The sequence below is a fragment of the Lygodium microphyllum genome, chromosome 14 (genome assembly GCF_053477565.2).
Source record: "Lygodium microphyllum isolate KBCC chromosome 14, Lygodium_microphyllum_v1.1.10, whole genome shotgun sequence".
Lineage (NCBI taxonomy): Eukaryota > Viridiplantae > Streptophyta > Polypodiopsida > Schizaeales > Lygodiaceae > Lygodium > Lygodium microphyllum.
In genome coordinates this window covers 69,734,635-69,806,723 of record NC_141148.1, presented here as the reverse complement: position 1 = coordinate 69,806,723, position 72,089 = coordinate 69,734,635, and the positions used below count along the sequence as shown (strand labels likewise).

Here is a 72,089-nt window from a genome sequence, read left to right as displayed (position 1 = left end):
TGTAGATGGATTATGAGAGTCATGCTCTCTCTCCCAGCTTTCGGACCTCTTGTCAGTAGTATGGCATTGATTTCTTGTGCCCACTGTATTATGGGATTGCTCATGGCATGTGTCTGACCTTACATGCAAAGGTTGATTCTATGCTTACCACAATTGGGTTGTCTTATGGCTTTTAGGTTGAGGCCCTTATGACAGTAGTCTATTTGGTTAATAGGATGTCGTGCTTGACCTTGGATGGTATTACACCCATGAGACATGGAGTGGCATGCAACCCTCCTATGATTACTTGAGGATGTTTGGCTGCCAAGCGTCTGTATGTATGCCACATGAGCCTATGTTACGTAGATGTATCCTCCTTGGTTATGGAGATGGTGACTTTTAAGGCCTACAAATTATGGGATTTGGATGCCCAGCAGGTCATATGCAGCCGTCATGTTGTCTTCTATGAGATGCAGACACCTCTTAGCCCTCTTGATGAGCATTCAGTACGCTTTATGGCTGATTTTATAGCAGCTATAGTGCCATTACAGCAAGCTGTTTATGTTGAAAATTAGGTACTTATTGGCCCAGATGACGTAGCTATACATAGCAGTCAAGGTCAGGATGTTGGTGGTCAGTTACTAGACCCCTTGCAGGCTCACAAGAGTTGTTTTCTTGTAGTTTTGCAAGCTAGACAGCCAGCCATATGTCAGTCTTCCACTTCGCTGAGGCCACATGTAGTCTTGAGACCCAGTTGGACGAGTGTCCGAAATATTGGCCCTCTTTCAGTGATTGACTCTGGAGAGTTTGACTGCTCTCTATTGTCTTATATGTACCACGCTAATGCTATGGCGACTCTGATGCTTTACAGCCATGCACTGATGAGTTGTGCTTGCTTCATGAGAAGCATTCTTAGCTTGCTCCGTTGTATGGAGCTGTGGGATCACTTATCTCCTGGATGTCATGGACTTGGGGATGCTTGACTCTTCTTCTGCAGAGGTTCCCGACACTTCTTGCACAGCTTGCTTTCCAATTGGGCGTTGGGTGAGATGTTATGATTCCTCACCTTGTCTTTTTTTTTCTCTTCTTTGTTTTCACTCCCTAGCCACACTGGCCTTTTAGTGGGAGGTTGTTGGGGTAAAAGGCCTCTAGGCCTACCCATGTATACTATGACTGCCCATTCTTTATTCATATATAATATGATAGTGCAATAAGGCTATTAGTTCAGTTGGACAGCACCTACAGTGTGTGTGCTCTTCTCTCCCGCATCTTTCTCTTCTCCTTCTCCACTGCCATTGCATCCCCTTCATTTCCTTAGCTTCAATTTCATTCACCCATACTAAGTATGATTTACTACCTTTTCTTAATGCATATTTAGCATGTGTGTGACTAAGTAATGGAAAATTATATAAGATATGCATACCATGTAATGTGATTTGTTTTCCATTATAATGAATCGACATTGAATGCGTGGAATAATCTATATCGGGATTATATTTATGACGCCTAGACATTCCTAAAATAATGTCACTAGATTGCAAAGGCACAACTAAGAAATTTTTACGCTCAACATAATTGCCAATTTTAATTTCTAAGTCATGAACTTCTTGTGTTCCATTGTATCTAGTACCTAAGAATGCAGCCTTGATGCGATAATGAGTTGAAATAGTGTGTAAATTCAATTCTTTGAACAATTTTGTAGAAATAAAATCATGTGTGCTCCCTTCATCATGTAAAACAATCTTTTCTCTACCATGCACAAGACATTTCATCACTAATAAAGAATGAGGATTTGGCATACCTGGTAAAGTATTTGAAGTCATACTGATATCGCCATCGTCTTCCGTGAAATCGAGCATTTCTTCATGGTCTTCATCTTCAATCGCTCCCACGTAGTTGATGTGAACATTTGGCTTTTTGGATTGACAATTCACCGCTAGATGCCCAGGTTGATGGACTTGTAGCAGACTATGGGTTTGGCTTTGGAAACATTATTGGTAATGGCTGGGAGTTTAGATATGTTGGGATTTGGTTGAAAAGATGGCTTAGGATTTGGATTTGTATTTGATGGTAAAGTAAGGGATCGTGTCCAAGATTTACAGAAAGAATATGGAACAAAGCAATTTTGATTGAATCTTCGAAAGTTTGAATTGAATTGCTTTATACCAAAATTACCATTAGTTGGGAATTGTTGTGGTTGCTTCTCTCGTCCTCGAATTTTGTCTTCTACATCATGAGCTAAAGAAATCACATCCTCAAGGGTCGTTGGCTTGAACACGTTCACCTCCACATAAAAGTAACCATGCTGAACAGACATAAACTTATGCTTATGGATCACCTCATGTACATCTTCGAGCATTCGAAGTTGCAATAAGACATTCCAAAAACGCTCGGTATATTGTGAAATAGGCACGTGATCTCTTTGTTGCAAAAGATCCCATAGTTTTATTGCTTTTTTGTGGAATTGAGGTGAAAGAAAATTCCACAAAATTTTATTTTGAAAAGCCTCCCAAGTAGTATGACAATCAATACTTTTGCGGACAACAGTCCACCATAGCGATGCTTTGTCCACTAAATTGTTAGTGACATACTTGAGTTTGTATTTTTCGGCATACTGTTCTTCATGAAAATAATCATCAAACTGACTGATAAAAGCGAGAATAGACTTTCTGTCACGTAACCCATTAAAAGTACGAAATTTGAAATTACTTTTACTTATCTTGGCTTCTTTCCTGATAGATTGTGCTTCAAGTGTCGCATCGATCGTACATCGCATAACACCTTCGGGTTCTGGTCCATCTTGTTCAACAATAGATCGTTGAAGAGTGGCCACTTGAGCTTGCAAAGTTTGACGTGCTCTTTGTTCCTCTTGAAGATGCATCATAATTAGGTCCAGTTTTTGCTCCACCGTTGGTTCAAGTAAATCACCTTTCGGCCATAAAATCTTCCATATTTTGATCAGACATCCTACAAAATTTCAAACAACCTCACACACTCGAAATCTTGTTAGCAGGATGAGCGTAGCTCAAAGTTGGGTTTACAAGGCTTATTTTTTTAATGGCTTTTTTTGGTGATATTTCTTATTTTTGCGAGTACAAAATTTGATGAATGTCTTCTTCAAGCGGGAAATATAGTGTGTGTATCAGTTTACTTGCTGGAAACTATCTCTGTCAGAGTGCATATACGAACATGGGCTTGCAGGAAGGTTGGAAACGAGTTCGGGATTAACTCGTATGAATACTCACTAGGAAGGGAATTCAAAGGTTGAATTGTAACTTTAGCAAAGCTTAGCTTTAAGCTTTAAATAAGAAAGCTTTACTAATCATGTCGACAACGTGAGGACATTGGCAACTTTTTCACGGTGACAGTGACGTTCAATACATACTGCCACCGTCGATTATCAAGCTTTGGAGGGCTTAAGATTATCTTAAGCTTTGTTAAGCTTTATAAACTCAAGTTTGATTAAAATTCTTGCCTATTTTTTCTGAGAAAAAAAAGACTTAGTAAAGGAACTTCCTAGGTGGTCCTCCATCACAGCAAAGAGTGGTCCTTCACGTTCTGATAACACAGCAATGGGTTCTTCACTACCAGGAACGCGCTGGTACTCACGGATCGTCGCAAGACTAACTGTAGAGCACGTTCATTCCAAGAGCTTTCGCCTTTACTTGAGATGGTAAGCGATTTGAAGCCCTTGATCTTAGCTTCGCTCTGATACCATTGGTACGTAAATCGGATGCTAGATGCGTACGTAGCGAGTGCCGAAAGATCTCCAAGAATAAAAGAACTCTACCTTAGCTCAAAAAGCAATAAGATAAACTTGCAAGACATCATATAAAAGACCAATTTGGTACAATCTCCCCCCATGCCTTGTGTGAGCGCTTCACAAGGCATGTATTTATAAATTTATTCATCTCAAAGCTCAAAAAAATAGCCCAATTTTACAAATAAGCATGCTTTAGCTTTTGTGTTTGCTTTTGTCCAAATAAAGAATAAAACGGTTGGGCGGCCCAAGAGTTGGGTTGTGCCCAAATACAATGTCCAATAATAAAATATTTAAACAGTGTGCCCATGCATATACAAAATAATAAATATTTGTCAAGTGCTTCAATAAATATTAGCACCACATCTTTAATAATAATATGCGTGCCCATCAAAAAATGATAATTTCTTCTAGGTAATTTGAATACACGCTATCGCCCAGTGCTTCCCAACGCCACCACTACCTGCTCTACACATCAACTGAAGCATTCAAAATTGTTAGAAAATAATAAAATTAAATTGAAAAAAGTGAATACCTAGCAATCTTCAGCTACAAAATAAATAAATAGGTTGAAACTCTGTCCTAACATTACTTTAATATGAGTGCACTCTAAACTCATAAACATCCATTAATTTAAATATGTATTTTGCGGAATCACCCACTGTGGAGTCACCCACATGCACATTAAATTAACATGATGCCTAAAAAGGACAGGCATCGCCATCAACTTCTCGCACAAGGAATCCACCTTCTGATAAATAAACATAGTTTTACGGAATCCGCCGCAAAACCTCACGGAATCCACCATGGAATAAAAACTCACGGAATCCACCATGGAATATGCTTCCTGGCATCAGTAAGATCCACAATATCTTGGGCTTAGCTTCTTGAATTTTCCCAAGGATAAAAAACTCCTCTTTACGGATAAAAACCTTGTCCCCTTCTTGGAAGATTTGTTATTTTCTCCCTAGGTCAACATAGGCTTTCTGTCGATCCTTGGCAGCTTGTATATCTTTCTTGATGGTTTTAACTTGTTATTCCATCTCTTCAAGCATTTTCTTAGAAGCTTCAACCTTCAACGTAGGATCGAAGAAGTTTAGCGGGGTTAGGCATTCTTGCCCATATAGAGCTTGAAATGGGATCATCTGAATGCTCTGATGATAGGACGCATTGTAAAAAAATTTCATCAAATGTAAATATTGTATCCATCTAGATTCTTTGCAACAATATGCCCTAAGTATGTCTTCAATGACCTAATTTACACGCTCTATCTACCCATCAATTTGAGGGCGATAAACTGTACCAAAACAAAGCTGTATACCGAGAGCTTTAAATAATCCCTTCCAAAAATGTGAAGTGAATAGAGAATCACGATCGCTGATAATTCTCTTTGGTAGTCTAAATATTTCTTTGACAAATAACCTGGCAATATCTAAGGCTTTGTAATTGTTTTTTGACCCGAATAAGGTGGGTAACCTTAGTCAACATGTCCACAATTACCATGATCGAGTTGTAGCCTCCTTGAACTAAGAGTAATCCAACTACAAAATCCATACTAATGAATTCCCATTTCATTTGAGGAATATCAAGTGGTTGTAGCTTTCCTGATAGCTTAACTCATTCGACTTTTATTCGTCGGCAACTCAAGCATTCAATTACATATTTAAGTATGTCACTTTTGAGCTTTTCCCAGTGATAGCTTTTCCTAACTGCATTGAGAGTTTTGGCATAGCCATGATATCTTGAAAATAGGGAATCACGAGCCTCCCATAGTATCTTCTTCTTAAAATCTTGACTTGAAGGGATACATAATCTTGTCCTGAAGTAGACAAGCCCTTCGTTAACAAAGAAGTTAAGATACTTTGTCTTAAGCTTAGAATTGTATTCTTTATTCTGAATTTCTTCAGTATTTGTTGATATTTGGGATCATTATTCGCCTTCTCCTTGGCTAGCTCGATAATGGGATTTCTAGGCAGCATTGATATCATTGTAGTTAGTGTTTGAGCTCTAAGAGATTCTTCTAAGATAAGTCCATTGAGAAATGATTTGTGGCTTAAAGCATCTACAGTTACATTCTCTTTGCTCGGTCTATATTTGATCTCAAAATCATACTCTTACAAGACTTCGATCCATCGGTGTTGCCTCATATTCAGATCTAGTTGAGTGAAGATCCATTTAAGTCTTTTATGGTCGGTTTTACCAGTGAGAATTTCTTCCCGAGTTGATGCCAGGAGGCATATTTCACGGTGGATTCCGTGAGGTTTTACGGTGGATTCCGTAAACTTTGATGACCGGGGCTCATACACAAAGTGGATTCTTTGTGCGAGAAGTTGATGGGGACATCTGTCCTTTTCGGGCGTTTCATTAATTTAGTGTGTACATGGGTGATTCCATAGCGAGTGATTCCGTAAAATGCATATTAAATTAATAAACGTTTATGAATTTTGAGTGCGCACTCGTAATAAATTAAGGTTAGGATTTATTTCTAACCAGTTGATTTATTTATGTAGCTGAAGACTGCTAGTTATTCACTTTTGTCGGTTTAATTGTATTATTTTACTAACGATTATGAATGCTTCAGTTGATGTGTAGAGATAGCAACAGTGGCAGAGGAAAGCATTGGAGGATAGCGAGTATTCGATTTATGGATTATATTTTGATAGGCGCCACGCCTATAGTTTGTCATACCTATTTATTGAGGCATTGATTATTTATTATTATTTTGTATGCGCATGGGCATACGGTTATGTTATTTCTATTTGGACATTGTATTGGGCGTGCCAGACTCTTTGGGCACCGTCCATTAGCTTTATTCCTATTTTTGTATAAAAGCAAACTCAAAAGCTAAAAGCTTGTTATATTTTTGTAAATTGGGCTATTATTGAGCATGAAGATGAAATATACATAAAATACATGCTTTGTGAAGCGCTCACACAAGGCATGGAGGGAGATTGCACCCAATTGGTCTCTTGCTCTTGTCATTCATGCTTTTTACCTTGTAACTTGTGCAAAAAGTAGAGTTCATTGTTCTTGGGGACCTTCCGGCATTCACTACGTGAGCATACAGCGTCCGATCTGCGCACCAGTGGTATAAAAGCGGAGCTGAGATCAAGAGCTTCCAATCGCTACACATCTCGTGCGAAGGCGGAGCTCCTGGAACGATCGGGCTCTACGGTCAATCTCGTCGCGAACCATCGATACAAGTAGACTTCTGGCGATCAAGAACCCCTCTTTCTGTTATTAGATCGCGAAGGACCGGGCTAGAGAGGCGGAGGACCACTTCCAAATCTCCTTCATCAAGTTGTGGAAAAAAAGAAAACAGTGAGAAATCTCCATAGCTAATTCTTTTCATAAGCTTAATAGTGAAGCTTAAAAGCCTTAAGAAGCTTAAAAAGCTTCGAATTTGGTCCGCGAGGTCTCTGAGGACCTCCGATTTTTTTTGCGACGGCACAAAAAACGCCCCCCCTCCCCCTTCCCACGATCTGCGCCGTTTATGCTTCTTAAGCTTTAAGCTTAATCCATCAAGCTTAGCCACCTAAGTTCTCAATCCTACAAGTCACAAATAACTCAGGTTACACACAGTCAGTCAGATTTGGCAAGTCTATCAAGTTGAAGTACTGCAAGTTCCATAAATCGACTAAGTTCTGCAAGTCTGCAACTCTGCAAGTCACATAAGTCTGCAACTCTGCAAGTCAGACTAGTCAACTGGAGTCAGAACTGACTTGTGCTCAAAACTCCTAGAAGGACTGTTCCTGAAACTCCGAACTGCAAAGTTGTTCATTGGAAGGTACTCTACCCATACGCAGGTTTGCTGAAGCATTTTCAACATACGAAGAAGGATAAATCGCAGATTTTTCTGAAGATTGAGAAAGCTATACTCAAAAACACATAAGCCTTGTATTCCCGAACTTGAGCTACGCTCATCCCGCTATCTTGATTTTGAGTGAGAAATGTCTTTTTAGTTTTACAGGATGACGGAACCATATATGGATGATCTTAGGCTGACGGCGACTTACCTGAGCTTATGATGGAGCAAAAGCTGGACTTAATCATGATGCAATTGGAAGAAGAACAAAGTGCTAGGCAAGCATTGCAAGCTCAACTGGCAAATTTACAAAGAGCGTCTACTGACAAAGAAGAACCTCAAGCTGAAGATCTGATTCGACGTACCATCCATGCAACTCTTGAAGCTCAAAACATCCGTAAGGAATCAAAGATAAGTAAAAGAAGTTTCAAATTCCGTACTTTCAATGGCATATGAGAAGGAAAAACTGTTCTAGCATTCATTAATCAGTTTGACGACTATTTCCATGAGGAAACCTATGCAGAAAAAGATAAAATCAAGTGTGTCACTAATCATTTAGTAGACAGAGCATCTCTTTGGTGGACTGTAGTACGCAAGAGCATAGAATATCTTGATACTTGGGAGAATTTCAAGAAGAAGTTCATGCAGAATTTCCTTCCACCACAATTTCATGAGAAAGCTATTAAGCAATGGGATCTTCTCCAGCAACGGGATCATGAGCCTATTCCTCAGTATACAAAGCGTTTTTGGAATGCACTACTCCAGCTACACATGCTTGAAGATGTACCAGAAGCGACACACAAGCGTAAGTATATGTCTGGACTCCTAGGGCATTACTACGCTGAAGTTAACATGTTCAAGCCTGCTACTCTTGAAGACGCCATTTCACTAGCTCACGACACTGAAGATAAGCTACGAGGTAGAGACAAACGTCCACAGCAATTCCAAGCCAATGGTAACTATGGATCTAAACAATTCAATTCCAATTTTAGAAGATTTAATCCAGGTCGTTTCTCTTCATCACCTTTCTGCAAAAATTGAGCAAAACCACCTGCATTACCATCCAATGTCAATCAAAACCCTAAGCCTATTCCACAGCCAAATCCTAATGTACCTAGACTTCCCGCCATTGCAAACAATGTAACCAAAGCCAAGCCAATAGTATGCTATAAATGCCACCAGCCTAGACATCTAGCAGCAAATTGTCATTCAAAGAAGCCACTTGCCCATATCAACTACCTTGGAGCAATGGACGAAGGCAAACATGAAGATATGCCTGATTTCACTGAAGATGAGGACGACATTACTACTACTTCCGATACTTTACCAGGTATGCCTACTCCACATTCTTTATTGACTATGAAATGTTTGGTGCATGGAAAGGAAAAGACTATTTTGCATGATGACGGTAGTACTCATGATTTTATTTCAACAAAATTAGTAAAAGAATTGAAGTTACAGACTGTACATATGCATTATCGCATCAAAGCTGCATTCTTAGGCACTAGGTATAATGGTACACAGGAAGTGCAAGACTTAGAGATTCAAATTGGTCAATACACTGAAAGACGAAATTTTCTAGTTATTCCATTATAGTCGAGTGACATTATTTTAGGTATGCCTTGGCGTCACCAGCATAACCCAGATATAGACTATTCCACACACTCAATGAATATTAATTTTCAAGGAAAATCTATTACATTATATGGTATGCCTGCATCTGATGTTTTTCCACTGCTTTCGCACACTCAAGCTAAACGTGCATTACGCAAGAGTAGTAAATCTTATCTCATTTGGGTGAATGAATTGCAAGTAAAAGAAAGTCATATGCACCCTAGGCATAAAGAATTTCTTGCATATTTTAAGGATTGTTTTGCAGAAGACCTACCACCTGGTTTACCTCCTTCACGTCCAGAAGACCATAAGATAGATTTGATCCCTGGCACACAACCACCTTGCAAAGCACCATATAGGCATAACCAGATAGAACAAAAAGAAATCCAGAGTCAAGTTGAAGAATTACTAAATAGAGGATTGATTCGACCTAGCAGTTCTCCATTCGGTGCACCTGTTCTGTTAGTCAAGAAAAAGAATAATATCTATCGTATGTGCATTGACTATCGTGCTTTAAATAAGATCACTGTAAAGAATAGGTATCCTATTCCTAGAGTCGATGACCTTATGGACAAACTGCAAGGATCTGCTATATTTAGTAAAATAGACCTTAAGTCTGGTTATCATCAGGTGAGACTAGATAAGTCTGACATATTCAAGACTGCATTTAGAACACAGTTTGGTCATTACGAATTTTTAGTGATGCCATTTGGATTGACTAATGCACCTACTACGTTTAGTAGAATGATGAACCGTATATTTCTGAAATATCAGTATTGTGTAATTGTCTTCTTTGATGATATTTTGGTGTTTAGTCAAAATGAGAAAGAATATTATGAGCATTTGTCATTGGTTTTTCAGTTATTGAAAGAAAATCAACTATATGCAAATCTTGAAAAGAGTGAATTCTTTAAAACAAAAATTGAGTATTTAGGTCATATTGTATCATCTGATGGAATTAAAGTTGATCCTTATAAAATTGATGCAATATTGAATTGACCGGTACTTAAAAATGTGCATGAATTACGCTCATTCCTTGGTCTTGCTAGTTTCTATAGGAAGTTTGTACGTAATTTTTCATTACTTTCTTTACCATTAACCAAACTTCTGAAGAAAGGTATTGTCTATCATTGGTCCGAAAATCAACAGAAATCCTTTGACTTATTAAAACATGCATTAACCCATGCCCCTGTTCTACAGTTGCTTGATTTTAATAGACCATTCTTTCTAGTAGTGACCGATGCTAGTGAATTAGGAATAGGAGTTGTACTTATGCAAGACAATCATCCTATAGCCTATTCTAGTTGTAAGCTGAAACCTTCTGAGCTGAAATATTCCACATATGACAAAGAACTATTAGCAGTTGTACAAGCATTAAGACAGTGGAAACACTACTTAATGGGTTCAGAATTTATGATTAAGACCGATCAGCAAAGTATTAGACATTTACTTAGCCAACCTCAAATCTCTGACCGTCATATCAAATGGGCGTCATATCAAATGGGCCTCCTTTATTCAAAGTTTTCATCCTATCATTCAATACCAACCCAGAAAAGAAAATGTAGTGGCTGATGCATTGAGTAGAAGACCTGCCATTCATAATATTTCTGTTATATCTTATGATTCTTTGATTGCTATGAAAGATACATATCATCAGGATATTACTTTTCATGCTGATTGGAATAAATTAGTTCAAAATAATTTCATTTCTATTGATTCATTGTCATATAATGATGGATTTATGTTTTATAAAAAGAGATTGTATGTTACAATTCCATTCCGATCTTTTCTTTTGAATGAAATTCATTGTCCCCCATATCAAGGTCATAGAGGTATCATATCTACCTTACGTACATTAACTGAAGATTTTTATTGGCCGCATATGAATGTTGATGTATCTAACTTTGTTTCTGAATGTTTGATTTGTCAAAGAGTTGAGAGACATCATGGTAAACAGTATGGATTACTTATGCCTTTGTCTATTCCATCTAAACCTTGGGAACAAATTTCTATGGATTTCATTACTGGTTTACCTAATACTAAATCTAACCATGATATGATTTGGACAGTTGTAGATAGATTTAGTAAACAAGCATATTTCATTCCATGTAAGAAAACTTTAACAGCATCACAGGCAGCACAATTGTTTTTGAAAACTGTTTTTACTAACCATGGATTGCCAAAAGTTATTATTTCAGATCGTGACTCTAGATTTTGTAACAACTTTTGGATTACTCTGTTTGCTAACCTAGACACAAAGATTGATTTCTCATCTGCATTTCATCTAGAAACTAATGGACAAACAGAAGCCACTAACAGCACAATTCTAGATCTTTTACGTGCATATACTATCTCTAAACCTCAGACATGAGACACACATTTACATTTATTACAGTTTACATATAACAATACACCACACACATCTACAAAGAAAGCACCGTTTGAAGTCATTTATGGATATAGATTATCTACACATGTTGCATCTTTGTCAAATAGAATTCAGAGTGCTGATGATATTGCTAGTATACATAACACTATTTTTTATGAGGTTAAAGATATGATTGCTATATTTCACGGTGGATTCCGTGCCACAGTGGATTGCATGAGGTTTTACGGTGGATTCCGTAAACTTTGATGACCGGGGCTCATACACAAAGTGGATTCTTTGTGCGAGAAGTTGATGGGGACGCCTATCCTTTTCGGGCATTTCATTAATTTAGTGTGTACATGGGTGATTCCATAGCGGGTGATTCCGTAAAATGCATATTAAATTAATAAACATTTATGAGTTTTGAGTGCGCACTCGTAATAAATTAAGGTTAGGATTTATTTCTAACCAGTTGATTTATTTATGTAGCTGAAGACTGCTAGGTATTCACTTTTGTCGGTTTAATTGTATTATTTTATTAACAATTGTGAATGCTTCAGTTGATGTGTAGAGATAGCAGCAATGGCGGAGGAAAGCATTGGAGGATAGCGAGTATTCGATTTATGGATTATATTTTGATAGGCGCCACGCCTATATTTTGTCATGCCTATTTATTGAGGCATCAATTATTTATTATTATTTTGTATGCGCATGGGCGTACGGTTATGTTATTTCTATTTGGACATTGTATTGGGTATGCCAGACTCTTTGGGCACCGTCCATTAGCTTTATTCCTATTTTTGTGTTAAAGTAAACTCAAAAGCTAAAAGCTTGTTATATTTTTGTAAATTGGGCTATTATTGAGCATGAAGATGAAATATACATAAAATACATGCTTTGTGAAGCGCTCACACAAGGCATGGGGGGAGATTGCACCCAATTGGTCTCTTGCTCTTGTCGTTCATGCTTTTTACCTTGTAACTTGTGCAAAAAGTAGAGTTCATTGTTCTTGGGGACCTTTCGGCATTCACTACGTGAGCATGCAGCATTTGATCTGTGCACCACGAGTAGATAATGTCTCCATAACTTAAGAGCGTTGATAATTTCAAGTAATTCCAAGTCATGAGTAGCATAATTTCCTTCGTGAGTCTTCAATTTTCTAGAGGAATATGCTACCAGATGTCATTCCTACATGAGTATGCATCCCAAAGCAAGAGAGCTCGCATCGATCACCACTTCCAATTATTTGCTAAGATCGGGTAGTTTGAGGATCGGGGCAATGACTAAATATAGCTTGAGCATGTCAAAGCTAGACTATTCAACTTGGGTCCATTTAATGGCAACCTACTTCTTGAGTAGGTCGGTGAGGGGTGTAGCAATCAAGGCGTAATTCTTGATTAAGACCCAATATCATCCTGTTAAACCCAGAAAGCTACGAACTTCGCTTACAATGGTTGGAGACGGCCAGTCTTGTACGTCCATGGCCTTGGTTGGATCTACTAAAATTCCCTATGTTGAAACTATAAACCCTAAATACTCGATTTGCTTCTTGAAGAACACACACTTCTTCTTCTTAGCATATAGCTTGTGAGTCCCCATTGTCTCAAGAACTGACTGCGGTTGTGACTCGTGACTTTCTTCATCCTTGGAATATGTTAAGATGTCGTCAAAGAATACAAGGACAAAAGCATCAAGATAAGGTCTTAATATATCTTGCATTAATTTGTTGAAGGTAGCAGAGGCGTTTGTTAATCCAAATGACATTATGATAAACTCGTAATGATCGTACCTTGTGCCAAACGCAGTTTTCAAGATATCTTCTTGCTTGATTCTGATCTAGTAATACCCTGATCTAAGATCAATCTTGGAGAAAATCTTCGCTCCTTATAGTCAATCAAGTAGTTCGTCGATCCTTAGAAACAAATATTTATTCTTGATTGTTACATGATTTAGCCCTCGTTAATCAATGCAGAGACAGAGAATCCTATCCTTCTTTTTCTGAAATAACACAAGAGCTCCCAAGTGTGAGTTACTGGGTCTAAAGTATCCCTAATCTAGGAGCTATTTGAGTTGTTCCTTTAGTTCTATGGCTTTCGGAATGGACATTCAATATAGTCATTTTGCAACCGGTGCAACTCCTGGTACTAACTTGATTTCATGGTCAACTTCTCTCTGTGTTGGAAGTTTAGTTAATTCTTTAGAAAATACAACAGCATATTCCTTAAGCCACGACGGTTCATCTTCGGCTTCTTTATCCTATTCAGTCTTATTTAATTTGATTAGGTATATAGGTGAGCCTTTTCTTAAATCTTTAGTGATTCGAGAAGCTTTCGCTAACGGAATCTTCGGTTTTCCTACTTCTCCTTCTGTGGTCACTTGTTGTCCTACAAGATTCAAGAATGTGACTTGGCCCTTTTCACAACGAATATGAGCGTTATTGGGAATTAACCATTCCATTCCTAACATGCACTCATAGGTTCCCAAGCTCATCACTCTGAATTTCATGTTGGTCTAATTGCCACCTAGATTAAACTCTACCTTACTTGTGTACTGTGTTGAGGAAACTTCTTTTCCATCAATTAACTCAACTATCAGCCCAGGTGCATGCATTGTGTCTATGCCTAGTTTTCTAGCATACCTTGGTGATATGAATAAATGTGTGCTTCCACAATCAATCAAAATTTTAAAGGGTTTACCATTATAGGTTGATGGTGTTTGAATTACTGAGAAATGTCGATTTGGTCCCTTCTTGTTGAGAGAGACATGAATTCTCGCTTTCTCCATGTTGGTTTCCAATCGACTTTGGTCATTACGAAACTTGCTTTGGCGTTCATTTTGTCCGAGTTTTGGGTATCGCCTTTAGATATGGCCAAGTTCGTTACAATAATAGCACCTGAAAGTATCCTTATTACTACCACTAAAGTTCTCCACTGCCGACGTCTTAGCTTTCTTGCTATTAGCAGATTGGAATTCACCTTGGGCTCTTTTTGCATAGCCCCTATTTATATTTCTATTTTGGAACTTATTATTCCAAGGCTTATCGTTTCTTGGTTTGGACTGGAGTTCCTGTACAATCGGTCTTGCTCTTATCAATACATCTTGAAGGTCAGATGGACGCATTGCTTCAAGCCATGTGTTTAGAGGATCATCCAATACGTGGCAAAACTTGGATACTTGCTGCGTAATGTCCATAAATGGTACATACTTGAGAAGTATTACAAACTTCGAGTAATAGGCTTCCAGTGTCATTCCAAGTTGCTTTAAACCAAAGAATTCAAACATCTTTTGTGTGTGATATGTTGCCGGAAGATACCAGCCCCACACCACATCCTTTAATATGTCCCAACTAACAAACGCTTCAGATATTCCTTAGCCTTTATACCATTATTTCCACCAAATTTGAGCTTCTCCTGTTAGCTTTAACTTGTCGATCATTTCTTGATTAGCTGGGGTAATTCCAACAGCAATGAAAGAATCTTCCATGGGCTCGATCTATATTTCTGCTTCAACCTTAACATTTTTACCTTGGCCAAGAAAAACAACTCATATCTCAGGCTACAATACCGAGTTTTTTTTCTTTTTCTTTTTGCTCTAATACCACTTCTAACGTACCCGCCTTTGATTACGTGACGAGTAATGTTTTAGTAGTCGTCGAGAGTTTACCTTCCAATCGTCGCCATCCGTACTCTAATCAAAATGATCGATTTTTGACTGGCTGGTTAACCCTAGGTCTACCCCGCAAGGAAAGCATCATGTCGTCACCCATGGAGGACCAACCTGAAGGTTCCTAATTGATCTAACGACAACTAGCTCACATCCATAGATGTCCTTCGAGAGGCTTTTTGTCTGGAAGGAGCAACTGCCATTACCCTTGGTTCATGGAGTACAACGCTTTTTTCCAATAGCAAACTAAGGATTTATGAAATCCCTCACAATGCTCTAACACAGCCGTCATACATTTCCCCTAAGATAATTTACAGTTTGGGTTCTAAGACCAAACCCTAAGTAAGTCGGCGAATCGACCCTTCCTAGAGTTTCTTCCTAGCGTTTATTTTTGGGAAAACCTCTCAGCTAATCGAGACCACCCTGCCATAAGACTGGATTCGTCGGAAATCCATCCACCCTCTTCCCTCTATGGAAGTCCTTAGTTATCTAATTACCTACCACATTATGTGAAACATATAAAAACGGCTTCACTAATTAAAATCCCTTTATGCACAGTTGTTCGTTTATGTAATTTACTCACGGACATACAATCAAAATAAAACAAATTGATTGATTATATTCTATAATGTGTGTTCTTCCGCCCATACAAGAAAAAAATTACAATTTCAAGTGTTACCTCATCCGACGCATTTGCACGTCACCAAGTTCAAATCCACCTATAGCTAGCATTATAGGTGCCCCAAGTAGAACTCGGGTCATACAAGGAACCAAGTAGTTCCTAGGTGTGAAAAAGGGATTTACTAGCCACAATCCCCCCTGGCACCCTATCCACCTCCTACTTAATACAATCCCTGTTAGGAAACCTCTTGCCATTGAAGTCAATCCATGCTTTCATGGGAGTAAAAACATCCCCTCTTTTTATGGGGATTCAACAGCTATTCTTGGGAAAGGTATAGGGCGCCTCAATTCTTATTTGTTCCAATTATTAATTCAAACAAGATCTAATCTAGATAATCACAAACAAGATTGATGTCTGCAAGCAATCATGACTTCAATCAATCATGCAACTTTCAAGTGATACTTAATTCTAATAGCAATCGACACTTGAGTTTCACATAATGAAATTTTCCCCTTAGAATTTAATTAACTAGGGGCATCTAGATTTTCGAGTCTCTAACTTCCCAGTTCTTGTAAACCAAGTTTCTTGGCTATAAGTCAATATTTCTAAAGAGACTTATCTTATTTCTATTGAATTTGGATATAACATTTTTAGAAAAACCTGTGGTATCGTGATTGATAAAATGTTATTATCCACACCCGTGACTCCGGTAGTGGCTCTTGTGCTCGCAACTCCAACTGTTGCTTCCACATTAGTAAGGTCATTCGTTATTTCTGCTTTTGAATTCTTTTTCTTGAAGGCCATGACAAAATTATGATTCGTAGAAGAAGAACACGACAATAATACTGGTTGGCAAGTGTATAAGACTCTCGATAATGATTATGGATATTGCAGGATTCAATTATGTAGGCCTCGCGGATTATTCTTCTTACCTCGTGGAGAGTAATACTTCACTCTCTCTAATAGACGAAATAAAGATGTGGAGAGCAATACTTCAGTATCTTCTCTTCTCGAATCGAAATAGAAGAGGATGAGAGACCTTCAGCATATCCCCTTCCCTGGGTTGAACGGAATGATGTCTCTTCGTCTCGTGGAATAGAGTCACCTCCTTCTCTCGATCAACACCTCATCCCGTCAGGATTGCTCTTGTCCTGTTCTCTAGTCATCCCCAAGCCCTCAATTTATAGTTTTGCAAGGGGAGGTATGGATAGAAGAGAGAAGCTTGCTTTTTTTGTGATTTTCGATGACATCATCAATGACAAAGAGAGAACACTTTCTTTTAGCGCTTAGCTTTAAAGCTAATGCTTTATTTCCATTTTTTTCTACCTTGCAACTTCTTTGGATCATAACTTTATCGTATGAACTCCAAATGTAGTTGTTCGGATACTCAAAACGATCAAAACATATCCAATCAAAAAGACATCGCGGGCAAAATTGCAAAATTTCATTATAAATAAACAAAAATAACGATTTTCGTGCATCATGTTATTTTTATCTATCTTTTATCTTGAACAACTTATTCCCTTCAAAATAAGTCGATATATATTTGAATCCATCTAAAGTTGAAATTAAATCATCTAAACATGATACTAGAGATTTTATACTAATCTAGTAAACTAGCCCTACTTATAAATCTTATAGAGATTCTGTAGTTTTTCCATATATGAACGTGCAACACCACGTATATGCACATTAAAATAAATTAAATAATGAAAACATTACAGTAATTGTGAAAGATGCTTTGGGTAATGTCATAACGGTATGGTTTTCTTATAAGCTTCCATCCACTTCTGCTATCTGCTAGAAAGAATGCAAACTACTTACGTTCTGCAAAGACTGTGGGAAGCGTCAAGTTGAGTTGGGGTGACAGCAACTCGATTCAACTCAATAACGTAAAAGCCATACTCTTGCTACTTTGCTTTGCACACCTATTGAAGCTATTCTTCATCTTCTGCAAAACCTAGAAGGTCTCATTAGGGATCAACAATAAAATTTGATGGAAAAGGCTTTAGGAATTTGAATTAAGCATATTATCGACTGAATTGTCCATGGAAGGCAATACAGCTTAATTCACACCCGCCAGATTCAAGATGATGTGCTTAATATTGCTCTTGGTATAGTATATGCTTTGGCTGGCATGGAGGAATCAGCTCCCTAGTATGGATCTAGATAAGGCCTACAATAGGATCGCTTGGGAGTTTATTCTAGTTTATGTGCAAAATGTTGGGGTTTGGGCACCAACTTTGTCAAATGATTGGGACGTTCTTCTCAAATCCTTTAGTCACCATCTCAATAAATTGCTATGCTACCAACAATTTCAGGCTTCACAAGGGCATCAAACAAGGCAGTCCTATCACCCCCTTCCTATTTGCATTGATTACTCTTCCTCTCTTATGCAACAATAGTCAAGCTATCAGAGGGTCCATTAAAACCTTTGTTTCTCCCAAAAGGTCAGTATCTCTGTGACCAAGTGTTTGCAGATGACATTTCCAAAATCATCCATGCTGATCCACTCTTTTTAAGGATACTACTTGACATCCACGATGAATTTTCATTCCTCTCTAATTCTAAGATGAGTAATCCCGAGTCAGAGCTATTATTTCTTTCATGGCCTGTGAAAGCGCTCAATGGCTCTCTCGTATTGAGTTTACTGAAGTAGGGTAGGATCATCCAACATCTTGGAGAGCACATTGGTGTTGGCATCACTCAGATGCATGTTTTAAGTAGACTCGGAGTGCACATTGGTGTTGGCATCACTCTCTATGTATGTTCTAAGTGACTCTAAGACAGCTAGCAGGCCCCTGCTCACCTTAGGTTCTGCAGGCGGATTGACTCCATATGGTGTTTCCTCCAATTCTCATATTTGCTGTAACTACACTCCCCTTTGCTGCTGCACGTTGGACCAAGGTTGAATCCTTTTACAAAGCAGTGCTATGGTCTTTAAGCCAAGCGAAAGGCTGTGATGGCCTGACATCACGAAGGACCACTGCGCATCTCCTATAGCTTACGGGGGTATTGGATTGGAGCCTGTTAAGGAGAAAAGGCTATTATACTATCTCTCCCTTCTCAAGATAATCCCTAAGGACAACTGTGGGCGATCGTAGTTTCTAAGTGGCTCTTTCAGGCTACAGTTTTTGTGAAATCTAGCCTAATGCGGGTAGCATGTGGGATAGGAATAGAGGCTTATAATTTGCAACATTCTCTCTCACAACCTTCCTAGATGGCTTCTTGGAATGTCAAATTTTGAAGCTTTGGCTATGGCTTCTTGGATTAGGGTTTGGACACAGGTCTGGTTTTTTACCGATTTCATGTGTACATCCAAGGTATCTATTATCACAGGTGGCTCAAAAATTAGCTAATGCTTGCAAGCATCTTATCTTACTCTTCTCGTGGCAAGGTGCTGATCGAGGGTAAGATGCTCACTTGGATTTTGATCCTCGATTGCCTTTGTCCTGCGTAAAATGCGGAATTAACTCTTGCTCGAATTTTAAAGGCGGAATAGCTGTACTAAACTATGTGGGCCGTTGATAATTCATTGCTGTTGTCAAGGCCGTTACTGTTGTCAAAGTAGCAAAGCAATTTGCTCTCGATGAAAAGGCAGCACGATCAACAGATCTTCTCGAGATTGAAAGGGAATTGAACTACTTCCTCGTCGAGTACTGTCACGTTCTTATGCCCATTACCGAATGCACTTTGGAGTCTGATGCTAAGATGATTCTTAAAAACCATGCACCCTTGACGTAAACTCGAAATAAGGGACACTCGAGATTTTGAAGATGCTGGGCAATGAAGCTACACCATCCCACAAAATCAACGTTCTTTGATGGAGGATTGATGGTAACAAGCTGGCCATATACGTAACAAGACTATCAAGATTCAACGAATTCTCCTATGCGTGTCTTTTGCGCAAGAGGGGAGTAAAATATCAAGCACGTGTTCTAGGACTCCAAAGAGACTTGCGCACTTTGGCGCAAAATCAAAAAGAGCACGGACAAGATTGACGCGCATCATGCAGTTATGATCCAGGTAATCTCGATGATGTCTAAGAAAATACAGAACATTGTTCGAGACAACACCCTGCTTCACGGACATAATTTACTCACATCATACAGTTGTGATCGAGGTAATCCCGATTGTCTCAGAAAATACGGGACACTATTCGAGACATCACCCTGCTTCACATCTAGAATCACAAGAATAATGCAGTTCTGAGTCAAATGTATAAAGCATGTAGCATTGTTGTTTAAACACGTTTTGTGCTAAATAAGCTAGCCAAGAAGGATAACGTGTAGCTACAAGCTTAACTAATGAAAAATCCGGTTTAACTTACCCAACCATGGTGATGTAAAGATTTAACCCACTTTCGGAAACATAATATATTTCACACATTACAAACGATGTACAATCGAAGCTGAAATGATGCCTAGGATATGAAATAACAATAGTAGAATGGCTATTAAAAAGAGTACAATCAACGCTATTGATGTCTGGAATATGGATGCCATGCCAGAGATTATCTATCCTTAGATCTTAAGGAAAGAAGAGCTATGGATTTGTTAGTTAAAGATGTTAGGGAGCGCCAGTAGCTAGCAGTTTTGGGCATAGCCGCCAGTAGAGTCTTTAAAATGCTGTTATAAATACAGTTATTGAAAGAATTCATTACATGGACTTGTGCATCAGCTTGAAAATGCGGCTACCTTCAAGCATTCTGGTATTATTTGTAGTGTAGGTGCTCCTTTTGTTAAGGACAGTGATTAAACTAATCAATAACATTTATGAGTTGAAAATGATGCATTGTCTTTAGTACATATCAAGGCTCGTATTGTTTTCTAATCACTGATTAAACTTATCAGTAGCTATTAAGCTTATGAAGTGAATACAGATTTCCAAAAGGAAAAGTCTGGACCACCTTTACAAATCCAAGTGCCATCTTGGCTGGGAGTATACATAACATTGGGTGTAGTGTCAAAATCCCAACCTCCCTTCAGCTTATACTAAAATTAGATAGATACATATAGATATGCTACAGCTGCCTTGAGTTCAAGACTGTCACAAGCCAAAAAAGGGGCAGTCAAACGAAAATACTCTTAAGGATCAAAGTGAATTAGCATGCGCATGCACAAACTGTTGCGCAGCTTGATTACAGTCCACAGAGTAGCAAAAGTGGACATACAGACATTGTATATGTCCCATCACCAAAAGGTGAATGCCAATGCCTCCTGAAATGGGACCAAACTGACAGCTGAATAATGCATAGCTCCATCACTTGATTTTAGCAATAACTTCTTCAATAGTTTGGTCAAAATCCAAACTCTTCAACTTCTTGAAAGGCCTAGGCATTCCCTGATTCACGAAGGTCACAACACAAGCACTCATTAGTCAAAGGGCATGCACCAAGCGAGAACTTCTGAACTAAAAGCTAGGCTCATAAGACTGCATAGTGAGAGCATGGTCCCTTTCTAGTATTGGTAAGAGTATGTAAGGATAAGGTAACTAAACATCCAAAGCTTCTTGCATCATTTTTTACATCATTACACATGAACAATATACCATTGCACAGACTTGAATTAGAAGACATACTCCTGCAAGCTGACTTTCGCTAAACCTCCTGTCAGCAAGGGGCTTGGCAGCATGGCCACAGGCAATCCAGAAGCACTATTACACTTTCAACTAGCAAAAGACTAGTCACTAGGCATGCCAAAATGTTTCCCAGTTGGAAGCATTCAGAGGTAATGCAGGAAACCTCTGTGAATGCAGCTCAAAGTATCAAGATTTTGAGAACTCGATGCATGGAAAGCAGAAAGTAGGAACCCTAGGAACATTAGAAACATCATGCAACCCAGCCTAATCATTTCAAAGTTGAAAAGGGCAAAAGTATGTGCTTACCAGAAGAGAAAGATATATATTCCCCTTTTGATCACGAATCTCAAAACAACCTTTTCTTGGCTGGCCATGACAAGAAAACAGAGGCTGTAAGCAAAAATGTTATGCAAATAAAGCAAGAATCGTTTGGCTGTAAGAGCCTTACCTTTTCAGGATTCACTTGCACCTCCAGACCAGGAAAAGATTTATTAAACCGAGTCTGAGCCTTGGCAGCCCTGGTCTTAAAGCAGTTGCATTCTTTACTGCAGCTCACAGCCGATCAAAGGCAACAAAAGAAAGGAAATAAGAGCAGAGTTCCAGCTTAGAGAAGTGAGACCTAGTGAACAAATGAAATGGGTACATACACCCATCCTACAGCATCAGCAAGGCTACAGACCACAGAGAAAAATCAAATACAATGAAATGGGTACATACACCCATCCTACAGCATCAGCAAGGCTACAGAGCACAGAGAAAAATCAAATACACACCGCAAAGCAGCATCATACATCCGACTTTGTTGACATATGAAGAAGCATACAAGGCACAGAACTAGACAGCACACGTTTCACAGTAAAGATGCAGAGGCTCCATTGTGTTAACTGCAAAGAAGAACCATGCGTGAGGCTTCATTGAAGCGTGAGATAGCAAACAGAGGTCATAAACCGTGTTCTCCCTATGAATACAGGCCTTATCAGAGCGTGAGCAAGCACACAAAAGCACATAGACCACAGGTTTCCACTGTAAATAAAGAACCAAACAGGAGCCTTCATTGACGCATGATCAAGCACACTGCACAATTCTAGAAAATAACATATGTTTCCATTCTCAAGTACAAGAATTACAAAGATTCGATGAAGCGAGAGCAGGAATTTAAACATAAGACGTGAGTGCACTGCAGAGAAAAACACGCGTGCGTCATTGAGCCGCAGGTAAGCATATAGAGCACATAACACGCATGTACTCGATGTGCAAAACAGCCGTGCAAGGGGCTTCACTGAAGCATACGAACAAGCGTAGAACGCACCCACATGTGTTCGACGTCTTACACCGAAATACGAGATATAAAGCACCGACGCATGCTCACTTTTAGAAGAGCACCCTTCATGAGGCTTGAAAACACGACCAAGCATGCAAAACACATAGTAGACACATGCATTCACTGTTTTAAAAAACGCAACATGCACGAAGCTTCATTGAGGTCAGAGCAGGCCTGAGAAGCACACTCAAACGTGTGTTCACTGTGAACGAGGGACGTGCATGAAGCTTCGTTGAAGCGTGACCAAGCATACAAAGAAAATAGCAACACATAAGCTGGCTGTAAGGAAGGGCCATAAACAAGATGCTTCAATTGAGCACAGAGAGAGAGATACCTGGCCTCGATGATAATCACGTTGGCAGGCCCATCAGAGGCAGCCTTCTCCGCATCATTGCCCCCATCTGCTTCTTCTTCTTCTTCGTCCTCCTCATCTTTCTCTTCAACAGCGGGAAGCTTCTTCTTGGCAGCAGCCTTCTTCGCAGCAACAGGAGCCTTGGCTTTGCGGCCCTTCTTGGCACCCTTGGACTTAGCGGCGGGTGACTTGGCTTCGGCCTTGGCCTTCTTAGGGCTAGGCTCTGCTTCTTCTTCTTCATCATCGTCTTTATTATCTATTGAACCATTGAGAGGGTTCTCACCTTCGTCGGAGAGCGGGGCTTCTTGAGCAGGGACGTCCTCAGAGACGGCAGTCTCCTCGTCCTTTGGAGGGGGGGCGGGAGCAAGAGGGGCCTTCTTGGGGCGACCGGCACCCTTCCGCTTAGGCGCCATAGTTGAATGGAACTCAAACACACACGCACGCACGCACACACGCGCACACACACACAGAGACGGACAGATGGGGAAAGAAGCGCCAGAGCGAGCTAAAAGGAACGGGGAAGAAATAACAACAGTGAAAGCGCGGGAAGGGGTTTAGGCGTTCCGGGTAGCACAGAGGGAGAGAGGGGAAGAGAGAGAGAGTGTGTGTGTTGAGTGAACGTGTGTGTGTGTGTGTTTTGATAGCGAGTGGGGGAATAATGAGCATCATTAGTGTGGCTGATCCCCCATTGTTTATCATCGAAGCACAAGCAGAATGAACAGTGTACTCTAGTGTTCACACTAGTAGTTGGAACTTTTGGGCATCGAACAACAAATATAAAAAACCTTTAACTTAAAATTTTGCAAGGATCTTCTCACCAAATTATACATACTAGTGTTCTTTGCGTGCAAAAAGCACTATGTCGCTTCGCGACAAAACTTCTGTCGCCAAGCGGGGTACAGGGGAAGTGAAGCTATCGTGCAATGCTTCACTTGCCTGTCGTACTATGGGTAATGTTATCACAAACACATCACATGCTTTACTCTCCTCTACTCAACCCCTCTCTCTCTCACCCCTATGTATCCACACTCACTCAATCACTCTCTCCCTCCCTCTCTCTCTCTCTTGCACACATGTATAAAAGGCCAGATATGCATTTGCATCCAGGAGTACATAGACTCATATATACATGCAATGACCATGCACCAAACTTGTAAACTTGCTCTGCACAACAATTAGAAGTAGCTCTAGATGATCCTTGGATGCTACAATGAGAAATAACATTGCTACAATGAAACAAACCACAAATGAAATATATATGAACCACTCCAAAAAGTTTAAGTCTGTTCAAGCATTACATGCAAACTCTCAGTATTAATAACCTACACAGGTGAAGCAAAGCGTGAAACCAAACTTTGTTCTAGAGACTGCGCCAATAACCTTGCACCACAAATTTGAGTATCAACAAACCACAAAGTGTCACTCCTTGATTATGCATGTGCATCTACATCCAAATGTTACAAAATTTTAGAAACTTCCCATGGGGTCTGACCAAAAGAAAGCTTTCTTTTCTTTGAGAAATAGCTGGGAAATTTTTTACTCTCCAATATAGCATGGCTAGGCGAAGCAAGCCCCATCGCCACTCTTCATCTTATTGATGGTACAGGGGACATGATAGTCTTTGCTCTCTTTCTTGCATCTAAAATTTTAGAAGCCCACAACGTAAATGTAAGCACATCTAACAACCAGTAAAGACTACTTAACATTAAAACAATAATACCTAGCCTAACATCTACAAACCACTCACTAGGCATTGTCATAGCTTGATGCAGCGTCACAAAACAATCGAGCTCTTTAGATTCATACATCGCCCACCCTCTTAGTACTCTATCAATGTGAGATCGTCAAAACCTCTTATCCTATTCAGCTTTACCCATATGCACTCGAAAACACCGAGTATATCCACAATGTATTCCTCCCTCCCCTGGTCTATGCCTCTCCTTTGTTTGCAACCCCTCTCCCACACAATCTTTACATCTCTCCTTGTCTTTTCACACACACACACACGCGCGCACACACACGCACGCACACACACACACACACACACACACACTCTCTCTCTCTCTCTCTCTCTCTCTCTCTCTCTCTCTCTCTCTCTCTCTCTCTCTCGTGTACACATGCATAAAATGATAGACATGCCTTTGCATCTAGGTGTATAGAGACTCACATATGTATGCAATGCCTTTTATGCACCAAACTTGTAAACTTTACTCCATACGTACTTTGCATGATATCTAGAAGTAGCTTTATACGATCCTTGGATGTTACAATTGGAAATAACAATACATCAAACCATAAACAAAAGATATACGAAATGCATATTTTGTATTCTTGAGTGCAAGAATCCATATGCTTGCTTACTATATTCTCTCTATCCCAAATCTCTCTCACTATTTTTTGCCTCTTCCTCCCTCTCCCTACCCATCTTCACCCCCCTCCATTTGTGACTCTTCTCTCGTATATTTGTTACCCATCTCTCTTTCTCACATCTGTCATCCTCATTTCCTCCCTCCTCCCTTGTTATCTTTCTTCTCCCTCCGCAACCTTGTAATGAAGGAGACCTAGGAGAGAGAATGAGAGAAGGAAGAGACTGTAGAGAGGAGAGAGAAAGGGGAAGAAGATGAGAGAAGAGAGAGAAAGACTAGCAGAAGAGAGAGAAAGATGGGAAAAGAGAGAGAAAGAGAAGAGAAGCCATGAAAGCTAGAAGGAAGGGTAAAAGAGACTCAATTATTGATAAACCGATGCCCTAATTGGGTCTCTGAACACCTTATATACCCCGTTAGTATAACTGGATATTCCCATGCTGACCTGTGTCCTACCTGTCTATCCCCACTCTTTTAAATTCCATCCCAGTCTCCAAGGTTTTTGCCCTTAAAAACAAAAAGAGGACTAATGGCTCACAGCAGAAGGGAGGTTGTAGAGTACTACTCTATTGAACATTACAAAGGAGCATATAGATATGGCGAAGTACAATCTCATGTGGAATTGGGGCGTACAAATGTGTATATGATGTATATGACATGTGCAAGTTGATAGCGTATGAGTTTGGCCACCAATTCTCGACAGTTAGGGGCGAACAAACAGTGGACAACACACTATCCAGAACAGGCTTGCTGGAGAAAACTGGTCATAACGTCGTATGGGCAGCTTTGATTGAGGCGTGGGACATGTCAAAACAAAGCTCATGAAGCGTACTTTCAGCCGTATAGGTGGCACTTGACTGTCATTAATGTAGGGTAAAAATTGTTTTAAAATAGTGTGATATCTGCAGTTGTCTGCAATGCAAACTAGGGCAAACTTAGCTATTCCTCAATCAAATTTGCACCCTTGAAGTAAGGGGAGGGCTGCATTGGTGAAATGCTAATCGAGATAGGGCTTTTCTGAACCCATTCCTTCCCTAGGATAGATAACCTACATGAGAACCATCAAGAGCATAAGGGTCATCCATAGAAGCATAGGTCACCATACCACTAGGGTCAAAAGAATAATTGTGATCCAATGCATCCGATGTATCATAGAAGTAATTCATGGTGTCATCTTCAATCACTAATGGTGGCACAAGATCCTTACTAACCCATACGGTAGCATGCATTGACTTGTCCATATACTCATTGGGAACCACTGTGCCATGTCGAATTGGACCAGATGAGGCAGCAATCACTACTGCATTCACTACATCAACCCCTAGGCATTTTAGGTCCATGAGTCCCACATGCGTGGCTACTACTGGGCATTCAAATTTAAGGGCCTTGGGCTAATGGGGCACCTGCTCATGAAGCTGCAATGAGATGCTCTCATCATGGCATCGTTCATGAGAAGCATCATGTTGCTCACAAGGAGGGACATGTTGCTCATAGTAGTGATCAAGTGGCTAATGATATCGATCACTCTGTTGCTGATAATGTTGTTGCTCCCCATGTACATGGTCATATACATTTGCATGATGTTGCCCATATACATAAGGCTGTCTAGATGGTTGTCCATGTATGTGACTAGAATGTAGCTCATAAGAACATACATAGTCATCAGATGCATGTTGCTGCTCAAAATATGCACAATCATCATATACACGCTGACCATAAGTAAGCACATGATGCTGCCTTTGCACATCCAAACCATGCCAGTGGTCAAGGTGCCCATAATGTCCATGAGAATGCCCATGCTATTGCTCATAATCATGCTGATCCATCCTTTTAATTGTAGCCATTTAAGCAACTTGAGTTGTAAGGGCTGCAAGTTTGTCATTGATTGCCATGGTTTGCATGTTGGTGACTGAGATGGTTGAGATCACTTGATCCAACTTAGACATGAATTGACTGTGTTGCTCAATCAATTGGTTGTGGCTCGCAGCTTAGAGAGCTTCTTGTCATTGTAGAGCAGCATTCAATGCATTCATTTGGGGATGCCAAGAGTGAGAAAAGAAACCGGAACTATGAGCCAGGACTGATTTGTTTTTATAGATACTATTGTCTCTTTGTTGGTGCATTTTCTCCATCAAGTCCTCCACTTCCAGCCTATGGGCAGCAATTAAGTCCTCTTCTTCCTCAAGCATAGCAGTTATATGACCGTCATATCCATTTTGAGAAACCAATATGTCTGGAGTATCCCTGGACCTGGAATTGGAAATGTTTTGAACAATGTCCTCCTTGTTTGAAGCTTGTCTTGCTATTGCACCATTTTTATCAATTTTGCTTTCATCAGTCAAAATACATGCATGATATTGTTCTGTCTTTTCGTCCCTTACAATTTTGCGTCCAGGAGGAGAAACTCTCTCTTGGTCAATTCTGTCAGTCGAAGAATCACATTGGTAATTGAAGCTATTAGACATGCCATCCCTCAAAATGACTCGATCTTTATCATTAGAGGATGATGCTATTCTATTGTCTTCCCTGGTTATAGGACCCCGAGTAGATGCTAGTGCAGACCAACCATTAAAATCTCCTTGCCAATTTGCTTGATCAATAGGTCTCTTACTAGTTTTAGCAACCCTGCTATCCATGATCTGATCAAAACTTTCAGGTGATAGCAATGGAGGAGAACTGGTTGCTAGCTCCTTTGACTTTGCACAACTGAATTTGGGCTAGGATCCTTCTTTGAATTGCTATTCTTAGATAAACCCTTCACCCTGTTTGCATATCTGAGTGTGTTAAGAATGTGCTCACAAGAGCCAGTATTTGGAGAAATGCATGAGATCATGATAGTTCGAGAGTCACCAATGAAAGAATTACGTAAAACTTCTATCAATTTACTTTTCCTAAAAGGAATATGTCCTTGCTCATGGTCTAGTTCCCGAATGCACTCTTTAAGAGCAAGTAAACTCCTGTTAATTTCATCACCCTCAATCCTTGTTTGGCGATCATTATCAATTGTATCAGCCCCACATTCACTACTAGCCAAGTCAATAAAAGAGAACTTTCCAACTAGCTTTCCTCCCCTTTCTTCATTCTTGTTGGAATGCTTTTTTATCACCAACTGCAGAATAGCATGTGATCTTGAAGACTCTTCATTGGCACTAGTTGATCCTGTACTCCTTGATGCATTACCTCTTTCAATATAATCTTTTACAAGATCAACATCTGAGACAGGGAATTTCTTCAAGCCCACAATACAAACTTGTTGGCGACATCTTCCCTCATGCAAAGCTTCCTTCTTTCATTTAAAAGATCATATAGCTTCCCTCCATAGATCTAAAAAAAACTAAGCCATAATTGCAATCCCTGATGCTTGTAAGTTGGGTGCTGTAATAAAATCTAGGATGTCTTGGCAAGCCCTTCGAGGTAGAGGCTGCATGGTGAAAGTCTTCCCACTGCATGTCTGCCCATAAGCAAAGAATGTTGCCTTTGTACGTTGGAATATGGTTGGAATAATAGGCCTCATCATTAGAAACTTGATCATCCAACATAGCATCGAACATAAAATCATGTTTTTCTACATAGGTTGTAAGGTCCACCTTCAACTTGGGCTCATGAATAGTAAGTGAAAATCCACTCCCATCAATTGTCACAAGGTCCTTTTCTTTCCGAGTTCTCTCTCTTTTTTGTTGAGTGGTCATTTTCGCACCACAACTTTGATCCTTGCAAGGTTGTTTGTGCTGCCAGTAATGTCCTTCTCCAATATGGCCACTCTCATAGGACTACTTTCACCATTATTTCTTAGCTTGTTGATTGGTGGTCTGCTAGTGGACCATAGTATTTCATTTGCATAGCCTTTCTCTGAAATGGTAGCAATTGGAGAAGCCTCAAAAGGTTAATGAACAGCATTCTCAAATAGAAGCTATATGCCATCGATGGAGTGCAGGTCCAATATCCATGCGCTAATATCCCCACACAATTCAGGTGATGATAAGCCATCAATAACATTCTGTTTTCCAAAACCCTGAGGAGGTGAAGTGAACAATTCGGCAGAATGTTTCCCTCCATTGCTCCTGGACTTTATAAGCCTGTACAATTTCTGTCTGTCTTCCAAGCCATGCACACCATGCCTTGCATAATCCTACTTCAGATCTGCCATGCTTGAGGAAGAAGAGGCAGATTGCCATGCTTGAGTGATTTGACTAGTGGCAGGAACAGAGAGCTTTAGATCTGCAGCCATTTTAGGCGAGAAGAAGGAAGAATAAAAGCTAGCTCCTTGCTGTTGTTGATGATGGTTATGAAGTCGATGAAGGGGATCCATCACTTGCTGCTACTGAGAAGTGAGAGAAGAGAGCTCATAAAGTTTTCCTCCTACTCTATATACATCATGTCGTCTCCCCTCCTGTTGGGCCATCCAGACCTCTGAAGATGGCACAATTGCAGAGTTCCTGAAAATCCATTTCCCATCCCCTACATAAGGCTCATCACAATTCTTTGTCCACATTTGTGCCTTGAGGTAATCCTCACTCAACAAGTTTGGGAGGAGGCGAGGATCCAATGCATGGGATGTGGTGGGAGATGCCAAATGCTGCAGGCTAGTAGATTGCAACCATCTTGACATGATGGCATTAGTGGTGTCTCCATTCTGCGGCCTACCTATGGAGAAATGGTTGCCATGGAGGTTCTTGTAATAAGGCAAAGTGCCCAGCTGCCTCTGCTGAACCTATCCACCCATTGCACTTCCAACCCCTGCGATTGGGCTCCTTGGCAGGGCTCTTGGTGGGGGGAAAGGAGGACTAATCATTGCAATTTTTGGCATATCTTCATCAAATCAAGCAAATCGATCCTATGTGTGCAATGTGGAGACATCATAGTATTTTGTAAGGTGCGGCCTCTACTAGGTGAAGATGAAAAGATGGATCATGCTCAACTAGTTGTTCACTATCCTCTGTTTGGGGAGTTAGTTGGCAAAGGCATTGATCCTATTCAATTTGAGGGCCGAAAGTAGATAAATCCAAGACACAAGAGGAAGTGTTTGATGCACATATAAGCATTGCAGAACGATTATAACAACATGATGAAGTAGATAAGATGAACTTGAATTTGAAAGAAAAAGTTTGTACAACAACTACAAACTTATGTGTCCCACTGACACACAAGAAGACACCAAAACACAGCAAGAAAAGAGCTTGGCAATTTTGGAGACGATGGGTGTTGTTCAGAGCAGTGCCACTTCTCTGCAATCACAACAGGATACTATAAAGCTTGAGGGAAGTTACAAAAATGAGCATCTCCCTCTTTACCTCTTTCCTTGCATATTCGAATTGGTGGCCTAGAGCTAAGGTTCATGAGTCATCTGGAACTTAAGAACTCGTAGATGCAGACTTGACACCTACCTTTTGATTTTGAAGGTTCATTCCCCCTACTCTTAACTACACAAACTTGCTAAATTGCACCTCCAGTTTAGAAACTCGAATGGCATTAATAGCTGCTCCAGTCATTTGGTATGCTCCCATCTCCAACTTTTTACATTTTCTTCATTAATTATCTGGGCTAATAAAACATCCCCGAATGTGGGACAACAAATTGAGACAGCTATTTGGGCTTCTAAGCCTTTTGAGACAGCAAACTGTCTAAATGCCGATAAGTCCTCAACAAACAGAACCTCTTCGATGAGACAGAGTGTCATGATGAGATTGTAGGAGTAGGAGATAAGTTAGCTCGAATGTCAGAGGAAAAGTTGGCTTCTTAGTTTTGAGATGGTTGTGTGTTAGTGGCTGTGGAATCTGCTTCATTAGAAGCAATACCAGGTGATGGGACTAGCTTGATGGAGAGTCATGCCAAGCCTCACAACAATGCTAGTCCAGAAAGGAGGTTGCATGAAACTACGAATGGCCACTTGACTCTCCTGGAGACCCGAGAGGACAAAGGAGGTGCAACACCTTCCAAGAGGCAAGAAGATGATGATGCAAGTTTACTATAGCAAAACATTCAAAAAAGACTTTTAGTTGTTTCCCTTCTGACACATACTCCTTCCTCTTTCTTATCATGTTGCTTGCTTCACACCTTCCTTTCTAGTGTGTTGCACAATATTGGAACTATTGTTGCGGATGCCCTTATTGCTCGTTAGGACGCATCGACAGCAACATTGTGCAGTAGCAGTAGTAACATACCACATCAATCACACCAATATCATGGACCTCAAATGCATAACTTCGGGGGTTTTTAATGATGGCTTGTCATCGTGGTGGGGGGGCACAGGGGTTGTGGGAAGAACAATAGAAACATGATGAGAAAGAACGACAATATTGTGCATGCTGGGGTAATGGAGAATACAATCATGTCCTTCAACACAGCAGTTGCTCAGGGAGCCCTTTTGTAGAGTTTGATGCCCAGGCTCACCTACCAGCCATAGTGAACAATCTTGAATCACATGCAATGAGACAAGTACAATACAAAGTGACTCACTTGGCCTGAAACCCGAGGAAGCCACCCAGGAAAGACCACGGCATGAGTATCTTGTAGCCACAAGCTATACTGGAGCTAACCTTACAAGTCAAAGGCAAGGAAAACCAGTATGAATCTCTCTGAAGATGTCTCCCACATGGTTGAACTGATCCACCTCAAGAGGATGCTTGAATGATAGAGCAAAGCACAAGGAAGCTTTCCATCAAGATGTTGTAGATCTTTTGGAGTAAGGAATGAGAGATATAATCAAAAGAGAGACCATGGCAGCCTGAACCAAGCTTGAGGGAAGAAGAGAAAGGTCTTTCTTGAAAAGTAGCAGTAGTTTTACTCTTTTCTATCTCATGTGAGCCAACTTCAACTAGGAATCACTAAATTTTTATCTCAAAATTTGTGATGAGCTACTAAATTTGACATGAGTGCCTCCAACTTGGCCATAGCTTTGCACGATCTCCAAGAAAGGCTGCCAGCACCATGCGGTACTCCATCATTGCTTCTTATAGCTCTTGTCCTTGCTGTTATACCTAAGCTCTAATACCAACTATAATGAAGGAGACCTAGGAGAGAGAATGAGAGAAGGAAGAGACTGTAGAGAGGAGAGAGAAAGGGGAAGAAGATGAGAGAAGAAGAGAGAGAAAGACTAGTAGAAGAGAGAAAGATAGGAAAGCGAGAGAAAGAGAAGGGAAACCATGAAAGCTAGAAGGAAGGGTAAAAGAGACTTGATTATTGATAAATTGATGTCCTAATTGGGTCTCTCAACACCTTATATACCCCATCAGTATAACTGGGTATTCCCATGCTAACACGTGTCCTACCCATCTATCTCCACTCTTTTACAAACCTCTATCTCTTCCTCCCTCCCCTCTTTTATCCCTCTCCTCTACTCTATCTCTCACCCCTTTTACACCTCTCCCCTCTCTATTCACACCCACTCACTCTCTTTCTCCCTCCCTCTCTCTCTTACATGCATGTACAAAAGGCCAAACATGCATGTGCATATTGCTTAAAGCGTTCCAAGCCAAGCACTAATGGCTACCTCTCACATAGCCGACACACCATCCATCTCTACGGGTGTAGTGAGCTTATCTCCATGGCCGATCTAGTTACCTCCTCTCCTTAGTACTTCGGTAGCTCCACAATCCAAGTGCAAGCTTCAAGTGAGCTCCATCCTCAAGCTCCCCACTCCAAGCTCCATTGCCGCGAGCAAGACAAAAGAAGAAAAGAGAAGAGAAGAAGAGAGGAGAAGATGGAGAGCTTCTCCTCCCCGGTCCCTCACCCTTACATACTCACTCCCTCACACTCTCACACTCCCTCTCTCAAGCACAAGCTTAAGCAAGCAAGAACAAGGAGAAGAAGAAGAGGAGGAGAGCCATTTTTGGCCACACACAAGAATGAGCTTCTCATTCACTTTTCAACTTTATATACAAAACCCTAAATCCCTTTTGGACAGTCATCCCCTTATCCCCTTTTTTACATGACCAGCCATGGCCTAGGCCCTTTTTTCCATTGTCCTCCTATCTTCCTAGCTTCCTTCCTACACCATCCATCTCTACGGGTGTAGTGAGCTTATCTCCATGGCCGATCGAGTTACCTCCTCTCCTTATTACTTCGGTAGCTCCACGATCCAAGTCCAAGCTTCAAGCGAGCTCCATCCTCAAGCTCCCCACTCCAAGCTCCATTGCCGCGAGCAAGACAAAAGAAGAAAAGAGAAGAGAAGAAGAGAGGAGAAGATGGAGAGCTTCTCCTCCCCGGTCCCTCACCCTTACATACTCACTCCCTCACACTCTCACACTCCCTCTCTCAAGCACAAGCTTAAGCAAGCAAGAACAAGGAGAAGAAGAAGAGGAGGAGAGCCATTTTTGGCCACACACAAGAATGAGCTTCTCATTCACTTTCCAACTTTATATACAAAACCCTAAATCCCTTTTGGACAGTCATCCCCTTATCCCCTTTTTTACATGACCAGCCATGGCCTAGGCCCTTTTTTCCATTGTTCTCCTATCTTCCTAGCTTCCTTCCTACCACCCATCTACCTTTACAAATTGCACAGGTGAGAGCCCAGCACTCTTAAAATAAATCATGGTGTGTCGTGCGCCTAATTTACAAAAGTAATGACTTGCAATTTTTCTCGTGCACCTTTCTCCTTGCTTTAGGACTTTTCTGCACATCTTATGTTTCCACATTCTTCTTGGCGTGCCTTCGTCTTCTGTTTCACTTTTGCCTTGGTCTTGTCTTTTGCTTTAGATTTTTCAGCTTTTTCACCTTGTTCGTTTGAGGGTTAACATTACCCCCCTCCTAGACGAGTGCCAGTCCCATGGCACTCATCGTTGTAGGTTGCAGGCTTTGGCATGCATCAAAGATGTGGGTGGAAAGGATAGCTATGGTTTTCCGTGGAGGAGTTTTGGTGTTGGGATAGATGAAGGTCTTTTGGGGCATGGTTGGTGGTTGGCTGATGGTAGGGTTGGTGAAGTTTGTGATAGGGCTGGTTTTTATCGGGGGAGTTGCACTCCTGGGTTGGCATAGGTGTTGGTGTTCTACGGCTGACAATTCTTGGTGAGCTTGCATGATGATAAAGGATAAGAATTCTGAGTTGAGTGTTGATGAAGGGTAAATGACACTTTCCTTGGAGTCTTCAATACCTGCAATTGAAAACCTCTCATATGTGGTCTTTCCCTGGGGATAGTGCTAGTCTTATTATCGTGCACAAGACGTAGTTTGATTAGTTTGGGAGACAAGTCAAACTCTAAGAAAGCTAAGAGTATTGTCCTGCACTTGAGGACCCAAACTGTGTATATATTTTAGTGCAGATATGATGTGAGTGCTCGTACATACTTAGAAATTACGTAGTTAGAAGACCACAGGTCTGGTTCCTCATAACAATGTGTGGATGAATCAAAGTTTTCCATGTTGAGAAGTACACAGGAAGGTGTATGAGACATCCTTTGCATTGTGACATCACAATGTAGCATAATTTAACACATTGACACCAAACTTTCGATAGCTAGTAGCTATTGGGTTTGCTCGATGAGTACGGTATACTTTTCATGGCCATTCGTGCGGTGCTTACCACGATCGTTTCCAATGATACTAAGACGGAGTGCAAAAAGGAATCGTGAAAATGAATTAGGGTGACAGGCTTAATCATAGGCGAGACAAGCTCCCTAGGTATGTCCTACCCTTGATGTGCCTTGAACAATTGTGGGGGATGTGTAGAGGGCTAGGGGACTAGGGACGGAGCCAGCCAACCAAGGTCACTGGGCATACCTAATTTGAGGACCCCTAGGTGTCGTGCTGTGATTGTAAGTGTTTTTATTTCTTTTCTTTTTTCTTTTTATTCTTTCATTTTCTTTCCCACTTTTTTTAAAATAAAGAATAACATGAGTAAAATCATTGCAATACATTAAGGATATCAGCCTTTCAATTAGATTGGGAAATGTCAAGATTCAAAGGTTGCGAAACTGGATATTACAACGATGATTGTGTCCCAGCCTCATTGCTAGAGGAACAGTTGTTGAGATGGGGAGATACACTGGAGATTTTACAAAACCTCTTTGTAACCTGCGATGTTGGTACAATCGAGGTAACAACTACCATGAGTTCTAGTTGTAGAGTTTGACCCAGAAAGAGAGAGTGGCCACTGATCATGCTTTGGGCCATGCGATGTGGGTGATCGGCAAGGGTGATTTTTGCATTTGACGGTGTGGCTTCGTCATGGCTCTTTGTGAGGTTGGTGGTCTTGCGGTGACTTGGGCATTGAACACTTTTGTACAAAGGCCTACGTCGTCCTGCATCCACTTGACACTTCGTGAGAGTATATGCAAGTCACATGCATAAATTATAATGACAAATGCAACATAAAAATGTATTACTTTATCAAAATCCTATGGTGCTGACTGTGATGCATATCATCGACACTTATTAAAGACGTGACCTATATTAGTAGTCAATAAGGGAAGTTTGTACAGTTGGGAAGCATGTCCCTTTAACCACTTAAGGACAAAAAGTTATGAAAAGATGGCATTTGACAAGCAACTTATGCAACATAGGGCCTATTCCATTTGTATGAGGTGGGGTGAATTTGGGTGATCAGACGATTAGGGTTGTGCCGTGGTGGGCTCCTGTAAGGCTAGGCAGGGAAGATATCGGCTCGGACTCGAATGGTGTAGTCCTTAGCTACAGTTGTTTCAAGAATGCTTTTAAATAGGTCATCAAATTCCCTCTTGTTTCTGGCTCCCTTCTCCTCTTCCGAGCACCTGGTGTCCGAGTGTTTGGTGAGGGCCTACAGGCCAGTGTCGCTCACCTCGGGTACTCCCTTGAGCCATTGCCCTCTTGGCTTGGAGAGTATTCGGCCTGCATCTTGGGCGGTGTCGCTTGGGGCCTCTTTTCCTCACGTACCTCTTTAGAGTAGGCACGTAGCATTCTGGTGGAGACGCTAATGCCCTATGCTCCCTCCGACTGCGGAGAGCTTCCTTGCATGCCAGCTGCATTGTGTGCTCCATGACGGCTACTGTTATGGGGGAATCTGCAAAATGTGAACCAAGGTTAGGCTTTGAGGCAGGATAGAATTATTTGCATGAAAGGGATTAAGCAGTGGATTATCAAGCGCATATGACAAGGAGGGGTGAGGTGAGGTATGCAGTGTTTGTTGTAGAGAGACGGCCCCCGTGATGATATTCGTCCTGCTTCGACTGCGGGGCGTATTCCAGTCATTAGCAAATCTTGGCTTATGCTAAGTTGCGTGGACTGGTTATGATGGAGTGTCATCCCCATAAGGATAGACCAAAAAGGGGAAAGGTGTATAAAAGGGGATGGCCCCCCATCCACATCGTCACAGATTGTTGGTCAGGGCTTCCTATGGCAGCAATGAGGGTTGCATGCCCTCCACTTGGAGGTAAGAATGGTCACACGACTTTTAAACGTGTGGTGAGAGGAGGACCTAAGGAGCTCAGCCTGTCAAACCCAACTCTTCTCCTTGTACTTGACTATCATTGCGTGTGTGTGTTGATATTATCTATACAGGGTCACAAAACTCGTTTTTTATTTACATACATATTTATGAATCCATGTCACTTCATGAGGATAAAAACCAATTGTAGAATTTAGGATTGTACTGGAGTGTGGCACACACATCCAGTGCTCATGGCAACTTACTCAATAACAATAGATATTTTGCAACATCGAGTAGCATGATACCTTGTCCGAGTCTACTGGCAACATGTAACTCCTCCTCAATGAAAAGCTTATCAACCAGAGAGTTCTCTTGGCTAGTTCCGGCTAAGTCCATACCCCGAATGGCAATCAATACTTGAAAGGAAGTTGGCACCACATAGGTTGGGTCTCTTTGAGACCACCATTTAGCCAATCACTTCTCTAAGACCGCGTCATAATCTGGGCTCCCAGTTCGGCCATTGTAATGCTGTTTTCAAACCAACATTTTTCAAATTGACTTCGACCCTCTAATTGTCACTTTAGTTGCTCTATCTCTAAGGGATTTGGTTGGCAGAGCATATCATTGAATGTCACAGCTAAGCATAGTTCATCGGCTTTCTCGTCAGAGATGAGTCGCATGCGATCATGTAGGAGCCTGTCCTAGTGCTTGTCAAAATGTTCTTGCTATTCCCAAGTTAGGGAAAATGGCAAGTATTCTTCAAGCTGCTCCATAGGGAATGCGCCCATGTCTACAAGGATGTAGACATGTGAGAATACTTTGAGCTTAGCATCCAACTCAGTTAAGCATTCTGTCACACTTCGATGTTCAATGAGGGCTTGCTCGGTTACTATCTCATGCAAGATTCTAGGAGTTTTTCTAGGCTTAAGCATAGCTGGGGGATCAGGCCTAGATGAGCAAGATTGGTCAATGCTAGGATTGCTTATAGTCTCGGGGTTTTTGTATTTTTCCTGAGGTTTTGATATTATTGCATCATGGTTCTCCTTGGATGCAACTGGTATAGATTTGTCACCCTATTGTGACAGTGTTGTATTCACTCTTGATTGGTCAATGCAAATTTTGTTGTCGGTGGATTGAGTGTTGCAAGCAACCATTGATAGTGATGGTTGCTTTGATTTTTCAGAACACACGAATGTGTCTAAGGTTTCATCATTGCTAGGGGAGATGGCAATGAGTTCATTGGTGGATGGGCTTGATGTTTTATTCCTCAGCTCTTTAGTGCTCTTGGTCTTGATCGTCTTGGCGTCTACTACCACTTGCAACTACCATTGTTTCTATTGTTTTGTTTTCTTTTTCTTGGGCAATTGCAATGTCTCCTTTAAGGGCTTATGACCCTCAACTAGGTTAATCGTTGATGCGTTTGGTTGGGCCTCAGCATTCTCTTTCTCTGGTGTGTCCTTATGGGACCCGGCTGTGGCCTACTGAATAGCCTTGCTAGGTTGTGGGGGTACAACTGCCTCTCTTTTTGGAGAGTCTAGCTCTTCAGCTAATTCTCCTTTGTTTAGCTCCTCCTCTGATTCCTGATTGGAACTGACAACCGCTAGTTTAGTGGACTGGCTATTGTTGGTGGATTGCGGTGTCAAGTCCTTAAACAGATCAGACGTGGTCGTGTCTTTTGTTGCCCTTTGCACATTCACTTGTGTAGATTGTGCATAAATTGAGCTAGTCACGATGGGTTGCACAGGCCTATCTTTAGGTTGAGAGCCAAGGGTGGTATCATTTCCCGCCTCTTGGACATTTGGAAGCTTAGATGGAGATAGAGATTGAGATTTTGAGTAGCTGCACTTAAAGACCGTTGTTGTGCTTCTCGTGTCCGTTTAGGGAAAGATGGTGTAGGAGACTTGGGACTCCTAAGTGGCATTGACACTGGTTGGATGCTCATTATCTACTTGGAAAGTCAATGGCTCCTTGGGCACTAATGGTTTTTGTGCACACTCAACAATTACATCTTATGTCCGCTTATTAAGCACGCTAGACTAAGAATCTACCTTTCGAATAGTCTCGTTTGGTTTCTTGATTTCAATCGTGAGAGATTGTGCCACTCCAATGTTTTTGACTGGAGAGCTGCTCTTTCGTTTAGATTTCCTCCTGCTCTAGCTTGCTCTTGATACGTCTTGGCCTTTAGCTGACAGAGGTGGTTCAGCAGGGGGTTTTGGTACCCAAATCCATTGATTACCTATGTAATACCCTTGAGCACGTAGCAACACTTTGGATATCCATCGCAATGTTGTGATGGCTCTTCATCGATGCCTTTATCTATAAGGCTTGGGCTTCTTTTGGGGCCTTCTATGATATTTGTAAGTCCAAAGCCCATCCTTGGCATTGTCTCCTAACCTTCTTGTTTCAAGCATGGTCTCACTTACTAGTTCTCATTGTTCAACATGTGCTTGTATCAACTCTTTCAAAAGGTCCTTGCTCTCGTTACTAGGCTTGCTTGTTATGTTAGTACCTTCCTTGCCTTTCCCTCGAGATTCGATGAGGTCACCCTTGCTAAAGATTGTGACTATCCTTACACCCGGTAGTGTCAAGTGTATCCTCTATGCTACATAATTGGCTTCACACTTGGTCGCCCTTGTGAAGGGTCTTCCTAAGAGGGTTTCCTTTTCATAATTAGCACTATTTGGAGGAACATGAAATAGGATAAGCAAGCTTTTAGTTTCAATTATCGCAAGGATTTTTCACTTTCCTATAAATGCTTGTGGGTTGTCCCTCATAAGGACTAAGAGTTGCATTAGCCAGTGTGAGCTCTGGTTGGCCTAGTAGGGTCTATGCTTCATAGGTCAAGATATTAAAATCTACTCCTTTATTAATTAGAGCATTGACAATGTGCTCTCTTTTCGCGGTGAGTTTGATCCTAAGATAAGCAAGCAGTACTATGTCTTCATCTTTCGAGTCTTGGCTTATAAATTTAAGCCCTTTGACAAATGCCCTTGAGTCCCCAATTGCACGACCAGATGTGGATTCTCCACGGACAACTTGGATTGTCTGTGCAGTGCTATTCAAGGTGTATCTATCGTCAGGACTGTCATATCTAATCATCCTCGCAGTTGTAACTTGATGTTGTCGCTTTCCGCTTTGACTAGATGTAGTCCAAATGCAACACATATTGTGTTTTTGTAGTGTGGCCTTTTTGCCCTCGTTGGTTAGATTGGCCCATTGAGATTCAAGGGTCTCTGCTTGTCTTTGTTTGGTCCTGGCATTTTGGTTGTAGTTTTGCAAGTGAGGACCTATGCTTGTGCAAAACCCTTACTACACTAGGATCTAATTTGGAGGACTTGTTGCCGCGCGCGTTTTCTCTCTAGCCTACTTGGGGGAGGTGCGGAGGGGGGCAAAGCCCCCTCTGCAGGGGTCCGGGGGGGCAATCCCCCCCATCCCGCATGGCCGTTACGGTAGACGCCATGTGCAATTTGAAGGACCATTTATAGCCAAGTTTTGAACTACTTGCTCTAGATTTCAGTCTAGTGATAGATCTATGATGTGCTTTTGGCTCTATGGGGTCTCTGGTCGGTTTCAGAATCTACAGGTTAGAATTTTGAAAAAATCCAAATTCGACTTAGCAGGTCCAAATTGCAAGGGCCAAATGCCCGATTCGGCCCGTCCGAATGGTCAAGGGTTGAGTCAGGTGGGCCGAATGCAAGCGGTCTGAAGGGTGAATTCGGTTGGTCCGAGGGCCGAGTGGGTTGAGGACTGAGTGGTCCAAGGGCCAAGTTGGGCCAAATATTAAGTTTGTCCGAGTGGTCGATTTGGATGGGCTGAGCAGTGGGTGTTCGAGTCGAGTGGGCCGAGGGCCAAATACAAGATGGGGCCAAGGGCCGATTCTAGGACTTGGCCGAGAATTGCGATCACTCGAACGGGCCGAGCGCGATGTGTTTTTCGTCGAAGTCCACAGAATTCGTCATGTTGAGCGATCGAGGCCTTCGTACTGATCAAGCACCTCCAAATCCAAGCTATTCATGTAGGGGAAGGTGTGGAATTACTTGTGGTGGGCAAAGAACTCCTCGATGGCAAGATCGAAGCAAGTCCACGCAATGAAGCTTTCTCTCCCTCTCTCCAGCTCTCTTGAAACCCTGCAATGCAAAATGTGGTCTTCCTTGCCACTTTTGGCTCCTTATCACCTTGCCCAGGCATGTGGATCTGCCTAAAATCACCTTCAATCAAAGTGACATTTCCACCAAATGGTTTATCACAGCTCATAGCATCTTTTAAAGTTCTGTCAATAGCTTTAAATGCAAACATGTGCATCATGGGAGCCTCATCCCACAAAATAAGGCTCGACTCTCTGAACAATTGAGTAAGATCACTCTGAACATGAATATTACAGGTGGATCGACTACATAGATCTAATGGAATTTTAAATCTCGAGTGAGCAATACGACCGCCCTATAGAAGCAAAGCAGCAATGCCAGATGATGTTGTTGCTAATGCTATATGTCGATCATTGCGCAAACTAGCAAGTAAACACTTGTAAAGAAATATCTTTCCAGACCTACCAGATCATTTTTAAAAAAAACATCCCTAGAGTTTCCACCAATAGCACCTATAATTGCATTATATGCAGCTCTCTGTTCGTCATTCAACATTGCATCCATAGAAACACAAACTCTATGTTACTCTAGTATATCATATGCATATTCATCTTCTAAAAGAGGGTTAGTACACAACTTGATAATCTATTCGACGAGGTTCTGGCAATCCATCAAAGTCAGACAATCTTCACCCATACTATTGTAAAAGATCCTAAAGATGCAATAAAGCCCTGTTTGATGCCTCTTGTTGTAGAACTACAGAATATATATGCACATGCTCTAGTTGTAACTTATACAAAATATCCTCTACCATTGGTGACATAAACCTATCCCAAAGCTGGCCAGGCTACGCAAGCTCACAGAAGACCAAAATTGCAGCAAACAAAGCATGCAACCAGTCACCAATTTGTATAGATGCAGCTTCTTCTGAGCACATAACACATTCATCATCACCCTCTAACATGCCCTTTGCAATGCAAGCTTCCTTAAAGGTGTTGTACACCACGTTGCCAACAGTATGCAAATCATCAAAAGACATGCATCCTCGATACACTGTTAAGAGCATTCACAAGTAATAACGCTCACCAGATGTGGGTGGCACAAAGTATATTCAACCATATGTATTTCCACTCTTTCTCTTTGTCCATACATTTCGTTGTGCATTCCACACCCAATACACCAAGAAGTCTTGATAGCGAATAGCTCGAGCCTCTGGATGAATACGATTGCACACAAACTATTTCGTAAGAGTAGTTTTCCTAATATATTCGTTTTGCATAACATCTTATATATTGTCTATATCTTGAAACACCACACAATTCTCATCAGGCAAGTGCACCTATAACCATTGTATATCATGCTTCTCATTGTGGAATGCATAGTCATATATTCGCCAACACACTTTTGAAGCAGAAACATACCGTGCATCTGAATAACTCTCGATCTCATCCACTTCGCGCAAGGTCATACCATTTAACCCTGAGTTTCCAACATAAAATATAATGGTTGCACGATCGTGTCCCTTCTATATATACTTATACGAATACTTAATAGTTGCCACCATTGAGCATACCTCAACATTTATATGTGCATTGTATTTTTTACTCAAGTAAGGATTGTATGGAATAATACATCGATTATCAATAGTATTACCCTTTATTGTGACCATCTTTCCATCATCTCATCTTCTATAAACATGATAGCCAAAGCTATCAACAATTGTTACATTCACAAACCTTCAAGGGAATTTTTTAGTGCATCGACCACTGTGCATGTCAGGGCTCTTGGGATTCATTGCACCACAAGGACCATGGACATTGCATATTGAAATAGTTTCAAATAAAGTTGAAAACTTTGCTTTATCAAGAAACTTAACACAAACAAATCTATCATAATGGCATGCTTCAGAGGGTTTAAAAGGGTGCTCCCAAATTAGCAAAGTATGAGAATACGGTAGCCCCCGCTTTTGAAACTCAATCACACTAACATAGCCTACAACATTCACACAAATAGATTCCTTTCAACAATATATGCATCATATCAACATGTTTTTTATGAAAGACTCGAGTAGTCAAATCAGGACGATCATAAGTAGTTTGTCCAGGCAACAAAGCATCAGTTATCTCTAACCACTTTGGATTACATACCATCATTATAAAGAGATCAAGTTTTCCCTTACTTTGTACTATAACCATGGCATCCTGATACAACTAATACATGTGCCTTGGCCCAGCAATAAAAGAAGATGGCAAAACTACCCTTTTACCAACAGAGGCACCAATAATTCCCACTAGCCCATCATCCATCACTCCCATTATATCTGCTAAGCCCTTATAAGCTTCCGAGTGTAAAACCGATTGATTCTGACAACACTAAGCCAACCTACATTGCTCTATACTACAATAAGCATCAACAATAAATTGTTGCAAATAATCGACCACGCCGTAACATGCACACCTCAGTGTCCTCATACACTTGTAATCGAAATGCATAAATTTGCATTTGAGTAACACAATCCTTATTAGACAATCCATGTATATTAATTAGAGCATTAACACCACTATAAGGTACCTTTACATACCAACAATCATCACCTACAGGAAAAAGAAGAACTTATAGCATTGGCATATATGCCATATGCAGGTTTGAAATAGCAATGCATTGTCCATCTCAACTATAAACATGTATGCCTCGATGATCAAGAGTATTCTCATCACCTTGTCCTGCCATGATAGCCACAACCTCAATTGCCACTAGAGCTAAGTATTGTCTATTAGCCTATTGAACCCCAAAAATAGTCCTTCTCAAATCATGCAAGGGATTGTTTTGCAATTACATACCCATGGATCTAAAAGCTTGTGCACATGCATTGTGTTGATGCATCATAAACTGAAGCTCCCCAAGCAAATTTGGCAATAATTTAGGCATAGCATCCACTGATTAGATAGCTCATGCTTAGTATCATAAATATAAAGTTGTGCAAATCTTGGCCTTTCCTGTCGTTGCACATTAGGAATTAAAGGGCCTATATGATGATAAATGGAGCCATGCACGTTAAAGGTATAAGAATTTCCCACAATAGACAAAAGCTCATCAACATTGGTACCAAGTGACACAAATGCAAGAGCACTATTATGCTCATATATTATTTTTAACAAATGACAGAAAGCTATGCACCTCCTTTAGAGTACGCGGTAGACTCATGGCGACTATGACCTTGATTTTTTTAGGGTCAATCATAATTCCTACTGAGCTAGCCATATAATCTAAAAATAGCTCATAAGGTACTCTAAAGACACACTTCCATGGGTTAAGACCTATGCAAAATTGTCTGCAACGCTCAAAACACTTCTGCAAGATGATCAACTACCTTTCTCTTGTGGTGGCTGCCCCAAGGTCATCAACGAATACTTTCAACTCCTCTGGGGAGAGGTCACCAAAGGTCTTGTCAACTGTTCTTTGCCACGAACCAGGTGCATTACATAAACCAAATGCCATCACATGGTATGCAAAGGTACCGAATACAGTAATAAATATCGTTTTTAGCTTGTCTTGCTTAGCAATCGCCATTTGGTTATACCCTGCAAAGCAATCCATGAACGAATATATTTCCCTATCTGCTAATTGATCCAAAATTTGGTCAATAAATGGCAATGGGTAGTAGTCTTTAACAGTTTTCTTATTCAGCTCTCTAAAGTCTACACAAAGTCGGATTTGATTATTATTCTTCTTTCTTATCACAACTGGTGAACACCATTTAGTAAGCTGAACAAGGAAGATCAAACCCACTTTCCACAACTTCTGTAGCTCCTCAAACATCCCGTCCCTTAGTTCAAAAGGCATACGCCTTACTTTCTAATATACATGACGGGTACCTTCATTTACAGGAATAGTATGCACATCCAGACTAGGGGAAATGTCCCTAAGTTTGTCATAGCTCCAAGCAAAGATGTTGTGAAACTCTCAAATTAAGGACAAATAGTCCTCTCTCTCTTCCAAACTGAGCATGGAACCTAATTTGATTGGCCGTGAATCATTTGGTGTACCAAGGTCCAACTCAATAATGTTCGCATATCTTATTCGATCTTGAGGCTCTATTGGCTCATTCAATGTTATCTGATAAATGTCCTTTGTAGTGGACCCTTCTTTAGATCCATTGCTCGATGACGTCTCACTACCAGATGGATCATCTACTGTTTCTAGTTCAGTAGAGGATCAATGAGCTCTCTCACTCTGAGGAGACTCAGGGTAAGCATCCACTATGACACGATTAACACCTCTACCTAGAATCACTTGACTAGCAGTGGAGGAACACCAAGGAAAAGGGGATTCTACTGCAATAAAATTTATATTGTAACATCAACAAGATTTTATTTCATTCTTTTGATGACCAAAACAATGAAAACAACAAATCTTCACGCAGCATCATAGTAGATATCTCCCACGGATTTGATAGAATCAACCATAATCTTCAACATATTCATAGAATCCATCAATAGAACAAGGAACATAAAAGAATACACCACTTTTGAATGAAAATCAATCACATAGTATTCATCTTCAATGTCTTCATAGTTTTCTCTCTCAATCTCTCATAGAAAGATACATTGTTTTGATAGAATTGGTTATCTTTGATTCTCTCTCTCTCTCTCTCTCTCTCTCTCTCTCTCTCTCTCTCTCTCTCTCTCTCACAATAGTACATCATCTCCTCACTAAAATACTCAATAATGGTACTTAATGATCCTTCTTAGGCCATGGATGCACCTCCCAAGAGGTATGGGAGGTATGAAAGGGCACCAGAGCCACTACAGTGTCTCTTCATAGCTCACTACTGTCACTGTCACTTCAGTCTTCTCTTTATTCTTCAGCAACTACTTCTTCCATTTGTTTTAGCTCTTTTGAACTTAGATTCATCCTTTCCAAAAGTTAGAAAACTTTCCCAAAGTCACACATACATTCTACAGAATACTTATAGAAGATCTACAGAACAGAACAAAACAGGAACAGAGTAGAGACAGAACAAAGATAGAGGCTCTACAGAAGGTTGCAAAATGTCATCAAAGAATAGCAAATCCTCATAACTCATACCAAAACCATTCCAAACTATCAAAAACTATTTAATAAGCTTTCAAAAGACCTCAACCTTCATCAATTATCAATCCATACTTCATACAGAAGAAAATCCAGAACAAAACAGAAGCTACACAAAAGGCATCAGAACCAATCAAAACCTCAACAGAACCTATCAGAACATCACAAAGCTTCATATTTTCACTAAGAATTATCATGAGCTTCCAAAATATAATCAATATCACCCAAAACACTCTCAAACACTTCAAAAAACAACCATACATCACTCAAAATCCATCAAAAATCAACCATTCAGACCTCAAAAACAACAAAAATCAGTCAAAAATTCAATATTTTTCTACTCTCAACATATCCCCACACTTAGAAAGGAAGCGTCCTTGCGACCTAAGGAAAAGAAGAATGTAAGTTTAGTAAAAAGCTCAATTTGATATTCTTGAGTATCTTCAATAATCACCTAAATACGACCCTAACTTTGTCACCTGTATCTAAGAAAGAATACAACTAAAGGAAAACATCGTTATGCATTAACACATCTTATAAACAATAAAAAGTCATGAAAATTTCATAAATGATATAAGAGGTTCCTCAACTTTGCATCGTAGGCTTGCCATTCACCATCACCATCAATAGTTGAAAAGAGAACTTTTGAACAAATTATTCAACCAGCACGAACTCATCACATAAAAATTAATATATCACAAACACAAAACAACCATCTGAATGGCACCTCCAAAAAATATATAATTAAGAAGTATAGAAGATACATTCAGGGGTATCAGTGAAGGTGATCCCTCTTGAAGGCTTGATGATTACAAAAGCGATCTATGGATAAAGACTCATCTACAAAAGATTTTGGAGGATTCTGAAAGAATTGAAGACATCACATCCATTCTAGCAGAACAAGGTATCTACTAGGTAAACAAAGGGCATGAAAATATAGGACATCCAATTGTTGGGAATCAATGTTCACATTGATATTCATACAAAGCTTAGGAATGGCCTTTTGATCGTTATGGGAATGCTTATGCATATATGCTAGGTACCAAGCAAAATGGACTGTCAATCTCACTGAAGGATCTAGAGATTGTTAATATTGTTGGGAAAAATGGAGATAATTTTGGTACACTTGACTAGCAATTGTCCAATCCCCTAGAATTAATGGGCAATTAATCTATGGTCCTGTGAGAGAATTAGTTGAGCTCCATCCTCTTCTTCTTGGAATCTGCTGATTAAATCCTTCATACCCACTAACCAACTGAGGGGGTTGAGAAATAGAAGTGGTAGGAGATGGAAGAGGAATGAGTAAAAGAGGATCAAGAGATGGGTAGGCAAAATCATAAAATGAGGAATAAGCTAAAGAATGATTAGTTGAAAATGTAGGCAAATCAGTTAGGAAAGGTGTTAATTGATAAGTAGGAAAAGTAGAAGGTATATGGATGGATGGGGAAGGACAAGGCATGCATACCATGCAATAAATCATGCAATAGCTATGGTCGATGTTGCAACGGTCGTAATATTACTTTTCCATTTCGACAACAATGTTTACCAAACAAAACTAACCCCTACACTTGAGCCTCACATCTCCACAATTTAGCATATCTCAAAAAGACTCCCCATGGAATGCACAATCGGGTCTTGAAATAGCAATATTGTAGTTGCAGGATGATTATTCATTGCAAGTAAAGCATGTAAAATGAAGCAATAACCTCCATTTCAAGGACTAAAGGTTGGAGCATTATTGATATATGACTCATTAATCACAAGATTTCCTATATTTTGGTGATTTTTAGCATCACAATTATAATCATTAGCAAACTGTTGCTCAATCAATTTGCGAAGTCCCTCATGAATCAAGCTACCATGATTTAGAGCCCCTCCTTGCAAAACGTTCTGACACTCAACTATAGTAGAACACATCTCTTTGTGCCTCCTCTGATCATGTTTGCCATTTGAGCCCTAAGCCTAGTAACCTGTCATCGTCTATATCGCGTAGAGTTGACTCTATGCCTATGAATATGTAACACATAATCCCTGCTAGTTGTCTAATGCAAAAATTCCATATTGATTGGATTCTCACAAAGCCTACACATCAAGAGAGACCATGCATTATTTCAAGGAGAAACTTGATTGGGATTAGTATTTTCAAAATGACTTAAAAGTAGAATCAATCTAGAATCACATAATCCAAAATACTACAATAATTTAAATCAACACAATCCTCTTACGCACAAGGAATAATAGCAACTAAAATTAGAATCATCATATATTTTTATATGCTTTATACAATTAGATATCTAATCCAAAGACAAACGAAAAAAAACTATATTTAACCAGCAAGCGATCCCCCAAAGCCTATAACTCAAACCTAAACATCACTCTTCAACATGAATGCGCAATATACCTAAAACATTAGGATTCTCAAATCAATGAACTCTTCTCTATAGATTGCAAGACATAATAAGCCTTTCTATAGATCAAACCTCAAGAAAGAGGCAATATACTTAAAAATAAAAATTATTTAATATTTACAAACACTTCAAAATAGAAAAAATGCAAATTATTCTAATCCATAGCAAGTTCCTAGACATTGAAACTAATATTGGGGGAGAGAGAGAGAGAGAGAGAGAGAGAGAGAGAGAGAGAGAGAGAGAGAGAGAGAGAGAGAAAGAGAGAGAGAGATGTCCATATCCAAGTATTTTATAGAGAATATTACTCTTTGATACATACTACATTGCAAAAATCAATGAAGTTTTCTCTCTAGATTGCAAGACATAATAAGTCTTTCTATAGATCAAACCTCAACAAAGAGACAATGGATACATACATAGAATTATAAATGCGATCAATGTTTACAAACTCTTTAAAAAGATAGAAAAATGCATATTATTACTCTAATCTAATTCAAGTTGCTATAAATTGAACCAAACGTTGGAGAGAGAGAGAGAGAGAGAGAGAGAGAGAGAGGAATATTCAAACATTACAATTAGAGAATATTACTCACATGCATTACACCACAAAAATGAATAAAGTTATATCCACATTGTTTGACATGATAATGATAATTCTTTGTACAAATCAAACGTCAAGAAAGAGACATCACACCACATTGTAGGTACCTAATACATTTTACTCAATTTAGTCTCGTTACAAAAAAAGGAAGCACATATTATCACAAAAAAAGTAGTGGTTGAAGCACTTCAAAATAACATAAGCGAGATAGCAATAGATTATAAGCTTCATCCAAATGTTGGAGAGAGAGAGAGAGAGAGAGAGAGAGAGAGAGAGAGAGAGAGAGAGGTGTATATTCAAATATTACAATAAAGTTGTATCCACATTGCAAGACATGATAAATCTTTATATAGATCAAACCTCAAGAAAGAGGCATCACATCACATTGTAAGTACCCAATACATTTTACTTAGCTTAACCTTGTTACACAAAAAGGAAGCACATATCATCACAAAAAAAGCACTAGCCCAAGCACTTTAAAATAAGATATAAGTGAGACACTCATAGATCATAAGCCTCATCCTGAGCAAGTCCTCCTCAATTGTGACCATTCATTTGACAACTCAATTGCTGTAGCAAGGCATTAAACCTATTAACATTCATATGAAACTGCAAGAACGGTAGTCGACAACCCCTTTGGCAAATCACAGGCTACTAGTCATCTCCAAGCCTCCAAAACGATGCCCACATATCATTCAACAACAAATTCATAAACCTGCTTGTCTCAGAGACAATTGCCGAAAGTTACCTTACTTCACCACCCAAACCACTCGAGACTTGTAAACACTCTAGGTGTGCTTTCTCTTGCACACAACATTGTATAAACCTTTAGCTTGTTCATGCAACTCTACAAAGTAAATGGCAAGCACATGATCAACACGTGTGGATAAACTCACCTGCAATTCCATCAACTCATTCATCTTGGTCTCGAGGTGTTTAAACTCCAAAGAACTTGAAGTAGCCTCTGTGTTTCTTCGAATCCTTGCTGTCCTTGTGGATTTAATAACATGCCCTCCCTGTTGCCTTGCCACTTCTTTCATCTTTCGCACATTAACTTTATTCACTCTATTAAACTCCACATTTTGGCTGCAACAAAATACACAAATGGCTATCTCCCCTAAAAGTACACAATACATTGGTGGAAATACAATTAGAATAACCATCTCTCACACCCATGCGAATAGCTCCAAGCAGGCAAGCGTCGAAGAGACGATGTTGTGGCTGTTTTCTTTAATTCAATCAAATCAATTGCATTCAATGGAGTCGAATGCACTATGTCTGGAACATCATCCATAGCTTTGCTTTGTTCCATGATGACTACACAAAACTTTCAATAGAGTATAAGAGTCCCAATAGAGAAATCTCAAAGCCATTGAAGACACAATTGATAAACACATTTGCCAACTGAAAACCCTAAGTCGAAAGTGTCTTGGACTCAAAGATAAAAAATAGTCATGCATGAATATGTGCACAAACAACCATGCATGAGCACATACATACATAGTGCTCGCCAAAAGCCAATTAATGATTCCCCTCTCCAATGGATGTCCCTTCATCCACATGTGCACATGACACTCACTAAAGGCCTAGCAAGTAGTCTAGAGGGTATCCTAGACTCGAAAGTGAAAGAATGCACACATATTAGGCCCAACACGCATAACCAAATGCATATATGGCCAGGCCTAAGCACATGCACACATCACTCAACAAAGGTCGGCTAAGTATTGTCTAACCTCCCTCCCCCCCTCTCTCTCTCTCTCTCTCTCTCTCTCTCTCTCTCTCTCTCTCTCTCGGCCCTACTAATGGATGTTCATTCATCTACATCCATACATAGGTCTTGCTAAAGGCTCGAATGTGTTGAGATCCAAAGGTGTTCGACACTCAAAGATGAATGAATACCAAGGTGAAAAAATGCAAAAATAATCTATTAAAACGAGTTAATTTTTTTTAAATAATTTGGAAGAGATAGACAATGTTTTTCAAAATGGAGATTTTCATCAATCGAATCAAATACAACAAACTCATTTAAAAAGTCTTACAGAGGTTTATATCAAGTAGAGCATGGATTCAAGGATGTGCTTATGCGATGACTCATCCAAGTTAACATTGCCAAAAACCTATCTAGATAAACTTTGAAAGAGGCAAGTTGCACATCAAGGGCAATGTTCTCGAGTGTAAGGGGATGACCCCACACGGCGATTCATGTGGGTTAACATTGTCGAAAACCTATTAAGACAAACTTTCAAAGAAGTAAGTTGCACATCAAGGGAAACCTTCTTCGATGCGACCAAGCTCTCATTCTTGTGAGCAATTAACTCACATGCACCATCCTCTATACGACTAGCACTGTCAATAAGATATTTCATATTCTCATCATGATCATCCAAGGATCCAATATGACTAGCATTGTCAATAGGATCTTTCATATTCTCATCATGATCATCCAAGGATCCAATACGTGGCAATATTTTCGAACATGGTCATTTATCTCCCCTATGTAACCCTTGATTTCTTCTAACTCATACTGTATCCTCACCCCATCACAAAGGTTCCCTTCGTATTTCTCCTCCAAAATTCTCTCAATCCTTTGTAGACGACTACCAATGCTCTCACAAGAGAAATCGAAGCCCTTTGATGTCAAAATAGTGCCTTCACTTGCTTCTCAAGCCCATCCAAGCGATGAATGACTCTCAAGAAACTAACAGAACTTTCATATCCTCCAACATGCTTGAGTGCACAATGAACTGCTTTCTTTCTTATAACCTCTTTCCCTATGTACATATTCATTTGCACGTTGGGAGCGCACTGCACAACATTTACTGCATACACATTTTTGTCCTCCATGATGCACAAAACTCATGCATCAACATCGAGGTACATATCAACTATTCTTATCTTATCTTTAAATTTAGAAATAGTGAAAAATCCTGGATGACATTAGATTAACTTCTAGAGCATTAAATTTAAAACACATGTACATTAAACCAATGATTAATTACAATAGGATTTGCTATAGTAAGTAGCATCTGGAGTGAGGTTTCAAATTGTTTATCCCATACATAGGATTCAAGTGGGTCTTCAATGTGCACTTGGATTATTTCAAGTAAATTTCCATGGCTCCCCACGTGAGAGATTCGAGTTTTTGTCACAAAGGATGTATCCATTTCATGATGCAAAACCCCCCTCGCATGAACAAATTCAAAGATAAGATCCTTATAGTTATACCCACTCATGAATTGCAATGAGCAAAGTCGAGGATCGATCTTTTGGTGAACCCAATGTCATAATGACCAGTGAGTTGGCTTTTTAATTGGTGTACCTAACGTTGCATGGTGCACACCATACAATATCCTTTATTAGAAAATAATGCCCTAGGACGATGCAACATTCCCCACTCCTGCCAATAGAACTATAGTTTACACACTAAATAACCTCCTAAGTTTAAAAATATCAATAATAGATTTTTAATACCATTAAGTGTTATTATATCCATGCCAACCCCATGAATCTCAATGAGCAAGGCAAAGAATAGTTGTGCCTCTCAATAGTGAAAGTCATGATCATGAATAAATAAATAGTATTATAATATATAATATAATTTAGCTCCACTTTGGTACCTTTAGGGGTTGGCAATATAATATATATATCTTATAAAGTTACTATAGAACCTTCCACTCCATAAAATGCATGTGCATTAGACCAATGAGTTGACTTTTTAATTGATGTACCTAAGTTTGTATGGTGCACACCATACAATATCCTTTCTTAGAAAATCATGCCCTATGATGACACAACACTCCCCACTCTTGCCAATAAAACTATAGCTCACATACTAAACAACTTCCTAAGTTTAAAAGCATCAATATAGGTTTTTAATAATGCCCCACGAATCGCATTTAATGAAGCAAAGGATAGTTCTATCTCTCAATAGTGAAAGTCATGAGTAAATAAATAGTATTATAATTTAGCTCCACTTTGGCACCTTTAAGGATCAACAATATAATACATATCTTAAAGTTACTACAGAATCTTCCACTCCATGTTTAAAAATCAACATAAAAGATAACATCCACTCCATGTCTTAAAACACATATCCTAAAATGTTTATTCCAATCCAATGTAGATCCTCATATTTGAAAGTGCGTGGGTGGGTATTCTCTATACAAATCCAATGTTAATTAAAAAACCCCACAATTTCAAAAGAGGAGAGAGAGAGAGAGAGAGAGAGAGAGAGAGAGAGAGAGAGAGGTGTCTCATACACTACGACCTATCTATTAGAGAGTAAGAGAGATAGATGTGCTCCCCCCTCTTTCTCTCTCTCTCTATCCAAACCAAGCAATGTACTAACAAAACTAACCCACTTCATAACTTATCAGCAACACAAACAAAACTAACCTACCACCCCACAAATAACTAACCTATCAAATTATAAAATAATAAAGAAAGAGAGTCCACAACCAAGCAACAAGCAACAATCAACAAAACTAATAATTGATTATTGATTAAATAATAATCAATTAAATTAATAATTAATAATTTCTCATTATCTCTTCCTCTACGCAACGAACCAACCTAGTAACAAAACCAATCGACATCAACCAACATTGAAGGAGAGAGACCACCAACTTGAGCAACAACCACAAAAAAATCACCCAAAAGACACACGACCGCAAAAAATACTCGCATGCTCACAAACATGTAACCACCAACAAACAACAACATCAACCAAAGGCTTAATCAAAATCACTAATATAAGTAATTATAACTAAATATACATACGAATTTAAAAAACAATTAAAAGTGGAGAAATTACATTAAAAAACAATATGAAATAGTCAATTAATCAATCAATTTTAATTTAATTAGTTAACTAACTTTAACTAATAATAATAATAATAATAATATATAAAGCAAAAATCAAAATAAAATATAATCGATTACTCAATCAATCTATTTGATTATAATTATTATATTATAATATAAATATGACTACTATTCATTCAATTAATTAATTGATTCACTAATACTAATATATATACTAATCAATGTAACACTAATATCTAATTCACTAATACCAATATTTTAAAAAAATAATAAAATATAAGATAATACAATTCATTATTAATTAATTAGTTATTAAATTAAAGCAATTAATAAATGATATCTATTACATTAAAATATAATATTAAGTTAGTGTTATATATTATAATATTATATCGATATAATGTTTAATTACTAATATCTCATTACTTACTAAATTAAAGTAATTTGTTTAATGTTTAATTTACTAACATTATATATCTATCCTATTTAATTAGTTATTAAATCCATTAAACTAAAGTAATAATTACTAACTAATATCTATCCTAGTAAATATAACATAATACGATATTAATTGATATTATATATCTATTCCTATGTAACTACCAATATTATATATGTATCCTAGTAACATTAATCTATATCATATAACCAACAAAATAAACTAATTATATATATGGATAATACTAATAATAATATAAAATCAAATAATATGTACAATATAACTAAATATATATAAAAGTATAACTAATTATTATTTATAGTTTTATAATAACAATAACAATAAACTAATAATACATACGAACATACAACTAATAATATAACTAATTCTTATATCATAATATTAATTAATATTATATATCTATCCTATTTAATTACTAATATTTATTATTTATTAAATTAAACTAAAGTAATTACAATAATAAAGTAATAATAAACTAAAACTGAATAGCAACCAAACTAATAATAATAACTAATAACTAACTAATAATACATACAGTTAACAATATCCAAATAAAATAACATCTAAATAACAATAATAACTAAACTAAATAATAATAATAACTCATAACTCAATAATAACTTAAAATATTAATGCTAATCTAGCTAATAATAACTAATTAATTAATTAACTATAATTAATAGAATATAATATAATTATAACTCATTAATATTATTAATAACTATATTAATTAACTATATAATAATAATAAGTAATAATATAAAAAATAATAATAACTTTATAACAAACTAATTATTAACTATATTATATTATATAACTATAACTATAATAATTATGATTATGATTATTAAAAAGTATATATCTAAAAACTAATGGCGACGGGCAAGATGGCCACAGGGCACGAGGTGGGGGGGGGGGGGGGGAGCGGGGGAGAGGGGGCGTGGACGCAACGACGGGGGGCGGCGGGCATGATAGCCACGAGGTGGGGTGCATGTGACAATGGCCACAGGGCATGGCAAGGCAGCGTAGTGCGGGAGCTGCGGGGGTGGATGTGACGATGGCCAAGGGGGGGCAATAGCCACGAGGCGGGGCGGGAGGCCACGGGCGGTGTCGCAATGCATAGGGTTGAAGGTCACCACAAGGGTCTTACAAGAAAACTAGACAATATAGATAGAAATGTGTCTTCAAGAGATAAGTAGATTACAATGAATGTTTAAAGGTTCAAGAGGAAATCCTCTCAAATTAGCTGAAAGCTACATGCTTTCTTTTACATGTTATCATATTCTAGAAGTTGTCTACAGTTTTATGGATTTTTACAATATATAATATCTAAAATATCAAAAATTGGCTAAAACTTGTCCAAAAATCTAATATTTTTGAACCATGGACACTAACACTAATGTCTAAAATGGCATTGGCTCTCTAAATCAATAAGAAAGCCATGCTCTAGATTTTCTTACACGATGTGCGCATAGCAGCACGACATGGATGTGGACGTAGACGAAGAGACAGAGCCTTGCCCACTCCCCTCCTTGGCACAGAGAGAGAGAGAGAGAGAGAGAGAGAGAGAGAGAGAGAGAGAGAGAGAGAGAGAGAGAGAGAGAGAGAGAGAGAGAGAGAGAGGACCTACTGCACGTGGATGGCTGGATGTTTGCACCACCTGCTCTACTTGGACCACCTACGAACGCTTATTGATGCCTGCTCCTTGCTCCCTAGACCCACCTGCTCCCTACTCCCTGGAATGAAAACTTGATAGAAGTAAACTTCATCGTGCATGCATTTTCTTTTTTATTTTTTGTCATGCATGCATTTTCGTCATGCAATATGAAAGGACCTCAATAGGTGATGATTGCAAACAATTCAAATTTAAATTCAAATGTAGGCTTGGGGAGAGCACATGTTCAAGGCCAAAAATGGAGGTTTGGGAGTTCACTGAGCCTACAACAAATATAAAGACAAAATTTGATTTTCTACTTTAAGATCTAGGAATTTTGTAAAAGCTAAGGTTTTCAACCTTTTTCTTTAAATTTTAAAGGTTTTTTGAAATTTTTGCAATTCATTAAGGCTTGGTCCCACCCACATTTACTCCCCCCACTAGCCCTGGGATTGCACCCTTTTGGTATGGGGGAAGGAGGATTATTGTAATCTCCCCTACTAGCACTCCCCTGGAAAAGGCAGTGGTGACGCAATGTTAAGGGGGTTAATGACGTTTGACGTGTCTCATTGGTTCTCATAACTCGAATCTTATTCGAGTCTAACAAAACCTAACACTCCAACCAATCAAAAGTGATCTCATAAACTCTACCCCTCTTAGCACTCGTGGTACGACTGCACTATTTCTATACCCCTCGAATAGTGTTGTAAGCCCCATAGCCCCTAGGTGCGACTAGGCTCTAAACCTTGATTTTTTGTGAACACCGGTCAAACAAAAGGTGATGGAGTCCACTACCTATGTAGTATCCCTTTTGTTGGCTCCTCCCTAATCCATCCAAATATAAATAGCATTTTTCATTGTCAATACAAAGTGTGCTCTATGCACTAAAATTGCTAACATGAGATGTTTGCCAAGAGAGAGAAAGTAAGTCCAAGACCTAAAAGAGCGAACACTTGCCAACTAGGTTGTGCCACATCACATAGGCTCTGCGAGGGCCTTGGGCTCCCTTCTTTCAAGAATCATGACATGAGCAAGTCAATTGACTTGTTTGAATCTATTCCATAGAAATTTAATTGCAAGTGAACGAGTGTAGTAAAGCTATCCAAGATTGAAAGAGGTACAACTTAGAAACTAATCTCTTTGATTTGAGTCAAATATGTGCTATTAAATTGTGTGACCAATTGAGGCTCAGTTTGAAGGAAACTTTTGGGCAAAATTGGATTAGAAAGGTGGACATTTGACTAGATGTATGTGACCATAGATTGGCTCACAAAAAATCAATATTTCAATAGATTGCAAGTAGTAGCATGTACTCAAAGCGCAAATGCTACAAATCTATTTAAATGGCTTCGCTTCTTTTGCCTTATGCACGTGAACATGGGGCCTACTATCATCTCAAATAGATAGCAAAGAAGAAGAGGGAGATCATGAAGAATAAAAACTCTTAGATTTAAATTGGTTTGGTGATTACAAGTATATTGAACCTTGTGAAAATCAAAGACATCGGGAATATGTTGTCATTGGAGTCATTTTTGTCAATCCCCTACTGACATCACCGATATTTTTGTGGCATTAGGAAACATGATGCCAATTATGAAACCACTTGCAATAAAAATTCGATTCTCACTCAGAATAGTTGAGCTAGTCAAATCTAAGCCACTTTGGGAAAAATTGATTTCACACTACAACTAGTTTAAATTAGATATTTCTAAGCTCGTATATAGATAACCATTCAGATGCTTTGCAAAACTTGAGCTGATTATCTTTGAACTAGTTTGTTGAAATTTCTTTTACACTACCACAATGAATAAATGGTTATTTTGCAAAACTGGTTCACATATTGTACATTCGCACTAGTAAGAGGCAAACCAAACATTTAATACAAAGGCAATAGTAGATTATGTAAAGGGAGATTGGAAGAAAAAGAGAATTAGTCATTGTTTGTTGCATCCTTGATGACCATGATAATGTCCTAGAGTTCCTACTCTTTTACAATGGTTTCCAAAATAGCTCAACTTCAACATGCATCCTTTCCAAATGTTGCTTCTTCTTTATGTGGTTGACTATAACTTCCTTTTCAATGTCAGCTTGCCACACAAAATTAGCTTTAGTTAACGGAATATTAAAAAAGAAACTTGCCTTAAAGATGGCCACATTTCTCTACAGCCAGAAAATCCATAAGAAAAATTCATGAGTAAACATGTAGATTTTAGTCAGTAGAGCATAGCCACTTCTTCCGGTTGATAGGTTGTGGATGGAAGGTTCTAATAATACTCTAGACAAGCTTAAGAATCTATTTGTTAATTAAAAAAGAGACAAATAATAGTTTCTACTTTATTTTTACACCTTGGGTAGTGGCATGTCCAAAGCCACAGTTTGTAAGCACATTTGCCTATCCATAAACCTTTATGGATGACTTACCATAAAAAGGTGGAAATTTTGCAGCAATGCATGGAGACCAAATTTGTGAGAATATAAAGTTCCATTAGTCAGAGTTCTAATTGAGAAGCCATCCCTTGTTCATTTTAGAGGTTAGTTTATGGGAGGAGGGGGTGATGTCCCTGATAGGAGGTAAGGGATGTTCATTTTCTTATGTGGGAGAAGCCTATCAGGTTGAATTTTCCTCAAAGTTGGATAGCATGGCATATGTTGTTTGGCTAGGACTCTATTCTTTCCTGAATCGGTTGCAATTCAACTTTAGAAGCTTTGAAAGGTTCCTTAATCACTCAAGAGTTTAACCACTAATGTTGTTGGAAGTGCCATAAATGTTCCCATAGTTGAACTTCTTTCTTACAGAGACGTGTTGCTATCAAAAGGTGTTGGTTAGGAACATTACCACACTACATGATTAACCAAACAGAGTCTAGGGTAGCCCAAGGAAGAGTGAGATTAGGAGCTTGTTTCATACTAATATGTGGCTTAAACTTGAGCAAGGCTTCCCACATTGTTTTAGCTAGGGGAGACAGTTTCTTTGTTATGAGGGGCACCTTGGAAAACATTGCATTGATGATTGATATATTCTTCCATTTTGGGCAGTCCATATTTGTGAAGTTTTCAATATATCTATGTAAAAGCATAGCCCAATCCTTGTGGGGAAATGCTATCCTACTAACAATCCATTTTGTAGCCAAATTGTTAGCTGAGTTTGCTAAATCTGGAATGCCCAGACCTCCTTGATCTTTTAGTAGGGTACAAGTGCTCTAAGCTACTTTTGGGACTTTCATATTGTTATCGTTTGAGCCCCATAAGAAAGCTCTACAAAGACTTTACATTTATTTGATGGAACATGTAGGTGGTTTCCATCAAGAAGGAAAAATACAATGGATGCCATGATGATGTTTTTGAGCACAATGAACTGACCTGCGATGTTACCCTTGGAAATGTTGAGATATCGAGCTCCACTCGTGATATGCCAGGGTGACCGTTCTGCATTTATGTCACCGACTTGTCATTTTGCAGATGCGGTTGGTACACCGCCCATGAATAATAGCTAGATGACAGCTATCCTTATCTACTCTAGTTCGTGGCTCAGTTAGTATGCCACCTTAGTTAGTTGAGTTTGGTTTGAGACCCATATATAGGGTTCTTCTATTTCTATGTACTAGAGTTCTTTTTGGCTTACACAACTAAGAAGAGGAAAACTGTTTTCAGCCTCCACCTTTGTGTGTATTCCCCCATTGTGCAAGTAAGAAAGCTTCAAGTGAGACTCCTTCCTTCTCTCCCACAATCTTGACATGGTATCAGAGCCTTGTTCGTGGTAAGAAGCTCAAGAAAGCAAACCAAGTTCGCAGTGTTCTGGTAAGAGGACCAGTGTTGCTTTCATTTTTCTGTTTTGGGAGCAAGTCTCTTCAGGTAGCACAGCCGCAAAGTGCAAGAGTGCATTGTCTCAGATTGAGACACCCTTCGCGGTGTAGCAAGAGGGCAGTATGTTGACTCGGGTGCATCAAACCACATGACAGGTCATGCAGAATGGATGGAGGATGCAAGGAAAATGGAAAAACCAGGATTTGTGGAGACTGGTGATGATACTGCACATCCTATTGTGCAGATTGGAAAATTTCCTTTGTCTATGTAGGATGGGAAAAAGAAATACCTGTCCGATGTATTTCATGTCCCAAATATCACCAAGAATCTAGTTTCTGTTGGTCAAATGGTTGAGCAGGGCTTGCAGGTCATATTTAATCCTCATGGATGCTTTGTTGAGGATATGAAAAATAAAGGTCGTTTGATAGCAAAAGGAAAGAAGAATAGCAGAATGTTTACGTTGAATGCAGACATGCCTGAATTGAGTGCAGCAATGTTTGCACATGGGACCGATGTAGTTGCAGATATTGATATCTGGCATAAACGCATTGGTCATGTTAATGTACAGCGACTTACATCAATGCAAGCCCGAAATATTGTTGCAGGATTGCCAAAATTCAAGGTTGCGGAAATGCATAAGGTATGTGAAGCCTGTCAATTTGGAAAACAGGCAAGGAAACCATTTCCTAGACATGTTTAAGAGAGTAAGAAGCCATTGGAATTAATACACTCTTATGTGTGGACTACTAAAGCTGCATCTCTTGGAGTCTGTCATTATTTTGTCACTTTTATTGATGACTATAGCAGAAAAGTTTGGGTGTATTTTATGAAAAAGAAAAGAAAAGTTTTTGGGCATTTCAAAACTCTTAAAGCTATGGTTGAAAAAGAAACAGGCCTGCAAATAAAATGCCTAAGGTCAGATGGAGGGGGAGAGTACCTCTCAAATGAGTTTGCAAGGTTCTTGCAGGAGCATGGCATAAAGCAGCAATATTCATGCAGGCATACCCCACAACAAAATGGAATTGTAGAAAGGAAAAACATGCATATTAGAGAGGTATCTCGTGCCATGCTCAACGAAAAAGACTTGCCAGATTTTTACTGGGCTGAAGCAGTTGCTACAATAGTCTACATAATGAACAGGACTCCCACTGCAGCAATACATGGGATGACTTCAGAGGAGAGGTATACTGGTAGGAAACCAGATATTTCTCATTTGAAGATTTTTGGTTGCATTGCCTATGTTCATGTGCCAGATGAGTTGAGATCCAAGTTGGATCCAAAAGCTGAGAAGTGCATCTTTATTGGTTATTCTCTGCAGAAAGGGTATAGATGCTATAACCCTTCTACTCGTAAGTTTACAGTGAGCAGAGATGTTGTTTTTGATGAGATGAGTAGCTGGTATAAACCAGTAAATGTGATTGATAATGTAGATGCACAAAATGGTAATGTTGCACAGAATTCATAGCAGCAGTCACAAGATATTAGTGGACCTGGAGCGTCCTCTAGCAGTGGTTCACATTCTTCACCGTGGATAGGCAAATTGAGATCAGGAGAATCTTCTCAAAGCAATGCAGATAGTGGTATGTAGGTATCACGAAAAGGAAAAGAGAATGTTGATCAGCCCATGTTTGATGTGAATGCAGGTCACTCTTATGTGGATGGTAAATCCAATGGCTCAGAACAGAGCATTGATGATGAGTTGGGTATTCCCTCTATTGTTACACCTGGAGTAAGGAAGACCGGGGATGTTTTGAGAGCACCTGGGAGTGAACCTACTTTGCGCAGGTCTACCAGAGCTAGGTATCCTGTGGATAGGCTGAAATATGATGGATTTACAGCCATTCACTATGCCTATATGGTCAAAGTGATACAGGAACCAAAACCCACTTCTTTTGAGCAAGCCATGGGAAAAGAAAAAAGGGAGAAAGCCATGGATGCCTTGGAAGTAAATGCTACATGGGAATTGGTACCTTTGCCTAAATATAAGAATGCAATTGGTTGTAAGTGGGTCTATAAGGTGAAACACAATGCAGATGGTTCTGTGAACAGATACAAGGCAAGATTAGTAGTCAAGGGGTATGCACAAACATATGGCATTGATTATGAAGAAACATTGAGTTCGGTTGCAAGGATGGCAACTATAAGAGCAGTCATTGCTATGGCTGCATCAAAGGGATGGTCTTTACATCAGATGGATGTAAAGAATGCCTTCTTGTATGGTGATTTGCAAGAAGAGGTCTATATGGAGCAGCCACCAGGTTATGTGCATGCTGTTCATCCTGAGTTTTTTTGCAGGTTGAAGAAAGCCTTGTATGGCTTGAAGCAAGCACCTAGAGCATGGTCTGACAAGATAGGACAGTATCTTGTCACTATTGGCTTTCAGATTTCCAAGGCAGATTTCTCACTTTATGTGAGAAAAACAAAGAAAGGTATTATGCTACTTGTCATTTATGTTGATGATTTGATTATGACAAGTGACAGTGATGAAGATATCCTTCATGTGAAAATGCTATTGAAGCAGAAGTTTGAGATGAAGGATTTGGGAGAGCTATGTTATTTCTTGGGCATTGAGGTGATTAGATCACCAAGTGGGATACAGCTCTTGCAAATGAAAGGTGAGAAGGATCGAATCTTGCACACGAGCTATAGCGGGAGAGCAAGAGCAAGAAATAGAGAGACAAGAAATGGGAACTCCAACAGTCACAATGTGTGACCGGGCCTTCCTTTATTTACTAGTCACTAAAAAATGAATGTAAAGAATAAAGTGACGTGACGGGCGCCTGCCACCTGCAGTGTGCAGTGGCGGGTATTGTCAGTGTAGTGATACACGGGGCGGCACGGCGGAGGCGCCTTTACCCCAATAACCTCCCACTTAAAGGCGAATCTGCCCCAGTGAGAGAGAGAGAGAAAAGAAAAAGACAGTACAACTGTACATAGGTACAAGGGATGAGGAAAGGCAACTTCTCATCCAACGCCCATCAATCTCCTGAGGAAGGCAAAGCACTCAATAGTGAGGCTTTTCCTGAGCAGATCTGCAGGATTCTCGTCAGTGGAGATCTTGACAAGGTCAATAGACTTGTCCTCCACGACACCACGTATGAAGTGATACCTCACCTCAATGTGTTTTGTCTTCGCATGGAAGACCGGATTCTTAGCCAACTGAATGGCACTCATAGAATCCGAATGCAGTGTAGGTATAGCATCAATTCCAAGGTCGGCAACTAGACGGCCTAGCCATATGGCCTCCTTGCAAGCCTCAATGGCTGCAACATACTCAGCCTCAGTGGTAGACAAAGCTGTACACTTCTGAACCCTGGACATCCAAGAGACAGCACCTCCAGCATAGGTGAATACATAGCCAGAAGTGGACTTCCTACTATCTGCATGTCCTGCATAATCGGAGTCAATGTACCCCACGACCCCTGTATCCTGGCTGCCATAGCAAATACACATATATGTTGTGCCCTTCAGGTACCTCATGATACCCTTCACGGCATCCCAATGTTTCCTACCAGGTGTAGCCATATAGCGTGCCACAACACCAACTGCAAAGGCAATATCTGGAAGAGTGGCTATCATGGCATACATCAAACTGCCCACGGCTGAAGCATAAGGGATCTGGGCCATCTCGGCCCTCTGCTCATCTTTCTGCGGACAATCAACCTGTGATACCTTCACATAAGAAGGCAATGGACAGCCAATAGGCTTTACGTCCTACATGCGAAAGCGCTCAAGGACTTTAAGAATATACTCCCTCTGTGACAAGTGAGGAGTCCCTGATGCTTGTCGCGTCTAATGCGCATACCAAGTATGTGAGAGGCCTGTCCCAAATCCTTCATCTCAAATCTCTTCTTCAGCTGAGATTTAAGAGCATCTAGCTCATCATGAGCTTTCCCTGCTACTATCAGCATATCATCCACATAGAGTACCAAAATAAGCAATGAACCATCACGGGCTTTCTTCTGTAAAGACACGGATCCATAGCACTCCTGCTGTAGCCCTGTGTGACTGCATAAAGGCATCAAACTTATGATATCATTCCCTAGGTGCCTGCTTCAAGCCATAAAGACTTTTCTTCAACTTGCACACTAGGTGCTCCCTGCCAGGTTCTGCAAAGCCCTCAGGCTGCTCCATATAGATCTCATCATGCAAGTCTCCATGTAAGAAAGCCGTCTTGACATCTATCTGATATAGATCTAAGTCAAGTTGAGCAACCAAAGCCAAGACTAAGCACAGGGTGGTCATCTTAACCATAGGAGAAAAGACCTCATCAAAGTCTACACCATGCTCCTGCTTAAAACCCTTTGCTACCAATCTAGCCTTGTATACCGGCTTGGGGTGTCCAGGGGTACTTTTCAGCTTGTACACCCACTTGCATGGCAAAGCCTTCTTGCCCTTAGGCAAGGCAACCAAATCCCAAGTCTCATTCTTATGCAAGGAGTTGATCTCAGACAGCATAGCCCTCTCCCAGGAGTGACTGTTACCCCTACGTATAGCCTCATCATAAGTGAAAGGCTCTCCTGCATCTGTAACCAAAATATAATGCATAGAGGGCTGAAATCTATCAGGTGAACTTCTGTCTCTAGCAGACCGTCTCACTGCAGGCTCTGCTGCTTGCCCAGCTGCCTGTCCAACACCCTGACCATGAGCATCTACTGCAGCTGTAGGCTGTCCAACTGGCTGTGCAGGAGCTCTAGGCTCCTCTTGAAAGATCACTCTGCGGATCTCAACCACTTTCTCAAGTTGCATGTGCATCTTGTCTTCATGGAAGACTACATCATGGCTGCGTACTATTTTCCGCGCCTGCAGATCCCATAGGCGATAGCCCATCTCTCCTGAATCACCATAACCAAGAAAGATGCATTTAATGCTCTTTGGATCCAACTTACTCCTCTTGTCCTTGGGCACATGGCAGAATGCCTCACATCCAAAGACATGGAGATGCGCATAAGAGGGTGGCTTACCAGCCCAAACTTCCTTTGCAACCTAGAAATCCAATCCACTAGAAGGCGATCAGTTTATGACATGCACTGCCGTACTAACTGCCTCAGCCCAAAAGCTCTGTGGTAGGCCTGCATGGCTAAGCATAGAGCGGACACGCTCCTGAATAGTCCTGTTCATGCGCTCAGCCAAACCATTCTGGGCGGGGTGTAAGGGGCGGTCAACTGACGCTTAATACCCCTGTCATCACAAAACTGCTCAAAAGCACGTGAGACATATTCTCCCCCATTGTCAGTCTTAAGGCATTTCAGCCTATACCCAGTATGGTTCTCAACAAGAGCAAGCCAACGCTGAAAGACTGCCAAGACGTCAGACTTTTGCTTTATGGGATAAGCCCACAGTTTCCTAGAAAAATCATCAATGAAGGTAACAAAGTACTTCGCGCCACCCATAAACATACACGGCATGGGCCCACAAACATCTGAATGCACTAAAGCCAAGGGCTCACTCATGCATGACCTGTTGAGATATCGAGCTCCACTCGTGATACGCCAGGGTGACCGTTGTGTATTTATGTCACCGACTTGTCAATTGCAGACGCGGTTGGTACACCGCCCATGAATAATAGCTACATGACAGCTATCCTTATCTACTCTAGTTCGTGGCTCAGTTAGTATGCCACCTTAGTTAGTTGAGTTTGGTTTAAGACCCATATATAGGGTTCTTCTATTTCTTTGTATGAGAGTTCTTTTGGCTTATACAACTAAGAAGAGGAAAACTGTTTTCAGCCTCCACCTTTGTGTGTATTCTCCCATTGTGCAAGCAAGAAAGCTACAAGTGAGACTCCTTCCTTCTCTCCCACAATCTTGACATGGTATCAGAGCCTTGTTCGTGGTAAGGAGCTCAAGAAAGCAAGCCAAGATCGCGGTGTTATGGTAAGAGGAGCAGTATTGCTTTCATTTTCTGTTTTGGGAGCAGATCTCTGCAGGTAGTACAGCCGGAAAGTGTAGGAGTGCATTGTCTCAGGTTGAGACGCCCTTCGCGGTGAAGCAAGAGGACAGTATATGCTGTGGGTGAGGGCTTTAGTCCACGACGACCTTGTTTTTTTTATTTGAGGCCATTTCGGGGCCTGTTTTGGAGGCGAAAGTTTTCTGCACGCACTCAGGAAAAGGCCCAGTCTTATGCTGTGCAGCCACTGTTCTACAGGTCGGTGAAAAGTTACTGTAGAAATTGCATTGTATGCTTGTGCGCAGAGACATTGGGAGTTACAGAATCATCCTTGTTGCCTGTTGATGCAAAATCGTCACTAGGAAGTGACTGTGTGGTCAAATATCACTTTCGCCAGTTTTGCAGATTTTTCCTTGTGAGGGTGAAGCTGTGTTTTTTGCAGTGACAGAATTTTTTGCAGTGTTCTGTAATGGCATCTGATTCTCTTTCACAGATTGTCACTAAAAATCTTGACAAGAACAACTTCCAAGCATGGAAGTTTAGAATGACAAATTTCCTTATGGAAAAAGGATATTGGGAATTTGTTGCAGGAAATGAAGAAGAACCAGTTCTTCCTGATGTTCCCAATCAACAACAAATGCAGGCATTTAAAGCATGGCATGAGAGAGCCAGGAAAGTTATGTACTGGCTGTCTATCAGCATTTCAGACTCTATGATTGTGCATATTCAAGATGCAAGTACGCCAAAGGAGGCATGGGATACTTTGTAAAAAATGTATAGCACAAATACGCAAGCCAGGAAAATGCAGCTCAAGCAAGAGTTGCACAATGTGTAAAGAGAAAGTATGAGCATCAATGACTACCACATGAAGGTGAAGAAGATTGTAGATGCACTTGCTTCCATTGGGTCGCCAGTGGAAGATGATATTTTAGTCTCAGTGACCTTGAATGGCCTAGGAAAGGATTATGTACAGTTCCGAATGTCCATTTTCGTCCGTAAAAGATTTCTTGATTTTGAGGAGTTGATTGCTCTTCTAATTTCTGAGGAGCAGAGAAATGGTGGTGCATCTTCTTCAGGAGGAACTTCAAAAGAAGCTGTCTTCTACTCAAATGCTGGAAGAGGTAGAGGCAGAGTCAGAGGTAGAGGAGGCCGATTTGGAGGCCGTGGCAGAAATCAGAATATGCAGCAAACTCAAGAAAACCAGTCCTATGGAGGAGGACGTGGTAACTCTAGAGGCAAGGGGAGCCAAAGAGGTCGTGGTGGATGGCAAAGAGGCCAAAATGCAAACAGTAATGTTGAATGCTACTACTGTGATAAAATGGGTCATATGGCTAAAGACTGCTATAAAAAGCAGAATGACATCATGAATGGAAAACTGCAACAAGGGAATTATGCATCTTCTAGTAGACGGGGTGATGACAGAAATGAGCATTTGTTTATAGTGCAGCACATGAACAATTCTGTGACAAGTGCAGAAGAAAGCAATGATGTATGGTATGTTGACTCAGGTGCATCAAACCACATGACAGGTCATGCAGAATGGATGGAGGATGCAAGGAAAATGGAAAAACCAGGATTTGTGGAGATTGGTGATGATACTGCACATCCTATTGTGCAGATTGGAAAATTTTCTTTGTCTATGCAGGATAGGAAAAAGAAATACATGTCCGATGTAGTTCATGTCCCGAATATCACCAAGAATCTGGTTTCTGTTGGTCAAATGGTTGAGCAGGGCTTGTAGGTCAGATTTAATCCTCATGGATGCTTTGTTGAGGATATGAAAAATAAAGGTCGTTTGATAGCAAAAGGAAAGAAGAAGGGTAGAATGTTTACATTGAATGCAGACATGTCTGAATTGAGTGCAGCAATGTTTGCACATGGGACCGGTGTAGTTGCAGATATTGATATCTGACATAAACGCATTGGTCATGTTAATGTACAGCGACTTAAATCAATGCAGGCCCAAAATATTGTTGCAGGATTGCCCAAATTCAAGGTTGCAGAAATGCATAAGGTATGTGAAGCCTGTCAGTTTGGAGAACAGGCGAGGAAACCATTTCCTAGACATGTTCAAGAGAGTGAGAAGCCATTGGAATTAATCCACTCTGATGTGTGGACTACTAAAGCTGCATTTCTTAGAGGCTGTCATTATTTTGTCACTTTTATTTATGACTATAGCAGAAAATTTTGGGTGTATTTTATGAAAAAGAAAAGTGAAGTTTTTGGGCATTTCAAAACTCTTAAAGCTATGGTTGAAAAAGAAACAGGCCTGCAGATAAAATGCCTAAGGTCAGATGGAGGGGGAGAGTACCTCTCAAATGTGTTTGCAAAGTTCTTGCAGGAGCATGGCATAAAGCAGCAATATTCATGCAGTCATACCCCACAACAAAATGGAATTGCAGAAAGAAAAAACATGCATATTGGAGAGGTATCTCGTGCCATGCTCAATGAAAAAGACTTGCCAGAGATTTTTATTGGGCTGAAGCAGTTGCTACAGCAGTCTACATAATGAACAGGACTCCGACTGCAGCAATACATGGAATGACTCCAGAGGAGAGGTATATTGGTAGGAAACCAGATATTTCTCATTTGAAAATTTTTGGTTGCATTGCCTATGTACATGTGCCAGATGAGTTGAGATCCAAGTTGGATCCAAAAGCTAAGAAGTGCATCTTTATTGGTTACTCTCTGCAGCAAAAAGGGTATAGATGCTATAACCCTTCTACTCGTAAGTTTACAGTGAGCAGAGATGTTGTTTTTGATGAGATGAGTAGCTGGTATAAACCAGTAAATGTGATTGATGATATAGATGCACAAAATGGTAATGCTGCACAGAATTCACAACAGTAGTCACAAAATATTAGTGGACCTGGAGCATCCTCTAGCAGTGGTTCATATTCTTCGCCATGGACAGGCAGATTGAGATCAGGAGAATCTTCTCAAAGCAATGCAGATAGTGGTATGCAGGTATCACGAAAAGGAAAAGAGAAGGTTGATCAACCCATGTTTGATGTGAATGCAGTCACTCTTATGTGGATGGTGAATCCAGTGGCTCAGAACAGAGCATTGATGATGAGTTGGGTATTCCTTCTATTGTTACACCTAGAGTAAGGAAGACCAGGGATGTTTTGAGAGCACCTGGGAGTGAACCTACTTTGCGTAGGTCTATGAGAGCTAGGTATCCTGTGGATAGGCTGAAATATGATGGATTTACAGCCATTCACTATGCATATATGGTCAAAGTGATACAGGAACCAGAACCCACTTCTTTTGAGCAAGCCATGGGCAAAGAAAAATGGGAGAAAGCCATGGATGAAGAAATGGATGCCTTGGAAGCAAATGCTACATGGGAATTGGTACCTTTGCCTAAAGGTAAAAATGCAATTGGCTGTAAGTGGGTTTATAAGGTGAAGCACAATGCAGATGGTTCTGTGAACAGATACAAGGCAAGATTAGTAGTCAAGGGGTATGCACAAACATATGGCATTGACTATGAAGAAACATTCAGTCCGGTTGCAAGGATGGCAACCGTAAGAGCAGTCATTGCTATGGCTGCATCAAAGGGATGGTCTTTACATCAGATGGATATAAAGAATGCCTTCTTGTATGGTGATTTGCAAGAAGAGGTCTATATGGAGCAACCACCAGGTTATGTGCATGATGTTCATCTTGAGTTTGTTTGCAGGTTGAAGAAAGCCTTGTATGGCTTGAAGCAAGCACCTAGAGCATGGTCTGACAAGATAGGACAGTATCTTGTTACTATTGGCTTTCAGATTTCCAAGGCAGATTTCTCACTTTATGTGAGAAAAATAGAGAAATGTATTATACTACTTGTCATTTATGTTGATGATTTGATTATGACAGGTGACAATGATGAAGATATCCTTCATGTGAAAATGCTATTGAAGCAGAAGTTTGAGATGAAGGATTTGGGAGAGCTGCGTTATTTGTTGGGCATTGAGGTGATTAGATCACCAAGTGGGATACAGCTCTTGCAGAGGCAGTATGGATTGGACATGTTGTCCAAATATGGGATGATAGGCTGTAAGCCTATTTTAGTTCCTTTGGAGCAGAATGTGAAGCTGAGCACAGATGCATGTGGGCTTCTAGAAGACCCTACTATGTACAGATGCATAGTAGGAAGTTTGATTTATATGATTATTACCAGGCCAGATTTGAGCTATGTTGTTGGATTCGTAAGTCAGTTTATGCAGGCTCCAAGGAAACCACATTTGGATGCGGCTAGACGCATACTCAAGTATGTGAAGTCCACATTGCAGTATGGACTATTTTATGAGACTGGGGTTCAGATACAGTTGCATGGATACATTGATGCTGATTGGGCTGGTAGTATTTCTGATAGACGATCTACCAGTGAATATGTGTTCTCTTTTGGGAGTGCTGCAGTCACTTGGAGCAGCAAGAAACAGCCTACAGTTGCCTTGTCGAGCACAGAGGCTGAGTACAGGGGTGCAGCAATGGCTGCATATGAGGTAGCTTGGTTGCATAAGCTACTTTATGATATGCATCAGTCTACAGATAGGCCAGTTGTCATTTATTGTGACAACATGAGTAGTATACACTTGGCAAATAACCCAGTCTATCATTCTAGAACAAAGCACATTGAGGTGCATTATCACTATGTGCGAGCGAGGGTTTTACTAGGTCTTATTGATCTAGTTTATGTCAGCACAGAGGATCAGGTAGCTGACATATTCACGAAGGCATTGGACGCAGAGAAGCTGCGCAAGTTCAGAGACCTGCTTGGTGTGCAGGAATTGGGATTGAGCTCGAGGGGGAGTGTTGAGATATCGAGCTCCACTCGTGATATGCCAGGGTGACCGTTGTGTATTTATGTCACCGACTTGTCAGTTGCAGACGCGGTTGGTACACCGCCCATGAATAATAGCTAGATGATAGCTATCATTATCTACTCTAGTTCGTGGCTTAGTTAGTATGCCACCTTAGTTAGTTGAGTTTGGTTTAAGACCCATATATAGGGTTCTTCTATTTCTTTGTATGAGAGTTCTTTTGGCTTACACAACTAAGAAGAGGAAAACTGTTTTCAGCCTCCACCTCGGTGTGTATTCTCCCATTGTGCAAGCAAGAAAGCTACAAGTGAGACTCCTTCCTTCTCTCCCACAATCTTGACATGGCCTACCCGATTTCTTATGCGTAGACCTATTCTGCTTACCATAAAGACAATGATCACACGAGTCAAAACGTGCATAGTCCAAAGGCAGAAGATATTGCAAACTAGATAACATTTTCATTCCCTTCAAAGACATATGCCCCAAATAGGCATGACAAAGTGATACATGTGGGATAGAGCCCACTGCCAAAACATGGTCTACAGAAGACCCAGATACAACAAGAGGATAGAGGCTGCCAGCCTTGGCGCCTCTAGCAAGCACAAGTCTGCCTTTGGTAATCTTCCAGGCATAATCCCCAAAACAGACATGAAACCCTATATCATCCAACTGAGCAAAAAGGAACTGCTAGTGGAAAAATGCAACTGAATATCTCCACAGCCCACAATATCAAGAGACGTGTCATCTCCAAGTCTGACTGATCCAGATATAGTACGGTAAGAGTGAAACCACTCACGGTAAGGCGTCACATGGAAGGACACACCTGAATCCAATAACCAGCACTGTGCATACATACTAGGTGTCTCAGTCAAGTGTGAAGCATCAGAAGAACTAGTTGCAAGTATGAACTCATCACTACCATCGGAATCCTCGGTCTGCATGACATTAATTTCTTCAATCTTGACACTGGACTTTGCAGGTACTATGCTACGATCAAAGGACTTCTCCTGCACTTTCTCTTTGCCCTTATCCTTGCACTTCTCATTGCGCAACTCATGACACTGTGGTCTGTTATGGCCCTTTTTTCCACAATGATGACAAGTGACATTAGCGTTGCGCCCACGCGACTTACTTCGCGACTTTCCACAAGATTTAGACCGACCCTTCTGCGAGTCACGGCCACGGTTATTACCACGATCATTCCTGTCATTCCTGTCTCTAACTGTCAAAGCATGTGAAACACGAGAGGCATCCAAGTTTTTGCGATTAACCTCTTCCTACAGAAGAGTACTCTCAACATCATTCAGTTTCAGAGTAGCACTAGAGGCACATAGGGCAGTGCGGAATACATCCCATGACTCATTCAGAGTCCCAAGCAAGAAAAGAGGAGTTATGTCCTCTCTAAAGGTGATATCCTGCAAAGTCAGGTTCTTCAGTATAGCATGGAACTGGCCCAAGTGAGCGGACATAGTCGCATTATCCTTCATGCGTAGATCCATAAGTTGCTTCAACCAGTACATTTGACTCGCTGGACTTTTCTTATCATAAAGATTCTTGATCTTATTCCATAGATCCCATGCACTCTGTGCTTTCTCAAATACATTATAATGTACCTGTTCAGTGAGAGACAATACAATCGTGGACTTGCATAGCTCATCAAGTTTAAGCCAATCGTCATTGTCCATAGTTTCAGG

At 40.1% G+C, this 72,089-nt stretch overlaps 1 protein-coding gene and 1 pseudogene across 1 annotated transcript; both read right to left on the bottom strand.

The window, feature by feature from the left end:
• Positions 1-20,633: 20,633 nt before the first annotated feature.
• On the bottom strand, positions 20,634-23,697 carry LOC148025712 (uncharacterized). Its single transcript, XM_087692931.1, has 4 exons — positions 23,047-23,697; positions 21,840-21,936; positions 21,698-21,757; positions 20,634-21,154 (listed from the first exon to the last, which is right to left on the bottom strand). Exons 1-4 carry the CDS (start codon positions 23,475-23,477, stop codon positions 21,074-21,076), a joined length of 669 nt encoding a protein of 222 aa, XP_087549057.1. The 5' UTR covers positions 23,478-23,697; the 3' UTR covers positions 20,634-21,073.
• Positions 23,698-27,430: 3,733 nt separating this feature from the next.
• LOC148025711 (kinesin-like protein KIN-13A) lies at positions 27,431-49,993 on the bottom strand (annotated as a pseudogene).
• Positions 49,994-72,089: the final 22,096 nt, after the last annotated feature.

What these genes read in the sequence shown, in the direction of transcription:
- LOC148025712 (XM_087692931.1), bottom strand. Translation starts at nt 23,477, where the DNA reads ATGGCGCCTAAGCGGAAGGGTGCCGGTCGCCCCAAGAAGGCCCCTCTT. An exon ending in TGCAAGTGAATCCTGAAAAG is followed by an intron (nt 21,758 to 21,839) that starts GTAAGGCTCTTA and finishes TGTCATGGCCAG; the next exon opens with CCAAGAAAAGGTTGTTTTGA. An exon ending in ATATATATCTTTCTCTTCTG is followed by an intron (nt 21,155 to 21,697) that starts GTAAGCACATAC and finishes TTCGTGAATCAG; the next exon opens with GGAATGCCTAGGCCTTTCAA.